This window comes from Ipomoea nil, unplaced genomic scaffold (genome assembly GCF_001879475.1).
Source record: "Ipomoea nil cultivar Tokyo-kokei standard unplaced genomic scaffold, Asagao_1.1 scaffold2921, whole genome shotgun sequence".
In the NCBI taxonomy this organism is placed as follows: Eukaryota; Viridiplantae; Streptophyta; class Magnoliopsida; order Solanales; family Convolvulaceae; genus Ipomoea; species Ipomoea nil.
This window is the reverse complement of record NW_017619349.1, coordinates 1,186,960-1,259,048: the sequence shown is the minus strand read 5'-3', so window position 1 is coordinate 1,259,048 and position 72,089 is coordinate 1,186,960. Positions and strand designations below refer to the sequence as shown.

Genomic DNA, 72,089 nt, shown 5'->3' with positions numbered 1-72,089 from the left:
TTTATTTATTTTATAATTATTAGATATTTGTTTCCAATTATGATTCCAATTCCAATGTTTGAACTAAACGTGTGACTTTTTGGCACACATCACAAGGAACAGAAATTTTATTCCGTTGGGAGAAGAAATTTAATTCCGTGGAAAGACTGATACAAATAATATAATAATTCAATTTTGAATGTTGAAATGGAGAAAGAAATAGAAAATCAATGTATACAGTCAAGAAATGGATGAACATTCTATTCAAAGTCCTCTTTCAAGTTTCACCAATCTTTAAGTCACAATAATTATGTACGCAGACTTTGGATAATTAGGCACATACTAGGATAAGTTTTTCACACTTTTGGTCATATGAGTATTGAGATATTAACAATGTTGATTTACAATTTTTAAAATTTGATTAATTAGTCCACAAGAATCAATATTTTAGCACAAATAGTCCTTTTGATGAAATCGTCAACATCAACTTCTCACCGGAATAATTATTTTCCCTTTACAGCAGGGATATAATGGCATTTTTCTTTATAGTAGGGGTATAATGGAAAAAATTGCAATTGAAAAAATCACAAGTTTACTTCATGACAAATCTTCAGTCTATTGTATATGTCCACTTCATATAAATTCAAAAGACTTGTAGTTCTATTATCAAGAATTTTTTTTTTTTTTTAGTGATTAATGACGTTATTTTTAATGTCATTTAAATATACTATTATTTTTCACCCGTGTATTGCACGGAATGAATTTGTTATAATATTTTAAGAATATTTAGATCGATATTATTGCCAGCAAAGGGAGCCAACAAGAATAGTACTTGCGAGAGCTTCGGACGCAGATACTCCATCTAAATAAGCAGCGCCACAATCTGCTTCCGAAGTTCCCAAACTAAGGAAAAACTAAGGAAAAATTAAGGAAAAATTGCATTTTTGGTCCTTGAGTTATACCCAAGTTCCGACTCAGTCCCTGAGTTATGACCGTATCCATTTTTAGGCATTTTAGCCCCTCAGTTATGAACGAAATATTTTAAATTAAAAAATATTTTAAATTCGAGGGTTAAAGTAGAAAATTCACATTTTATTCTCCTTCTTATATCAAAACCATATTCACAACATTATTTTTCACTTCTTAGCCTCTTATTTCAAGATTATTCAATTCTAAAAGCATTTCAATAACTTTAGTATGACTTGTTATGAACCTGACCCTCGTATAACAAACTTAAGACTTAGCACAAACAAAGAAACACTTGATCATTGTCTTCAGACGTGTAGAACACACTATCCTATCAATTTTCAATTTTCTTTACTAAGAAACAAAGGTAATCAAACCAGAACTTTTGAGATAAATAATGATGTCAAATTTCTCAGGTTGCGTTTATGATAAATTCATCAACGGAATAACTTGAGATTTTTAGTATGTAAAAGTTTTTCATATGCAGTAGTTTAGTCAATAATCGTTTTTAGAAGTTACAAAAGTTTTAAGAATTTTCAGAACTGAGTCTTAGATTCCTCAGTCATTACTCTGGTTTTTAAGAAGATAGAAGATGTAGGATTGAGTTCAAATGAGGACAACAATATATAGAGGACTGTGAGGACAAATAATGGGCACACAACAAATTAATACCAGACACACAACTTAATACATAATGGCACACAAGAATAAATGTAAACATCAGGTTTCGAACCCGGGCTCTATAAATTAACGAATCTAGTACGCGACATACAAACTGTGGCACACGACTACATTCGGTCATGCACACGACATACCGGCTAATGGCACACACTACATTTGTCCTCACAGTCCTCTATAATATACTTTTTCTCATTTGAATACACACACACACACACACACACACACAGATATATATATATATATATATATATATATATATATATATATATATATATATATATATATATATATATATATATATATATATATATATATTGTCAAGATATACTATTCTTGAATAAACTACTGCAGAGCTTATGAAAAAATTTACGTACTAAAAATCTCAAGTTACTCCCTTGGTGATTTTTCATAAAAATAACCTGAGAAATTTGATATCTTCTTGTATTTCAAAAGTTATGGTTTGATTACCATTATGTTTAGTAGGGGAAATTATAAACTTTTAAGATGGTGTGTTTTACATGCTTGAAAACAATGATCAAGTGTTCTCTTGTTTGTACTGAGTCACAAGTTACTTATACGAGACTCATGTTACTAACAAGTCATACGAAAATTATTGATGAATTGCTTTTGGAATTAAAGAACCTTGAAATAGAATGCTAGGAAGTTGAAAATAATGTTGCAAAAGTGGTTTCAATATAAGAAAGTGAATAAAATGTGAATTTTCTACTTTACCCTTAAGATTTTAAATATTTTTTTAATTTTTCCATCAGTTTTAACGGTTAGGGACCAAATGCACCACTTAGCTCATAACTGAGGGACTAAAAATGAATACGGTCATAACTCAAGGACTGAGTCGTCACTACCATAATAACTCAGGGACCAAACTCGCCATTTTCCTAAAAATTAATCAAGCTTAATTTCAAACAAAATTTTGTATGAAAATTAACTAATATCTAATGAATTAGGAAAAGAATTTCGTTGAAACTTTTCATTTTTCCTTTAAGTACATATTGACTTCAGTTTGGCATCTCGGTGTGGCATCAAATGATGCACTAAGTTTGTTATTTCAGGTGCTCCCTTTCCCTCTGATCCAAAAATACATATTCACTTTAATTTGTGGTAGCAATTCATTAGATATTCATATTATTATATATTGATTAATATATTACAAAATTTTATATGAAAAATTCAACACAATTTTAATATATTTGTAAATTTGCATATAAAATTTTAGTCAATATACACTATTAATTTTGTAATACAAATGAGACTCTAATATATTACTTACCGTTCACTGATTTATACTAATATAATTATTAACTAATTGGTAAAAAAAATTAATAAAGCTTAATTGGTAACAAAATTTTATATGCAAATTAACTAATATCTAATGAATTGGAAAAAGAATTCCGTTGGCATTTTCCATTTTCTCTTTTTAAGTACATATTAATATATTACAAAATTTTATAGGAAAAATTCCAACTCAATTCTAATATATTAGTTAATTTTCATATAAAATTTTAGTCAATATATACTATTAATTTTGTAATACAAATGGGATTCTAATATATTATTTACCTTTCATAAAACTTGTTGTAATAGTCATTTGCGTTACAAATTCATTAGATATTAGTTAATTTTTGCTCAAATTATCTCATTTTTTCATCATAAATAATTAATCTATAATTGTAATAATAAAATTGCCGATTAAATTTTTAGTTAAATATTAATATATTCATTTCCTTTTTCCTTCAAAATTCATATTGATTTTCATTCATTTTTCTTTTTCCATGTGGAATATTCATTTTCATTTATAATTTTTAAGTCAATTATTTAAATTATATTCAAAGTAATGTAAAATCATGTATCTTAAGATTTAAACAAAGCACAGAAATTTAAAATTTAAAATATAAGATAAAACCTAAACATTGAAATGAACAGAGACAAACTCCGGTTAAATATCAACCATGAATCATTGAAAAAATCTTTAATCCCCAAAGACATAAATGTATAGAATTTCAACAAGAAAATATTTTATTAATTAATTCAATCTAGCTTTTCAACCTTCACAGCTCTTAGCAGATCCATCAACCTTTGCATCACATTGCTGGTTAGGCTCCAAATTTCTAATAGGATTTTCAAGTACATATCCATCCAGAAAGTCATGAAAGGTAGGAAATTATAATAACTAAATAAAGTTACACAGAGGAAAATAATGTAAGTGACAAATAAGTAACCCCTCCAAACAAATCATTATTTTCTTTATCATAAATATGTGTAGGGAAAACTACATCATTGAATTATCTCACAATTGTATTAGAATACAATCCTAATACAACTGCAACATATACATGTGAGTAGTTGTTTTGTATCTATACAAATTAGTAACCACCAAAAAAAATTTAATCTTGTAAACTCGCCCTTCTTTAAATTTCTTCATCCACTTTTAAACATAAATTTTAGGAATATGTGCAGGAAAAAAAGTTCCGTGAAATTGAAGTGTAAAAAAAAATATAATAAAAAACCATATGCATAAACAAAACCTTTTGAATTAAAAAATATTCAGACGATAGTACAAATAGAATACCTCTTCATCATGGAATGCCCACTCTATAGACTTGATTGTTTCAGCACATCTTCTCTTTGTAATAAATTAAGGAATCCATCTTTATGCAAATAAATTGGAAAAGGAATCTTTGAAAATTACTATTACGTAAAATCAGTATTCTGCGTGTAGAATTCGAATTATTATTATTGGTGTAAAATCGGTATTTGAATTATTATTATTATTATTATTGGTGTAAATAATAATTAATAAATTATTATATTTTCTTATAAAATTATGCAAAATTTTCTCATTTATTACGCAGAATTTGTTTCCATTATTCTCACAATTATAATAGTTTAATTATTCGCAAAATTTGGTAACCATTTTTCCATTTTTAAGTACATATTGACTTTAATTTGTGATAACAATTCATTAGATATTAGTTAATTTCCATATAAAATTTTGTTACCAATTAAGCTTTATTAATTTTTTTACCAATTAACTAATATTCATATTAGTTTGGGGGGAAAAGTTGAAGAAGGTGATTTTACTTTTATTAATAGTATAGAAGTATAGATTTATTGACAGGGGAGTGAAGGAGTAAAAATGGTATGCCACAATAATGTTAAAACCAACGGGAATATTTTGAAAAAAAAAAAAAAAAAAAGAGTTAGTTCCATTTTTTGTCCTAGATTTATATATGACAATCCACTTTAATTCTTTTTTTTTTTATTAGAATATCTACTTTTGATCCTAGTATTATTGTAGCATGACTATTTTTTGTCTTTTCTCGACAAAATTGTATAAATATCTTTAAATACAAGGGCATTTCGGTCTTCAGTTATGATTTTTTTTTTCAAAAAAATAAATAAACATAAAAAATATAGCAGTTCAATCTACTTTGTATAAATAATATTGAAATGCCTTTGTATTTAATGACATTTCAACGATTTTGTTGAATGACGACTAAAAACATGCCACAATAATACTAGGACTAAATGAAGATGTTCTAGTAAAAATGACTAAAAGTGAACTGTCACCTATAACTATAGGACTAAAAATGGAATTAACTCAAAAATAAAGGACTAAAAGTAAAATGACACATATAAAAAAGGACTTAACACTCAGAATTGAATAGACAAAAAAAAAAAAACAAACAAACAAAAAAAAAAACAAACAAAAACAAAAACAAAAACAAAAAAAAAAAAAAAAAAAAAAAAAACAGAAAAACAAAAAAACCAAAACAAAAAAATGGAATTAAATCTTTTTTAAAATATAATTCAAGTGTTGAATAGACAAAATACCTAATTTCAAATTTTATAGTATATTCGTCATAAAACCACATGAGAAAACGTGTGGAGATAGAATTTATACTTTAATTAGAAATAGATTTGACTTCCAATTCAAAGTTGCCTTCAGTTCCACATGTCATGAAGTTACAATTTTGGATATGTAAGCATATATTAAGATAAAGAAATACTGTCACTAGAGCTTACAAAGTTTTCCAATTTTGAATTTGTGAAAGTTGACTTTTGCAAAATTGAATTGATTTATATTAAATGTAATTGTTTTACTTTAACTAGTATTTTTACTCGTGCGTCGCACAGAATGAATTTGTTATAATATATTAAAAATATTTGGATCGATATATAATTATATAAATTATAATAACGAATATTATACAGTGCAATCGATGAAATGAGTTGGATCGATTATGTTCTCTGATGTTACCCTTTGTTGAATTCGAACAAATAATTGTCCAATTATCCGTGCGATGGGCAATGATAAAATTTTTTATTATATACTTAGATAATAAAATTAAAGATGAATTATAAATATTCTAATATTTGAAAGTGTACGTTTATTTGATTATAAGATTAGTGTCGAAGAATCACTCAATTAATTAAATAATATATGACTCATTTGTTTGCTGTTATCTTAAAAAAAAAATAGATGTAATATGATTTATGTAATTATATTAATATTGAAATAACTATAGAAAAAAAAAAGAGAAATGAATTAATTATAATTATTATAAAAAATAAATCTAACGATCCATATTTAAATTAATTACAATACTAAATATTAGGCAATTATGATTAGTCAACTATACTAATATTTGTGCAATTATACTTTTATATCTTAAGTATATTCTTTTTCATCACCATATCACATTTACTTTTTCCTCCTCTTTCAAATCTAAATGAATTAATTGTAATTATTAAAAAAAACCCCATATTTAATTGCAATTATTAGCTTGATTAACATAATAATTATTAGGTCAAACACAACTTTTATACAATTGCTGGTTTGCCTGAGAGGTTAAGGGGGAAGACTTAAGATCTTCTGCACAGAAGTGTGCATGGGTTCGAACCCCATAGCCATTTTAAAGTTTTATATGAGTTAATTTTGTCCCTAATTATATGTACCTAGTTAGACAAATTTTTAAATGTTTAATAATTTTCTAATATGAATTTTGGTAATGAGTATAATCACTATAGAAATCAATAAGAGCAATGCTACAAAGCCCCCTCATGTATTTCTCATACAAATTTTTTCCCCTGAGATGTCATCATGTGATTGGTAATTAAATTTATTTATTAGTTAGTGGTGGACTGGTGGGTTATCAAACTCATTCACACCCAATAAATGAAAGTCACATTATGAGGAAAAGTTTGGAGGTAAAAATCAGGAGGGAAAATGAGCATTTTCCATTTTAAAATAAATTTTTGTAATGAGTAACCACTATATAAAATAATTATAGTACTAAAATTAATTCATAAAGAAACATACATATTTTCGTAGTGTACAAAATACTATAAATATATATATCCTTAGCATAAACAATGTCGTGAAGTATAGAATTTAACAAACACAACAAGAGGTTAAAGGGGAAGACTTGAGATCACATGCACACAGTGTGCATGGGTTTGAACCCCATAGCTAACTAGCAGATTCGCAACAATATTCCTACTTCATTATGCAATGCTAGATTAGATTATGCTAATAATAGTTTCATTTCAAAATATTAAATTTTAGTATTCAGCTTTTCATCTATGTTTGCCAAACATAGTCTAAGAGTATGAATTCAGATAGATTTTTAAAATAAAATTTTGGTAATGAGTAACCACTATAGAAATTAATGTGTATAATTATAGTTGCAATATATGCATGCATAAATCGACACACACACACACACAACACACATATATCCTTTTGGAATATATTTATATTATATTATGTTCAATATGTCCTTTAATTTTATGTGTGTGACCTGATTACTTTTTGATATGACACAAACAACATGTATATATAGTCTGATCTCTTTATTAAGAATATGACTCTGATTAATGATGTATTTTGTTTTAACTAAAATTATAAGATGGTGTTGTATTACACATTTATAATCGATATTATATTATGCTTAGCATTCATAAGTAATTTCTTAGCAATACAGTGAGGTCTACTCAAACAGAACATTATTATGTGCACTTTTTCTTTTTTACTTTAGAGCAATCACAATGGTGGTCTTTGTTGAGTTTTTATTGGAGTTTTGGCAATGTGGCGAAGAGATAAAATATGAGAGAAAATATAAAAGGTGCTCCTGCAAATGAAGATTTTTGGAAGGCTCAGCCAAAAAGAAAAAGAAAAAATATATATAAGAGTTTTACCCTTTAAAAATAAGAGAAAATTGTATTTTTCGTCACTAAGTTAAACTATACGATAATTGTAGAATTCCTCCCTAAGAGTAGGTCATACTTACTTTTTGTATTTAAGTTATCATTAACGTTGCATTTTTCGTCCATTTACTAACAAAACATTAGGGACGAAATTTACAATTTTAGTATAACTCAAGCACGAAAAGTGAGCACGGAAAATTAATAGAAGGACGAAAAGTTTAACGTGAATGATAACTTATGGACAAATTCTACAATTACCATATAATTTATGGAGAAAAAAAATACAATTATCCTTAAAAATAAACTTGCTCCGTATCATTTTTATTCAAATCTCGACATTTGTTACAATTTCTTTGTCAGATTTTTATTATAAAAAATAGTACATCTACTACATGTACTCTATATTTCTACTTCTTCACTTTTACTCTTTGATGATTAGTTATTTTCATCATATAGATCCCAATAAAAATATTAATATCAAAATTTTGTAAAAGTGATTACAAATTGAGAGAAATTTGAAAGTAGGAGTAATATTTTTATTTTATAAAAAATAACAACAATAAATAAATATGGATGGCAATCATGGCATTGAAAAGCATTAAAAAATGTTAGGTGTGGTAGATAGGCCTAGGGGGATGTACTACTGAGTAGATTCTGAATGGGAGGGGGAACATGTCATATCGGTTATCAACTCCAAAGGTGTCAAAAATGTACTCGACATATAATCACTTCAATCTTATCTTGTTATCACTTCAAGTTATCTATCCTATTTCTGTTTAATCCACAGCATCTCCAACCCATTTAACACTAAAACACCAAAAATCTCCACCAAATGTCACATCACAGGAAATATTCTCTACACCAAATTTTATTCATCTCCAACCCATTACACCAAAACACCAAATTTTTACATCAAATGTTATTCTACACTAAAATAATATGATTTCTCTAATTTTAAAATTTTATTAATTCGAATTTAATTAGTTTAATATAAAATATAATTTGTGATGTAAAAATAAATAAATTTAGTAACATTACTTTTATGTTGTTGTTATTTTTGATTTATTTTAATTTTTAATTAATCTATATTCAATATTAATCTTATTTTAATCGTCTTGAGAAGATATTTCAAATGATATAATTTATTTATAATAATATAATATTTATGTTTAAGTATTTAACAAAATATATAAATACATAAAAACAATAAAGGATGCAAAAGGAATTAACAAATAAAAACAGGGGCAAAACAGGAATTAAATTTTTATCTACAGAAATGCCGTGGATGAACAGTACTGCGCCAAATATGGCGCATCACTGTTCATCAACGCCAAAATATTTGGCGTTATGCTGCGGGTTGGAGTTCTAAAAAATGAAGGGATGGTGCAATGGCGTTGGATATTTGGCGGAATGGTGTGCCATTGGAGATGCTCTTAACGAGACTAAAATTATTTTTATTTTTTTTTTTAATATTAAGATTATTATTTGTGTATAAATTTATATATTTAAATTCTTAGAATCTAAATTAAAGTACTATTAAATACCAAAAAAATAAATTTAAAATTAATTTTCAAACAATAAAAAATAAGCGAGGAAGAAAGAGTTGAATTGATCAATAAATAATAAACATAATAGATAAAATAAGAAAGATAGAGTATCAAACTTCCTCCACATGTTTTATTTTATAGGTACCAAATTAAAGAAGATTAATTCAAATTGTTTATGATTTAATTTATTACTCATCTTTTTCCAAAATATTCTATGTATGTCATTCAACTAATGAAATTTGGTTGAAATTATTTATAATATTAAATTCATTATTAGTATATAAAATTTAGAATAGAAATTACATTAAAATGACTATCAAACACAAAAATAAATAAAATTTAAATTATTAAAAATACTAAAAATAAATAAGCATGGAATATATAATGATTTATTTGACCAAATAATAAATAAAACAAATAAAACGGAAAAAGTGAGTATTAATAATCATTATAAGAAAACATTGAAATACTTATGATTTTCATTAATTTTTTGTATTTTTTCTTCTGTAAGTTTTTTTTTAGTGAATACAAATTATATATTTAAATATTTTATTAAAAATTCAGTATAAATATTCATGTAGAACATTTATATTCAATTGAATACAAATAATTCCTTTCAAAAAAAAAAAAAAAAGGAACACAAATAATAATATTGCTTTTTAAAATTATCACTTTTCATTACTTATTGCATAAAAGAAAAAAAAAAAAATAGATGATGAGTGAACCCCGCAACCATTATTCGAGACTATGCACGGAATAAACTCTATATTGAGAAGGTAAACCAACTTAGGTTATCCACACTTAGCTGAAAAGGAAGTCAATATGTCGTCACTGTACTCCTTTTCCTTTTAGAAATCTAATTCAGAACATTGTGGTTACCAAGCTAATAGTCTAACTAATGTGATTAAGGTTCCCTCATAAAATTTTTATTTTGATTTTTTTTTTGAATGATGTGACATATATATTATGAATTTTTTATTTATACCTACCCTTGAATTGACTAATTCTATTACTAATAAATCATATAAAGAAATTTCAAACAAAATTGTAATAATATTTTGTTTATATAGCATTATTTATTAAAATAATATTAAATTGTGCTAAAACTCTTTTGTGACTTTTTTAAAATGCTTTTGAATGATGGTAAAATCTCCTATGAGACTATTTGATCTCCAATCCTGAGACAAATCAAAAAAATTTCAAATATTATAATTTTTTATCATAAATATATTACAATTTGCTTCATAAGTAACCTTCAACCTTAGTTTTACATTTTGATTTAAAAATATTACATTTTCATCAAAAGTATCACATTTTTTTTCAATAATATTACATTTTCCATCCTAACTCCTAAGTAACAATCAGTCACTTATCACTAAGGGGGTGTTTGGTTGGATGAAAAACATTTTCCATGGAAAATGTTTTCCTAAAAGTGAAGGAAAATGATGTTTTATGTTGTTTGGTTGGATGGAAAACATTTTCCATTGGAAAAAGTTTTCCTTGAGTATAAGGAAAACAAATTCCTAGCTTTTGTTAGGTATTTTGTTTTCCATGGAAAAGGTTTTCCATGGAAAACTAATATGCCAATTTTACCCTCACCATTCTTTATTAATTACTCTTATTATTATTATATTATTATTGTTGTGTAGGGTTATATTTGTCATTATACACATTATTCCTTACCATTCCAAACTCAACCAAACAATGGAATTCATATTCCCAGTAATTTCTTTTCCACCAACCAAACAATGGAATCTATTTTCTTGGAATTTATTTTCCATGGAATTTCAATTCCATTTCCCTTCAAATATTTTCCAGCGAACCAAACGAGCCCTAAATAGTATTGCACTTTTTTTTCATAAAGTCATAAGTAACTATTCAAACCCTTAAATTATGTTTTGATTTAAAAGTATTACATCGAACTTAAAAAATATGCAATTGGACCCCTGAACAACACAAGATGATGCAATTGAATCTAAAATGACCTGTTTTTCTTGTTAATTTGCTGACATGGAGATTATAACATTAAAATAATAAATTTTTATTTTATTAAATAATTTTAAATAACAAAAAAAAAGAAAAAAAAACGGCTCCGTCTCCATGCTGCCGTCTTCGGTAGCCTGGAGACGAAGACTGGGTCTTTGTCCATGCCAGAGACGAAGAGACGTCTTCGTCTCCATTCTGCGGGAGAGTCTTCGTCTCCGGTAGCCAGAGATGAAGACATTTTTTTTAAAAAAAAATTGTTATTTAAAATTATTTAATAAAATAAAAATTTATTATTTTAATATTATAACATCCACGTCAGCAAATTAACAAGTAAAACAGGTCACTTTGAATTCAATTGCATCATTTTATGTTGTTCAGGAATTCAATTGCATTTTTTTTAGTTCAGTGGCCTAATTACATTGTTGTGTGTAGTTCGATTACCTATTTGACCCTTATTCCAATTTCTTATATTTACTTTAAATTATATCTAGTGCAATTAATATTAATGGTATTGATTGAGTTGTTATATGATGGACTAAGGTCCACATAACGCTGTATAGACCATAATTCAATACAATACTCTTTTTTTTTTACTGTTACCGTGCACTAATAGCGTATTATATTACAAATATGTATATTGTCAAATGAAACTGTAGTAGAATTAAAATGATACTTTAGTTTTACTATAATGAAACTAGTGTGTATAAAAAATAAAACTAAAAAGCATATCTCATGTAATAATGTATATTGTCAAATAAACTTTGAGTGTAATTAAAATGATACTTTAACATTACTGTAATGAAAGTAGTGTATGTGAAAAATAAAATTAATTATAAAGCATAGCACATACAATAATATATATTATCAAATGAATTTGAAGTGTAATTACAATGATACATGAAACTAGTTAGTGTATGTATGAAAAATTAAAATAAAAAACAGAGCTCATACAAAAATGTATATTGTCAAATGAACATGAAGTGTAAATAAAATGATATAATTCAATGTTACTATGATGAAACAAGTGTGTGAAAAAAAATAAAACTAAAAAAATAGAGTTCATACAATAACATATTTTGTCAACTGAAACTGCAGTGTAATTAAAATAATATGGCATCGTTTTATTTCATAGTTCAGACTGATACATGAATAATGGTTCATAATACACAATAAAATTTGTCGTATTGATTAGAGTTCTACTACATATACTTCCTAATGTGACGGACACTGATAAACTACTTTTTTCATGTGGGTCCCAATACAAATGCCTACATCAAAATTTTGCATGTGAGAGTAAAATTTAGAGTAGAAAATAAGAATACATATACTATTTTTCTTTTTTTTAAAAAAAAACCTTAAAATTTTTCAAAAATTATTATTCAATCATAACGTAAGAAGAAGAATTAGAAAATACAAATCTCTTCTTTTAAAAATAAAAATCTAAAGCTATAAAAAGTAGACAAGAAGTACTATGAAAGCAGGGATAAGTTTGGCATATTGTGGCAGGGCTTCAGCCATTCCTTTTATGGCCTACTTTTCTTTAATCAATCTCTACGCTTTGTCTCTTCCCTAGACGAATCTTCCTTTTTTTTTTTTTTTTTTCCTTTTCTTTGTTTTTTTTTCTTTTTATTTAATTATTGATTCACATCATTCTAGGTCCATCTGATAATCAAATTTGACCTACTCAAATAATGGTACTGTTAATCCATCCTCACCGTTCATCAAAATCTTGAATCTATATCTGCCGTTCATTTCCTGCACGTACCCCTGAAAGATGCGACTGGAATAAAGGCTCGTAGCCGTTCGTGTCTGCTCCATTGGAATTCGTGAAATTAATTTAAAAAAAAATAAAAAAATTCGTGAAATTAATTTTTAAAAAAGAAAAAAAAAACTCTCTGCTCTGAAAAGAGTTACGGAGTATTTATTTTTTGCTCAATACAAAATTGTTAAAATAAATTATAATACCACTTTTGGCAGTGGGGTTTTTTTTTTAATATATATATATATATATATATATATATATATATATATATATATATATATATATATATATATATATCAAATTGACTATTTATTCACTTTTATTTTGTTGACTTTTAAAATGAACTAAATTAAATATAAAATATACAAAAATGTTATCAGATAGTTATTATATTTGTCCTAGAACATTCTGATCAATTGAAATTTTTTTGAAGGTTTTTGTCAAGACATCTAAGAGATAGAAGGAGAGGGAAAAAAGAGGAAAAGAATTATCAAGAAAATAATAATTATTTACATGCCCGGACAGATGCGTGTCTGCTAGAGCAGAAAGAGTTAATATTACCTCCACTAAAGCTCAAATTCATAACTTTTCATTTAGAAGAATCACTTCATGTCACTTGACCACATGGTCATTATTCAACTCATCATAAGAGTTGCTCTTAGACACATCCTAAAGCAAAGTAATGAATTTGTATATGAAAAGTAAAGAGAATGTAAAGAATAGTGCATGATATGATATGAAAACGAGACATCTAGTAACTAATATCCTCTTGGTCCCCAAGTTTCTCTTTTAATTGATATGTGAATTATATAATTATGATGCTCACAATAATATGTAATTGCATGCTCTCGAAAAGAAGTGTTCTCTTTTAGATTTTTTGACTAAATTTGGTTTATTTGTAAAAGTTGAAGAATAAAAGTAGATATGTAACCAAGCACAAAAAAGTGGAGGTATGGATGAGCATTACATTTGATGCATTTTTAACGTTAAGAGTATATTTATTTTCTTTCAATAATAAATACTAATATTGCATAAGATAATAGTTAAATTATAATAACTTATCGAAACAATGTAATAGGGCCAGTAGCATTCAAAAAAAAATAATAACTTATCGAAGATGTGGCTAGATAACCTTAATTATATACAAAAGTAATATTGGATAGCTTGAAAGAATAATTTTCACATGACATGACACTTTCTAATGAGATAAATTGTCAATGATGATAAGGTACACTACAAAAAAAAAAACACGTTTAACGTCAATTATTTGCCAACTCTACTAAAATAATACAAGATCTACCTTGGTGATCTATAAGTAAGATAATATTTACCACTGCACAATAAATGTTTGGTTCTACTATCTGACAAATGATCTTCCGGTTAAGACTTATTTTTCAAAATAATGATCTTCTAGAATAGTAGTCTCTAATAATGTGTAATCTCTTTCGTTTTATGATCTGCTGAAATTAACTAGGAATGATTATTCTAGTTTATTTCAAGAATTATATGGAGTAATATTTAACCCCAAATATTAAACCATGAATTTAATTCATTGTTTTTGTACCCTCCGGTGTCATTTCATATTAATTTGTAGTTACGCATTTGAATTTAAAAACTCAAATTCAACACCATTATCTCTCAAAAAACTCAAATATTTGAGTACTTTAAATCTCATGTTCGCAGAACAAAATAGTTGAGAATATTTGAGTGCTAAAATATGTTATAGTAATTCATTGTATTATGTAAAATTGATTTTTAACGCTCCTAACACACTCGGGATGGAGCAGATCAACTTTAAAAAAATTATGAGTGTGACACGCCTTGATTAATTCCATTCATAGAACCTTTATGGGAATTTTAAATTTAGAATTTGTGAAAAATTCCCAGAGAGAGAGAGAGCCCGCGCAACATTTGAGAAAAGAATTGGAGAAATATCTTCTAATTAAGTAAAGTTATCAGAAGACATTATTTTTTCAGAATGAGTATTTTTTTTGAATCAGAATATATATTTTCTTATAATTTCATTTTGTTTAAATAGTTAAACGCTAAAGAGAAATTTAGAAAGTAATTTTCAAAAATCATCTCTTGAATTTTCAAACTATTCTTACACACACACTCACAAAACAAAAAACAAAAACAAAAAAAAAAAAAATCAAATCATTTTTTTGAAAAAAAAAAAAAATTTGTTTATAAGGGTGGAGCAAGTGGCCAAATGTCAGTAACTCTGCAACATAGAGCTCGAACCATCTGATTTTGTCAGTATCATTTGTCGTCTCTTATTTTTAAATTTAAACATAATATTAACACTAACAGAAATTAAAATATTACGGGGTACTATTTTTTAAATGCTTTAAAATTTTCAAAGAATACTATATCTAGGGAAATAAATTATAAAACCTGGTGTGTTAACTAACTTTAAAATAAGAATGAACTAAATATGTTTTTTTACACGTTAAAAACACCAAATAAATTAAGGAACACAAATATAACAGAAAACATTATTATGTTTCTAGATTTTGCTCGATCTAGCTGTATTTCAACCCAATAGTTGTTTAACGCTTTTCACTGGATAATTAAAGATAGTCCGGTCTTACTCACTAATTTAAGTTATTTAACTTAGCTAGATTCGTCAAAATAATTAACACATTATATTCATTAACTTTTATTTATCAATGTGTGAGAAATGCCATAAGAGCAAGGCTATCTGTTGGGTTTTTGGCTGCCAAGAAGGAGGGGGGATAGGGAAGAAAAACGAAAAAGAAAAAGAAAAGAGTGGCACATGCTTGATAGTTCGTCTTTGTTTTTTTTTTTTTGACACAGTTGTCATAAAATATATCATTTTAACACTAATACAAAAACCTTCTCTCTTCTCTTTCCTTTCTCGTTCATCTAGAAAAAAACTACGTAAACTCACCAAATTTTCTTGTTGGAGATGCTCTAAGCTCATTCTTCGACAATCAACGGCCTACAATCTAACAAAAGAGACAATGGAACTAGATTGCATGGAAACATAAAATGAGAAAATGGAAAACATATGATACTAAACATGTAGGAAAAGTATAAATATAAAAATATATATATTTAGTTATACATATTTCTTCTTAAAGATGCATAAGTACGTAGTAATCGCTAGTTTCTTTTTGAGAAAAAAGTATTGATTTTTTAAAAATTATAGAAATAGCTTTCAAACATTTTATAAAGTCATCAAACACTTGTAGTTGGAAATGTTTGATTAAACGTTGACCCAATTTACGTGCAAATTATATTTTAGAAAAATTATATCAAGTCTGCGCGGATTTAGTTCAATGATTCAGTAGACAATATTTGAGAGAAAAAATCAATGTACAAATCTCGACAGTCGCAATGTGAAAATTATGCCCAAAATTGACCGAAGAAGAAAAAATTATATCATGAGTGATTTCCCGCCAAAAAAAAAAAAAAAACACTTTCTTAGAAATACTAACTACCATTATTGAATTATTATTTATTGCTTCCAAGTACGCAGTATTATAGTCCTTTGCAACAATGCAGATGCCGTGCTGACTCCGCTACTTGTATAGTATAGGTACACTTAATAACTTTTGATAGTTTCAAAGCTGTACGTTTTTGTTGCATAGGTTCGAATTTCCGGTGTTACATCCTACTTTTTTCCTTCTAAGGAAATAATATATATATATATATATATATATATATATATATATATATATATATATATATAATTAAGTTTCAGTGCAGGTAAATGCTTCTTGTGTGGTTGTGCGAGTAATTAATGTGCGTGAATTTTTTATTTAATGTGCGTGAGGTTTGTGCTTAATGTGCATAAGTTTTGTATTTAAGGTGTGTGAGTCTTGTGCCTAAGGTGCGTGAGTTGTGTGCTTAATGTGCGTGAATGTGTACTTAACGTGAGTTGTTGCTGAAACTTTAAAGTGCATGAGTTTTGTGCTTAATGTGCGTGAGTTTTGTGTTTAAGGTGCGTGAGTCTAGTGCTTAAGATGCCTGAGTGTTTACTTAATGTGAGTTGTTGTTCAAACTTAAAAGTGCGTGTGTTTTTGTGTTTAAAGTGCGTGAGTTTTGTGCTTAAGGTGCGGGAGGGTTGTGCTTAAGATGCGTGAGTTTTGTGCTTAAGGTGCGTGAGTTTGTGTTCTGAATGTATTTTGTTTGTGTATTTATCTTGCGTCTATTGTGTACTTAAAGTGCGCCAGTGTAATGCTTAATGTGAGTCCACTCGCACAACCGCACGGGAAGCATTCCTGTGCGGTTGAATGCTTCCCGTGCGGTTGTGCGGTTATTAATGTGCGTGAGTGTTGTGTCTAATGTGCCTGAGATTTGTACTTAATGTGCGTGAATGTGTAAAATGCAGCAGAAAATATGGTTATCAGCTTCTTCCCCATCCCCAGCACTGCTTCCCAAAGTGAATAGTGTGTTGCTCTGCTTTACTAATGTTTACAATGAAATAAAAGCTTCCCAAAGTGAATACACAAATTCTATCCTTATCAATGGTCTATGCAGACCGATCTTGGTGCGAGAATCTGGAACTTCTGTTGTTTGCTTCAATTCCATCATGTCAGATGTGTTTATTTATTTATTTATTTATTAATTTATTCTGCTATGGTGAAGGTGAGTATGGAGGACATAGAAAAACTAGTGGAAAGAAACAGAGAATTTTGATCTACTGGTGATTGATCTGCAAGAGGTTCCTCGGATTAATGTTTCCAGATTGTTGAAAATTCTCTTATTACTCACGCACATTAAGCACAAATCTCACGCATATTAAGCACAATACTCTGGCACATTAAGTACAAAACTCACACATATTAACATGACGCACATTAAGTACAAATCTCAAGCATATTGAGCATAACACTCACGCACATTAAGTATAAACCTCACGCACATTAATCCACCGCACAACAGCACGAGAAGCAACAAATGCACCTGATCCTTTCCCCTATATATATATATATATATATATATATATATATATATATATATATATATATATATATATGATCAAATAAAAAAACTTCTACAGGTAAAAAAATGACCACAATTACCAACCGTAGATGCATTCCAAAATCAACAGCCAAGATTCAATATTAATTAAAAAAATGCGTGAGTAGCATATTTGTAATTTTGAGTAAGTAGGCCAGATTGTCTTTTGTATTCGAGTGCACATTTTTCTTCTTCGTGTGCACATTTTTCCTTCTTCAAGTGCATATTTCTCTTCTTCGAGTGCATTTGTTTTGTTTCAGTACTTAGTTTCTCCTTTGAGTGCACATCTTTGTACCTTTGAGTACAAACATTTGGCTTTCTAGTGCACGTTTTGTAGCCTTCAGGTGCATGTTTTTCTTTCTAAGAGTGCACAATTAATTTTCTTCTGATTTTACCTTTTAGTATCTTTTTTTTTTTCCCATTGCCTTCTAGTGATCCTCCCTATACTTTCAAGTGCTTAATTTCATGCATACAAGTGCATATGTGTCGTACTATTGTGTTAAAAAAAATAAAATAGTACTTAGCATTTCATTGAATCATTTTTTTCCTTCTAGTGCATGTTTTTAGCCTTCAAGTGCACTTTTTTTTTTTTAATTTTATTTTTATCTCCCTTGCTTTCTAGTGATCCTCTTTATCCTTTCAAGTGCTCAATTTAATGCCTACAAGTGTATGTGTGTCTTACTATTGTAAAATTTTTTTTAAAAAAAATACTTAGCATTCAAGTGATGAACTATTTTTTTTTTCCTTCAGTGCAGATTTCAAGCCTTCAAGTGCACATTTTTATGCCAAGTGCATGTTTCTTTGCGTTCAAGTGCACAATTATGAGTAGTATTTGTTATATCTTGTGCATTCTTTTCAATAACATATAACTAAATTTCTAATAAAATTTGTGAGATTTACAAACGATTTGTATCGGTAACTGATTTAATAACACTTAAGTTGAATAACCTCCCTTTTTGGTACCATAAATTACATCAATTGCACATCTATTTGCCTTCGAGTGCAAATATTTTGTAGTACACATTTTTATATCTTCAAGTGCATAGTTTTTGAGCTTTCAAATGCAAATTTCGTATACAATTGATTTTGAGTCATTAATCATAGTGCAAATCTTATCTCACCGTATTTTCGCATCGAAAGTGTTGTGCGCGCCTGATCCTATATATATATATATATATATATATATATATATATATATATATATATATATATATATATCTTGGGTGTTGCAATGTTTATAACAAAAATCGTTTAAGGTTAGCAATTTAACAACGTTGCATTTTGGTGAAAAAATTATATTTCCCCAAAATATCCTTCAAATTAAAAAAAAATAATAATAACAAATTTTACTGCATTTAAGGAGGAGTCTTATTTCAAAAAAAAAAAAAAAAAGAGGAGCCTCAGGCTCCATTAATAGAGGAGCACATGCTCCTCATGCTTTGTCCATCCAATGTGGGAATTGGATGAGTAAGGAGATAGTGGAGCTCCTTATAGGGAGTCTCAAGGCTCTACTTCACTTTTTCTATGATGTGAGAAAAGTGGGATGACAAATTAAGGGGAGCCTTTCCCTTTATTTTTTTTTAAAAAATTGTTTTAATAATAATAATAATAATAATAATAATAATAATAATAATAATTATTATTATTATTATTATTATTATTATTATTATTATTATAATAATAATAATAATAATAAGGTCATTTTAAATGTTCATTGTCAACACTAAACATTTAATTTTAGCAAACTTTTTTTTTTTTACAAATCGTTGATAGAATCCATTCATTAAAATCGCTAATATAGTCCACTATTCGCTAAATGCTAACACAATCTGCTAACTACCGATTGTCAAACAAGGCTTATCAAAGTTTGAAATTTTAGTTCAATTTTAACTATTTTATTAAAGTTGGTCCAAACAATAAATTCAATTTGAACTAGCATTTGTTAGCATAATTTATTTAAGAGTTTATAGTTCATTTTAAATTACAAAAAAAAAAAATTATAAACTCTATATTTGAAAGAATGATAATTTAAAATAAGCACTTAGCTTATTTTGAAATCTTTTCGCAAATAACATTTCAAAAATTAATCTGGTCAGCACTTTGTCCCTTAATTGGATCGGTTCAGTGCGAATAGAGATTAATCTAAGTATGGTACATACTTAAATGTGCTTCCTACAATTAAAGCCTGTTCAAGTACTCAAGACACCTCATGACCAAAAAAAATAAACTCATAAGTATCCTAATTATTGTTGTTTTTTAAATGACACCATCTACCCTCCCAACTAAAACTTATCATTCTCAATGCCTATTCCTTCCCCCCATCCCCCACCTTCCACCTTTTATCATTCTCCCTCCAACAATATGAACTATTATATTTATAGAATAAATTGTTTAATTTACATCATCCTTTACATATTTTTAATCTTTCATTTCTTTTCGGTTTCAACAAGTTTAATTGGTTTAGGACTTTACTAAAAATTGGTTAAAAAATATGGTTACTAAAAATCAGAGGTTACCTAAAGATTTAAACCAATTAAACTGGTTGAAACCAAAAAAATAACAAAAGAAAAATATGAAGAGACAAAAATGCCCCTACTAAAATAGAAAAAATCATGAGAATGACTAAAAGTGTCCAAAAAATAATAGTCTGGGATGTAAAATGACAAAAACGATACTCTGAGATTAAATTTAAAATTGCCACTAAAGACAAAGGACCTCCGGTGGAATTAACTCTAAAGAAAATAAGACAATAGGGGTACGGTCAGTTTTAATAGCTAACAAAGAAAATTTCAGTTTTTGCCCCAATCTTCATTGTCATCTTTGGACCACTATGCTATAAAAACATGCCCTATTTGTATGTTCATCACCCTCTGAATTTTGTCTTGCCAATATAAGAGACTAGAAAGATATTCTTTAGAGAGTTAAGACAAACTAGGTTAGAATTTTATTGAAACATATATATATATATATATATATATATATATATATATATATATATATATATATATATATATATAGCTATGTTTTTAGACTAATTTTAAATCCCTAGAACCTCTGTCAAAAAGCGCTGGAGAAGATAAATTATGAGTTGCCCAATCAGTCTTCAATTTCAACCATCTATGTTTCAATTGAATTTTAGCTATTGATGATTCTGCCTAGAAATTCTCAAAGCTCAACTCTCTTCTTCGAACCTGGCCGTTTGGTTGGTTCACTGTAATTAAGTTGTAGTTAAATTGAAATTCAATTGAGGCATCAATTACGTTGTTTGGTTGGAAGCAATTGCAATTCCCTCCATTGGTTGAATTGCAATTCAGGGGTATATCCACATGAATTGCAATTCGTTGCTTTTAGGAAAGGGAGAAAGAGATGAAATGACAAATATGCCCTTAGTTGTTATTATTATTATTATTATTATTATTATTATTATTATTATTATACAAAGATATTTTAGTCTTTATACCACTTATTTCCTTCTCATTCTCAATAGTTATTTTTTTTCCTACCAAACAACGTAATTTGAATTCATACTTTATATCAACCTTATTTTCTTCTTACTGAATTACAATTTTTTTCCCCTCTAATTCCTTTCTTCTAACAAAGCGTACGTAAAAGAAAAGGCGAAGAAAATTAATTCAATATGTGAACATTCATTTTCTTCCTCATCTATTATTGAGCTTTTCAGATTTGTCACATGAAAATAAATTTATGATCTCTTCTCGCTTTGAGTTCACAACCTTTGAATCAATTAAAATAAATATGATGAATTATTTGCTTGTTCAATTCACACTCGAACACCAACTTGTATTTGATAAAAATGTTTCTTATAAAAAATGGAAAATAATTTCATTTTGAAAGTGCATTTGTTAATATGTTAAGATTGCAACCGATCCAAATAAACTTTTACAGATGTTGAGTTCACGGTTAATTGAGTATCAAAGGAAGTCTGTACGGGCTTAACTCACTGGTTCAATAGACAGTTGACGGTAAATATGTTATTGGAGTATATTTGTATATATGTGAATTGAGACAAGTTGTATTGCTAAGAGTAAGTTCTGATCGAGTACAAGAATCAAGAGTGTCCTCACATTTTTCAATGGGCTTAAATTTTATACTCTACAATGTAACAGAAAACAATAATGGGCACTAACGACCTTCTAATAAGTGCAACCGCCCCCTTCTATAAGTGTAGGCCGGCTCCTTAGTAATTGTTGTGTGCTCTGCTCTTTGATGGGGAGGTATTGAATTCTAAGAACCATTCCACTTCTTTCTACTTCACTCTTGACCGTTACTAACTAACCTTGTTGATTGCTTTGACTACTGTGGTCAATCCAAATGTGCTTCGGGTCGAAACTAGTACTTTGTCCAATTATCCTGTCAACAATATTTGTGAAAAGAGACTAAGGTTTGAACCTTGGCAGCAGCAGTGTGGGGATTATACCTAAAGTTGACAGATCTCTTGTGTGCACTAGCATTTTACCATGTCTGTTGATTGTTATTGAGTCACCGCGATTTACATCATCTCAAATGCTCTGTCAAGCCGGGGTGTGCAGTGGGGGCCCTTGTGGGGGGGGGGGGTGGGGGGAATCAATTTACTAAGTTTAGTATTAGTGTAAACTTGCATTGAAAAGTTAACAAAAATGACTTTTGCTTATATAAGAAATTAGGGGTATTAGTATAACTACTCAACCACTTGTCAATTAAATATTCCAACATACAATATATAATTCTACAATTTGCAAGTTTTCCTTGTAAATTTTTCCAAGGAGCGAACCCAACTTTTTCTATTTTTATATTGGTAAAAAAATGAAGACAACAGCTAGCTAATCTTGGAATATGCATGCCAACTTGTGAACCCAATAGCTTACAAAGTAAATAACGTTTGTATATGTAAAGTTATATATTGTGTTCTTTAAGTTTTATTTTTTTTACTCTCTTAGTCTCTTATATATCTCCCGTAAAAGATATGATATATAACAGTTACAAAAAGGTCAATTGTGTAAGATAGAACATGATTATTGTACACGTAAAAAAACATATACGTAAAGTGTATATTTACAAATACTGTCTTCTTTTTTGGGTGTACACAGAATTTTCACCGTCGGACACATTGACTGATCTTCTCATTGAATTGTAAGCACCTACTCTTTTTGGGTGGGATAACTGGCCAAATACTTTGTCTTTAAATATGCATAATTTTTAGTGTTTTTTTTTTTTTTTTTACTAAAGTCTTCGTTAAAGAACAAATTTTCAAAATGTAAAAATATTAATGCTTCAATTTTTTTTCTTTTGTGAAACATAAATTTTGGGTAGAAAAAATTCATACGCCCCATTTTTTTCACTAATGACCCGTTTGATTCACAGAATCAATTTGGAGAGGGAATAGGAAGGCTATTCCATAAGGAATGGAATAGGTAGGTAAGGAATATAATAGAAATTGTATTCTGTTGTTTGGTTCGCTCAAGGAATAGACATTGGGAACTGTATTCCAATGTTTGGTTGGTTAAGGAATAAGAATAGAATATATGTTTAAAAGACATAAATGCCCTTGTACAAAAAATAACAATATTATTATTATTATTATTATTATTATTATTATTATTATTAGGCATCAATAATATTCAGAAAAGCAATGATATGTAAATTATGAAACAAAATAGTCATGTAAATAACAAAATTTTTTAAATAACATTTAACAATATTCAAAAGAAGCATAACATATGTTATTTTAAACAAAATACTCAACAATCCAATGAAAGTTAAAATGTTCATAAAATATAACTATGAAGAAGAATGATTAATTGATAGCAAGAAATCTTCTGATCCACGGTAGTCTTCGATCAGGATCAAGACTGAGAAAAAAAGCTACTTTATTAGGATGATCAGTGAGCTTAAACGAAACAAGGTCCATTTCATCATTTGCCAAACCATCAACCTCTTTTAATGCACGTTCAAGCTTCTGAAACATATCCATATCACGATCATATTGAAGACCATCGGATAAATTCTTACCAACCTCTGACATTGTATTGCTTATTAGCTTCGCAGTATTAAGCATATTCTCAGCACATATCTCAATAGCTTCATCATGACTTCTCTTTCTCTTACTTGAATTACTTCTTTTTCTACCATCATTTTGTGGCTCAGGTTGTGTACTCGTTAAATCAATATCATCCAAACCAACAAATGCACTATCTTCCGTGCCATCTCTTATATCATTCTGTTCTTCAGCTTGTATTTCTTCAACTACATCATTTGCTGTCTGTGCATCTTTTCCAGTTGCACAATCTTTAGAATATATTGCATATAACTCATTATAAAACCTAAAGCTTCTTGTTCTAAAAGGTGCAGCTTCTTTGTGACTCTATAATAAACATAAAGAAATTAGTTGTATGTATACATTAATAAAAATAAATGAAAGTACAAAAAAAGGTAAATACTTACAATTAAGTATGATTCCCAAATTGCATCTTCAGCATACACCATGTGCTTTTGGTCATTCCAACCGAACCCACTAGTGTTCTTACCTAGCACCATATCATGAATAATGCCTCATTCTTTTTTCAAAGTTTTAATTCTACTCTCAATATGTGGCTTAGTTTTTATGGTACAATTTGATATTTTGTCCAAAATCATTCTTTCAAGTTCTAATAAATAACCTGTCTTAAATCCTGTATCGGAATTATAGATGGGGGAGAGAACGCAGAGAACGATAAAGGTTAAAATTGAAAAAAAAAAACTTTCTATTCCTGAGGGCTCAGGAATAAGTTAATGCCGGGGGGATGGGGGGAGGGGGTCCTGGTAATAGCTATTACCTTATTTGAGGTAATAGGCTATTACTAGAAAATTAGGAATACTAAGCCTGGTAATAGACATGGTTACCAAACAAAGGAATATACCTGTTATTGGGAATGCTATGTCATTCCCAGCCTATTCCGTGAACCAAACGGGCCGTAATAAGACTATGAGGGACTCTCCTGCCAGTTTCCCGAATTCTTATATGCAAGAGGGGTGTGACATATTTGATAAAAATAAAATATTTTTAAATGAAAATATAATATTACGGGTTAAAAATTTACTTAGAGAAAAAAATGTAATATTTATATATGAGAGAATAATATAATATTTATAAAAATTTGACTCATTTCACAAATAAGAATTACCGACGATCTCATAAGAGATTTTGTCTGAATTGTACATATGATTTCTTTTTCTTTTTTTATTTTTTTCCTATTTTGTCTGAAATTGTACATATGATTTCTTTTTCTTTTTTATTTTTTTCCTAATAAGTTTCTTGTGGGGCCAGGGGGGACCATTGAATGGAAAAAGAAAAAAATGGTGTCCTTTGATGTGAATATCTATAAAATTTAATTAATTAATTAAAATTGTTTTAGGTTTTCAATAAATAAAAAAATTAAAATTAAAATTGTTTTAGAAATCCCCTCGAGTTGTCTCTGCTTTCACCATCTTGACCGGATCTCCGCTTCTATATATACCCTTCTTTCCCCTTCTCTGTCTCCTCATCCCACCTCCTTTCTCTCTCTAGCTTTATCTCTCTCTCGCTTTATCTCTCTCTCTCTCTCTCTCTATAGACACACAAATATATAGTTGTTATATACGGCTCCTTTCTCTCTCTAAAAATGGCTGAGAAGCGGCAAAGAGAGGAAAGCCGAGAAGAAACGGAAGGAGAAATGTCGAAGCGCTGCAAGCCGTACGATCACATCCTCTCCATTCTGGAAGATGAAGAAGAAGAGGAGCCAAACACGGCCCAACAAGTCGAAGCCGAGTTGGGGATTTTCACAACTCTTCAACAGGAGATCTCTTCTTCTTCTTCTTCTTCGTCGGAATTTTCGTCGGAATTTGGGGCGGTGCTCGGAGACCCGGCCGGCGAAGTGGAGGCCGACCGGCGAGTTACCGGGGCGCCGGTGAGCCCGGATCCTAGCTCCGCGGAAGATGACGACAGAATCGACGTCATCAGGCACCTTCTGGAAGCGTCTGACGACGAGCTCGGGATCCCGAATCTCGGGACGGACGGCGGCGATAACGCGGACGAGAATGGGACGGACGGCCAGGATTTTCCGTTCTCTTTGTGTGATGATGGGTTGTGGGAGTTTGAAGATCAATCTGCTAACTACTATTCATTGCTGCAGTCTGAGCTTTTCATGTAGTTTTAGCTTGTTAGGTTAACTTTAGGGTTAGGGGTGGAAGTAGAAACTTTGAAAAGATTTGGGGTGTAAAATAGGAGAAGAAGAAAGATTGAGGCGGTACAAAGGAAAATTGGAAGAGGTTTTTTGTGTTTTTTCTAATTTGGTCCCTCATCTTTTCTATATGTTTGAAAGGCCTCCTGTAGTGTTGCCTTGTGGGGTTTTAAGCTACTCTGAACTAGAAAATGATATGAGCTACCATGTTAATTTTTTTTTTTTTTTTTTTTTAAATCTACTGTGTCAATTTTTATTTATTTTTATTAAAAGCGCAAATTTCTTAAAAGTTTAGGATAGTTTATTAACTGAAAAATAGAAAACAGAAAATGTCTACTAGCATATATATATATTTTCATTTTGAAAACATGAAATAATTTTACAGTTTTTAGAAAATTAGAAAACTATTAATAACTGTTTTCTAAATAGAAAATATTATCGTGAGTTAATTCTACTTTTGATCCTAGATTTATAGGTGACAGTCATTTGTAGTCTTCTTTTTTTTTTTTTTTTTTATCAAAACATTTATTTTTAATTCTAGTATTATTGTGACATAACTAATTTTGTTCCTTTATTAAAAAATTGTTGAAATTTTATTAAATATAAGGATATTTTGTTCTTCAATTATGATTTTTTAAAAAATAAATATAAAAATATAACAGATCAATGCACTTTGTATTAAAAAGATCAAAATGCCCTTCAATTTTAATGATTTTGTTGATAGAGGACCAAAATTGATCATGTCACAATAATACTAGAACCAAAAGTGGATGTGTTGATAAAAATGACTAAAAGTGAAGTGCCACCTATAAATGTCCGACTAAAAATGAAATTAACTATATTACCATCTATTATCTATTTGACTATGTCACAATAATTACATTTCATCATTATCTACTCACATGTTTATTTATTACTATAATTACATTTATTAGCATCCTCTTTTACTTATCATCATCTTTTATCTTTTTTTACTTATATTACTTATTTAAACATAATTTATGTATTTATGTTTAAAGTTATACATTATTCACATTATCAAAATTAAAAAAGTAACTTTATACCAAGTTTTATTATACCAAGTTTTATATTTTGATGGGAAAAGGTACAAATAGACCATTGAACTATTTGGAGAATAGTAATTAAGTCACTAAACTTAAATAAGCTCCAAAATCATTAACGAACTCAACAAAAAAGAAAAATTGATATTTTTAACAGGTTAACAATTGATTTGACTACCAAGTGGCTTGTGGTCTACTGGTATCAGATTGCTCTCCTATGTGGGAGGTCTAGGTTACGAGCCTCAGTGTAGACATTGATTGTATGAGTATCCCCTTATCCTTTGTAATAAAATAAAATAAAAAATTTTAACAGGTTAACAATTGATTTGACTACCAAGTGGCTTGTGGTCTACTGATATCGGATTGCTTTCCTATGTGGGAGGTCTAGGTTACGAGCCTCTGTAGACATTGATTGTATGAGTATCCCCTTATCCTTTGTAATAAAATAAAAAAACAATTGATTTGACTAATTGAAATGCCATATATTTAATTTATTTTATATTTTATTATCCTACTGGAACTACAACCAAGCATTTGACCCTTTAAAGTCACTATTTAAAGTCAAAATTTCCTCACTATTTTCTTCTTTGCTTCTTCCTTCATTCGAACGTCTTTAATGGCATCTTCTTCTCAAAGTTTTTCACCATCTTCCTTTAATCCAATGGTCGTACAATTTTAAATTATGAGCCATTCGTGTATTTCTGTTGTGGTCTAAAAGCTCCTCTATGTGTTTCACGATAGAGCGGGCGAAAGTTTTTTGAGTGTGAAAAAATCATGGTATGTATACAGTGCAAAACATTAATGATTTGGAAGAAAATATAGTATTGATTAGTTTGATTGGAGTATTGAATGTTTTAATTTTGTTTGAAGGATGGGTTAGGGTGTGGATTTTTTGTTTGAAAGGAAGGCAAGGTGGAGTCGAATTTGGCATTAGAGGTAAAGAAATTGTTGTTTGAAGTGTGAGAGGAAGCATGAAGCACCCGATTGCTTGTTGAGAATGTGAAAGAGATGTTAGAGACGAAAGTTGTGAAGAAGAATAGTTTTGAAAAAATGTTGAAGATTTTTGTAATCGTAATTATTGTGGAAATTTTGACAATAATAATATGATGTAGATTATGGTAAGATGTATTATGTACTATGCTCATTTTGTCTAATTTTGTACTATGGTAAAGATCAAAATGAGTGGTAGGCAAAGTGGATGATTAATCTAATATTTAATTTTGGGGGGGGGGGGGGGGGGGGAGAATTAATCCAATATTTAATATATTTCATATGGATGAATCTATTATGAATTGACTTTTGTTGGAATAGATGATTATTATGGATGATTATAGTGGCTTATTATATCAAATTGTGGCTGGTTATACTAGATCGTAATTTTTTATTAATGGATGGTTATAGTGACTGGTTATCACCTTCAACGAAATCACACTTTGGTCTAGTGTGTCTTTCTTGTCTACAAATTGAATATCTCATTATTCGACCCTTCATACTTAGTTGAGTTTTCCTCATAGCAGTTGATGGACCTTTATTTTCCTCACGATTTCTTTTCTTCTTTAGCCTACCCGTCATTTTTTTGGGACTGGAGCCAAAATTTCCTCATAATTTATTTTAGGCCAATGATAACTAGCTGCGCTCTCCAGAACAGATAGTTCGTGGCTGACAACTTAATAGACACATAGTGATGTGCTTGCTGCAACATGGTGGACGTCCGGCGATCAGCAGGTGCGACAACTTGAGTTGATCGATTGGAAGAATCGATCGGGGAGGCGTTTGCGCCGACTGGGAGGGTAAAATCATTTTGATTGGCCATAGGACCGAAGTTAGGCGGATACCAAATGATGAAATGATACTTCAGGAAAAAGGTTTTTACTGAGAAGATTATACAAGCTTATATAGTAAGGTTCAGCACCACAATAGGTGGAGCAGGAAAGTCTACGCTAAGGACTCTAACAATATGCTAAAGACTCTAACAATATGCTAAAGACTCTAACAGTATACTAATAAAGTCATACACCATAACTGCTCCAATAAGGCCAGAATAGTTCTACATTCATAGGTAGAAAAGCGTGTGCATAAGTCCTTTGAAATGCTTCCTTCGAGTAGCATGGATCTAGATAATCCTCTATGTTCCTACCCTTGTTAAGATGGCACATATAGCAATGAGGACAAGGTATACCTGTCAAATCTCATGATCTACACCAACTAAGCCTTACTCCAGACCCATATTGAAGACGCGAGTTGACTTCGACGGTTTTAGCCAAGTGAATTCTAGACTATTACAAAGTTTAAATTGAAAAAAAAAAAAAAAAAAAAAAAAAAAACCCTATAGTAGATAACTAAATTAGATAATATATCTATAGTCGAAAATTAATTTGGGTAAAATAGTATTGAAAAAATCCTGCCTAGGCGCTAGCCGGGCCGCCTAGTGTATCACCATAATCAGTGGTCTAGGCGGTTGGCCGACTAGGTCGCGTAAGCGCAGCCTAGGCGCTGACCGTCTAAGCCTCTTAGACCCCAATTAAGCTTCCTAGGCACCGACTAGATCACTTAGTCGACAGATTAATTATTGTTCCCTTTTTTAAATGGGTTATTTAACTCAAAATGACATCATTTTGAGCAAAATAATCCTAATTTGTTCAAACTTCAAATGTTTTTAGATAATATTTAATATTATTAAATAGTTTATAATCATTGACTAAATTGGGTATATATTAATGAGGTGAAATTACCCAGCTATGTTAAGATGACTCAATTGGTTATTTACTCTTGAACACACAAAAGAAAAATGGGAGTAAAATTGAGGCTTGATTTCATGAAAATGGAGCTTAAGGGTGTGTTTGGAAACCCGGAAAATGACTTCTGGAAGTCATTTTCCGGGGTTTTGGTGTTTGGTTACATTGGAAAATGACTGGTCAAAGGAAAATGGGGTGGAAGTCAATGGAAAAGGAAGGCAATTTTATGGAAAATGACTTCCCCTTTTTTTTGGGGGAAGTCATTTTCCAACTTTTACACCAACATCATCAACACCATACCACCACCACCACCACTACCAACATACCACCGTCGCCGCCATCTCCACCATACCACCGCCACCACCACCATACCACCGCCACCACCACCACACCACCGCCGCCACCGCCACCACCACCACTATACCACCGCAACCACCACCACCACTACCACCACCATACCACCGCAACCACCGTCGCCGCCACCACTACCACCATACCACCGCCGCCGCCACCACCACCATACCACCGTCGCCGCCACCACCACCACCACCACACCATCGTCATACTACCACCACCATCACACCACCACCAATTATTATTATTATTATTATTATTATTATTATTATTATTATTATATAACGAATAACACCACTACCACTACACCACCACCACCACCACCATAATATTTTTGATATATTATTAGTTTTTTTTTTTTTTGTTGAAAAACTTAGCTATTTTTTATTATATTTAAAATTAATATTATATTATTATACATGTTGTAATATTCTAAATAAAATAATTAAAATGTTTAATTATACAATTCTACTCATTTTCCAGAAAATGAACCAAACACACAAAAACAGTTTTCTAGAATGCAACCAAACACCGGAAAGGAAAATGTTTTCCGGAAAATGACTCATTTTCCAAAAAACATTTTTCAGAAGTCATTTTCCTGGTTTCCAAACGGACCCTAAATTAGGTCTTGCATAACTCCCAAAGTCCCAGACAGGCAGACATACAAACTAAAACTACAGCATCAGTATGTTCATTGCACATCAAGGACATGCTTCTGGAGAAAGTATTATAAAGAAGGCGTGCATGTTTCATCTTCCTAATTGTAGCAAGCAGCAGCAAAGCTAATAAAACCTATGAACATTACAATATATATGTGGGCACAAGATAAGAATCATAAGATTGCTAATTGCTATGAACCAACCGTCAAATATTTCAGCATGCAGTGCCTCTTGTCGGTCTACAGGTAAACAATAATGGCGCCGTAATAGCGGGGGTAAGGTAAGGAAAGTGGCCGCCAGAGAGGAAGCCAAACCGGCCAGATGATATCAGGCATCAATTTAACCAGCTTAGTTGACGTGAGTGCCCGTTCACTCTCATCCCTTGAGAGAGGTTGGGAGTTCGAACCCCTTCTCGTATGGAAAAACCAATCTGATCAGCACTTTGCCCCTTAATTGGGCTGACCCGCTCAGAATGGAGATTAGTCTGTGTATGGTACGGGCTTAAAGGTGTCTCCTACAATTAGGGCCTGCTCAGGACACCTCATGGCCTGACCAAACAAAAACAAAAACAAATTATCAGGCATCAATGAATCGAATGTCAAAAGTATTGGGATGAATCTGCCACACATTTAAAGCTGCATATTCCTCCAGGCATTCATCACTCACACTAATGAGTTAACTGCAACAACATTTATTAGAGTTTTATTGGGGAGTTTTTGTGATTTGTTAGATGAAAGAGGGACTGGTGTGGTAGAAGAGAGTGACAAACCAAGTTTGTCTACAAAAACTTAACTAACCTTTCCAGAAATCCAGTTGAGTGCCTGCGTATAGCTAACATCCATCCTGTTAATCCTAGCAGCTTCGTCACGCAAGATTGAATATATGTCAGATATCGCGTCCAACCCAGATCTTTGACGATCATCTGAATACAATGAAAACTTCTGACATTTGCATTACGCGAAGTGCCTCATCTACATCACTTTGAGCAACAGTCTCTGAGAACCTGAGTCTAGCGAGTCCCTGTAGAATGAGAATGAGGAGAAGACATGCCATGAGAATACTAATTGTGCACTCAAAATTGGTGTTCTTCGTAAGTCATATCTTCCCCTAAAATTGTCCAAATTGCAAGCTATAACAAGTGTATATATGAGTATGGTTTAGCTTCTTTTCTGAAGCAAGTTGGCTTTTTTTTTTTTTTTTGTTTTTTTTCTTATACACATGTATCCAATGCTAAAAACTAGGAGAAACCATCAATGAGCTTCGAAGTACAGAGTTTAAAGAGTATGAATGTGCTTAAGAAGCTGACCTTTTGCAACCCCTGGGTCACCCATCAAGCATATATGTATATCTCCTCTAATCTGCATTTATAGAAAAGTCATAATCCATAGACCAAGGGCAAAACATCAAAGGAAACTAGATATCCGAAGTTCATTCGTATATAGAAGTTAATTGTAAAAAACGCATAGGAAGAGAGAAATTCTAATTCTTATAAGCTGCAGGCTTTATTCATAAAATTTAAGCATTCCCTTTAAGAATAGGTGGGTTGAAAGTTCTGCCTAAGCAATTACCTTAGCCTAAGAATAGGTGCACATCCCCTATCCTAGCCCCCCCCCCCCCCCCCCCCAAAAAAAAAACAAAACAAAACAAAAGGTATTAGTACACTGTTTTTCTCTTTTAGTCTTAAGAAATGAGGCTTGCCTCATTGCATGTCTTTAGGAATGGTCAAGATAGGTGTTCCTTTTTTAATTAAAATAACTAAGACTAACAACAAACAATAGTATAATGTACCTCTATAATGTAGCAGGCCAAAATAAAGCAACTTTCTGAACAAGGTAAGATTGTAGCATCAATTCTGTTTCAGATCTTCTATCAAGAAGTTCCTGAATCTGACAGCAGATGATGCAGAAAATACCAAAACCAGCAAACAAAAATTTGCCCCAATCTTGAGCTACCAGGTTCAGGTTTAGTACTCCAATCATAGCCCCAAGTGGTAACATTTTCTCCATCCACCTTACCAATAATCCCGACAAGAGCAAAACCCATCTTTGAAATGGTGAAAACGAGTGGCATCCCTAACAATAATTTCTCTGCCAACAAGCTTGGAGATGTATTTAATTGCAGAGTGACAATCATTACAAACTCTAAGGTTTTTCATGATCCTTAAAGTAGTATTATCTGGGGTATTTAGTAGCCCGAATGCAATAGCAAGCTTTTCACTATGATGCCGAAGGAGCTGGTCTTTCAACTCGTGATCAAGATCGTGCAGCACTGATTCAGTGTCTGGAACAAAACCCAGTTTCTTAATCTCTTTCCATATTTTTTCCATTGTCTGAAATATAGCATCCCTTTGGGGATGAAGCACATCTTCAACCCCAAACACGTGAACTTCATTCTTTATCTGAATCCAGCTAAATCCTTGTTCTTTCTTAACTTGCCTATCCTTCATTGATTTTCTAATTTTAGCAGCTTCTTCCCACTTATGGCAAGCCGCGTAGGCATTAGCAAGTCCTGAGTAGGCCCCGCTATTTTCAGGATCAATTGAAAGCAATCTCTCGGCTGCAAGTTTTGCCAGTTTAACATTCTTGTGAACTTTACAGGAAGCTAACAATGAACCCCAAGCTATTGCATCTGGTTCAATTGGCATCTTCTCTATAAAATCTTGTGCTTCTTGCAGCAGTCCAGCACGTCCAAAGAGGTCAATCATGCAGGAATAGTGGCTTGAGGTGGGTTCAATACCATGCACATCTTTCATCATCCTGAAATATAGGCGACCTTGTGCTACCAAGCCAACATGTATACAAGCAGAGAGAACACCTACATAAGTGATATGATCAGGTCTTATACCCATTGCCAACATATTCTCAAATAACTGTATGGATTCCTCTCCAAATCCATGTTGAGCTAAGGCTAGGATCATTGAAGTCCAAGATACAGTTTCTCTTTTCCAGTGTATCAAATTAAATACTCTCTGTGCACAACTTATGTTTCCAGACTTTGCATACATGGTAATCAAGGCATTACTTACAGAAACTGATGATGCTTCTCCTGATTTTAAAGCTGCAGCATGGATTTGTTTGCCATGATTCAAAGATGCTAAGCTCGAGCAAACACTCAGCATAGCTGCTAGAGTATAGTTATTCGGTTCTGGCCCAATTTCAGACATTAACCTGAAGAGATCCATTGCATCATTGTTTAAGCCATTCTGCATGTAGCCGACAATCATAGCCGTCCATGCAACCACATCCCGGTCCTTTAGTGAATCAAAAATCTTCCTTGCTGGATCTATATCACCAAGTTTGATGTAGCCATCCAGTAGGGAGGTAAAAGCAATCACATTTAAATTGGATATTCGACTATGCTCCACAATCCTTCGGGCAATTTCTACTGCACCACATCGTGAGTACATGGATATCAAAGCATTCCCAACTGCCCCAGAAGAGTCAAACTCAGTTCTAAGAATATGAGAATGGATTTGTTTCCCTACATTTAGCTCTTCAAGATTAGAACAAGCTGATAGTACACTTGCTAAAGTATAATGGTCAGGCTTCAGCAAGGATTCCCTAAGCATTCTATAAAACATATTTAAAGCTTCAACATCAAATCCATGCTGGTTATAACCTGCAATCATTGAATTCCAGGAAACAATATCTTTGTCATTCATTTGCTCAAACTGTGCCAATGCAAGATCAACTCGAGCAGTTTGCATATGCAATGAAATCATTGCATTCCTACTAGAAATGTTCTTTATTGCTATCCTATCAAAAACAATTTCAGCTGTACTAACATCACCTGATTTGGCATACATATTCAACAATGAATTGTCTACAGAGACATACTTACTCAACCCAAATTTCACAACATAAGAATGAACCTTCCTGCCTATGTCCAATGATCTAATTGCAGCACAAGAAGCAAGAATGCTTGTAACTGTATACTGGGTAGGCAACACATTGCATCCAACCATCTCAAGAAAAGTCCTAATTGCAACTTTAAACTGACCAATTAAGTTATACCCGACAATCATAGTGGTCCACGTGATATCATCAGGACAAGGCATCTCATTAAAAATGAGACGTGCTTCATGGATCATACCCCTTTTTGCATACGCAGATAGCAATGTGTTCCAAGACGATGCATCCCTTGTAGGCATTTCATCAAACAGACTTTGTGCATCAGAAATAAACTCAATTTTTCCATATGCATTGATGAGATTATTCACAAGGAACGGACCTAAGTGGAGCCCAGACTTGATTATCCGGGCATGAATCGATCTTATGGCAACTGGGTCTTTGAGTTTCAAGCTTGTCTGGAGGAGTGAGGCATAAAAATCAGACAGCGAGGTCATAGGATGTGAGTTTTGGTGTGTCATAATAGGAGTTGACAAAATTAACAAATTATATTGGTAGAAAGAGAAACTGGTTTCCTTAAGTCTTCATTAGCTAACTTGAAAGTGCGTGTAGTTACTGAAGATCTGGGCGAGTAAAGATTTCTGAAAGTGCATGTAGTTACTCGTTCAATTCTCAAAAGTTGTGACGCCATGTACAAATATTGCATCTTGCCTTCAACCAATAAATCATATGGATTATGAAATACTTAATTTACAGACGATATACACAGAATACACTTATCATAATTTGTGGAATTAGGGCTAGAGAATAAGGTTGAAGATTGGTTCTAACCTGAGCATTTGCAAGTTGTTGCAGTTGTCGGTCGCTGGAAACGGATGGACGGCCGTGGAGCAACGGGCTGAGATGAAGAGAGAATGTGGAACTGCTGGTTGTAGGTGCGTAGAATCGACCAACGACTGAAGCGCAGAAGAGCCCCTGGAAGTGAAAGTTGAAGATGATTGAAAATGGAACTCAATATATACTTATGTATTAATAATAAATTAAAGAGTTAATTTTATTTTTTGTCATAAATTTATACGTGACAATCTATTTTTAATTTTTTTTATTAAAACATCTATATTTCCAATTGTATTATTGTGGCATGATCAGTTGTTGTCCTGTCGACAAAATAATTTTAATTCATTTTCACGATTGTTCTGTAAGGATGTTATACTCAAACACTTATCATCTTTGTTAAATCTAGCATTTAGCTTCCATGGATAATTGTCATGTTTGCATTTCACAACCACTCTAACCTCATCACTTTTAACAAATATCAATTCTTTACCATTCGCAAATGCATAATTAAGCACAACTTCCCTCAATTCAACCATAAGTGTTAAACCTTAATCCAAGGCAAAATGTTGGTGTGTTCATGGGCAGCTTCCTTGCCTCTCCCTCATTGTTAGATCCTTTCAATCTTCCTAGTGAGGTTCAAAAAAAAAAAAAAAAAAAAAAAAAAACATGTAATGTAATGAATGACCTACCTACAGTCTATAGACAATAAATAGTAGGCAACACCAAAAAAGAATCATGTCCAACTACAACTTGAAGTAAAACTGTTTGCTCAAACACACATTTTATGGAAACAATTCAAATCATTCACTACAGAGTACATACTATCACAAAAAAAATAAAAATAAGTCCAACATAGAATTAGACATGAATCTCTTTGTAATATCAAAAACCTCCTAGCTCTCAAGCCATGAAACTGCAGATAATATAGGAAATAGGCACTGTTGCATGTAATAAACATAATACGAAGTCTACTTTCATCCCGATAAAAAACTACATAGAACACAGGACAATATTCTTCTACCCTAAGAGATGTGGAAGCTCATTCTTCATCTTCTTCGTCTCCATCTCCACCAGCAGCCTTCTTGGCAGCAGCCTTTTGGTTCTTTCTCTTTACTCTACCAGGGCGCCCACCACCAAATGGACTGGTGAGTGAGAAATCAATGTGTTTCTGGGAGTCGAGCCTGACCATAAAGGAGGGAACATTCACCACCTGTCTTCCAACCCTGAAGTGCAAACCCAAGAATAAATTACACATAATACACATTCCATGGAGGAAAATCATAAAACCAACAAGAATGTTTTTAAAAGAATAAACCTCATGCTAGACTGAACAGTTGTAACCAAAATTACTAAATAGTCTAACAGCAATACCATTACTAAGTGGATGCATTTCATACGGTATAAAACTAAGTTACGGATAAAATAAAAACAAATTTTCCATGGCTCATGGTAATTCCAAGTACATTCAATAATGCACACAACTATAAATCATTACTATAAGACTTGTAATATGTTTTCCTGAACATCGCATAAAAGGTACATGATGTTCTCCCTCTGCTAATGTAAGGTTAAAAAGCATTTTCCAAACCCACAGTTACACAAAAAGCATATTGACAGGTATCACAAGATTGCCAATTGAGACTAACAACAAAAACTTTGATTGTAAACTAAAGAAATTAGTGCTTGAGAGGTAGTGCAAGGGTGCTGAAGCCTAAGCAACTAAACCAATCTCAACACTTAAATTTATTTGGAACATAAGCATGACAAGTTTTCAGCACATGAATTAAAGTCAACTCTAAAACCAGCACATTGATTAAGCACTTAAACCTTGCACAGAACTACAATCAACTAGGTAGTCATTTATACCTGATGTGCCTTTGCCTAATGAGCACTCTTGCATGGTGGATTGACTTTGCCATGCCAGCCTTAAACACCAAAGTCTGCAGACGGCGCTCAAGGAAGTTCTCCACAGTGAGAGCAAGGACATAATCAAGTTTGTTCTGGCTCTCATCCAGCAAGCCGAATCTGTTCATACGCCTCAGGAGTGCATCACCCTCAAAGATCCTGCGTGGGTCCTTCTCATCAAGAGTAAGAAGCATTCTTGCATTATTCCTAATACGACTCAAAGCATATTGAACTCTCCACAGCTCCCTCTTGCATCGAAGCCCATACTCACCCACAAGCTTCAACTCAGCATCCAAACGCTCTTTCTCATATGGACGACGTGGCTTCTTGAATGTCTTTCCATCTACATTCCATTATTCCATAGCATACATATCTCATTAATTAATATCCTCACAAAACCTATTAGTATTTAGAATCTCATATTTTCATGATATGAGGAAGATCATCAGAATAACTGGCAACAAATGGCAGAGATGGTCAGATGCAATAACTAGAGCTTGCATTTGTTATGTCCCTTATAATGGGGACTTAGGGTGATCACAATCAGGCAATAACATGTCCAAATTTACATCACTGACAGTATAACAAAAAAGTTCACTTGCTTCTTGAATCTGCAATTTCAGAGACAACCTACAGTCTACTGTCTACAGCAGATATCTATATATACATTTCTTAATAGCCAATGATTTTTATTCACCAAAAATAGATCCATATACCACTTGAATTAGCATATAATTAGAAAACTAGCAAACAGAAATACATACTTTGCAACCTTATAAACACCAAAAGTCTACAGTGAAATGTAACAAAAGTATAAAACATTGACTAGTAAACACAAACACAAAGAACACTAATACATTATACATCTACTAAGAGTATTCAACAGGATCACGTTTCGACAATAGATTACATTAAAAAACCAAACAAATAGGTAAAACAGATGCATTTCCAGAGAGAGAAATTAGATTAGAGATCGCAGATACTTACAGTTGCGGTAAAATGAAACGTGAACCATGTTGACCGACCGCCGGTCAGAACCTCAGCTCGGCGATCTGCGGTGGAGAAGGGGAGCTGACACGAGGGTTTTGAAGCAAAGAAGTTGAGATTCAATTATATATCACAATTTCCACGCTAAACCCTAACGGGAATTAAGTGGGCTTAAAGCGAAATGCTTTGGGCCAGATGTGGTTAGTCTGTTGTCAAAAAATTTGAGCTTATTGGGCCATTGTAAAGGGGCAAATTATGCTGTGAAACCGTCCACCTTGCAAGGAGGACACGGTTCCAAAACTGTTTATAAATGTGAATATAGAGTTCTAAAATTATAAACATAGAGTTATGAATATAGAGTTCTATAATTATGAACATAGAGTTCTGTAATTGTGAATATAGAGTTCAATAATTGTAAATATGAAGTTCAAAAATTATGAAGACCGAGTTTTATAATTATTAACATAAAGTTCAGTAATTATGAACATAAAGTTCTGTAATTGTGAATATAGAGTTCAATAATTGTGAACTTGAAGTTCAAAAATTATGAACATAGAACATTATAATTATAACATAGAGTTTAGTAATTATGAACATAGAACCGTGTCCACCTTACAAGGTGAACACGGTTCCACGACATAACAATCCCCTCTCTTAGTAATGAATATGCCTTATATAAGCAAGTCTAGGTACGCATGTCGGATCATCGACATGTTTTGCATGCGTAAAACATGAGTTTGACAGTCATAATAATTAAACCAAGTGTCTTAATAAGACTGAAAAGGTGATGGGATGTGATATGACTATTTATTCTAAGTGTCGATTGCCTTAGTGACCTTCCCGATCAAACACGATTAGGAATTGGCTGCAAGACCCTGGTCAAAAAGGACAACTGCATGGTATTTAGTTGGATCGAATATTGTTCTTGGAGTTAGGAATTCAACCTTTTGGGGGGAAGAAAAAATATTTAGGCACAAACCACATTAATTAGTACAAAAATTTAATGAAAACAACATTTCCTCAAGTACTTTACAAATGCCACAGTTTGCCTTTGGAAAGTGTAAGGCAATACCCTACAAATTTAGAAAAAGAAATACTCCGTGATTGAATCAAGCTGCTACACCATGAACTCAAAATGCCCCTTGATGAGTGCAATTTGGGCATTCCCATATCTCATCAACTGAAATTCAAAGCCCTAACTTCTGCAGCAATTCACACTAAGATGACCTAGTTCTGCAATAATCTAACCAAGCTCCTGAAATATATCATCTTTCGGGTGAGCAGAATGCAGGGTGAAGATTCAGATTCAGCTCGTTCTCATTGATTCGAACCCATACCTAGAGTGTAGCTTAGTTCGGAAGAGATTAAAGCTAAAACACTAATACCCGCTTTGGAAGCTAAAATGTCTACATAGTTAAACTAAGTCTAGGACAGTAAAACCTGGGAAGTGGTAAGCATTCTTCTCTATGCGTGACATCTCTCTGTAATCATTGTATTGCTCCACTTATTCTTCAGAATTTCAAGGGCACCATTATATGCCAACTTGGCTAGGGATTCTCTTCGTCTGATTGAGGTCCCGTTGGGCCCGGGCCCGGGCCAGGGATGGAATCAACGAAGAACTCATCTACTACAACAAAGCGAAACAGATATCATGAGACAAGCACAAGTTTTGGTCACTTGATCAATTAAACTACAACTTGAGAGGTCTAATGCTATTTTTGGATGGGTGAGGAAATGGAGGGGATACAAAGTGTTTGTCCCAGGATAAATGCTTATGTGCCTATGTGGTAATGCATAATGAATAGTTAAGTTGTCTTCAAGAAAGTCAACATTATTTTTGGAGAAACAAGTAGCAAAGACTCGGCCAGTAAGAATTCTTAACAAAAATATATACCAAATTGTTTTGTCCATTCATTCAGCTGTTTACTATGAATTTATAGGCAAGAATGGAACATTTCTCACCTAAGTCGTCTTGCTCTGGAGAATCAAGTAGAATATCTGAATCCGAATGGAAAAAGGGTGAACCAGTGTCATTTCCAAGAGCTCCTAGATCTGCAATTAGTATCAGGTAACAATTACCACGAATTAGAATAATAGTGTAAGCAGGATTGTGACCAGACATTCCAAGCCTTTAAAAAGCCATTTATCATGACAGATATGTCCTTGATGAAGGCAAACCATTAATTGTTTTAGGTACAGATAATCAAGTGATTGAATGATCTCTGGCACTGTGAGATGAGAACACAAGCCAACTATTGAATTTCTACTTGACCACATCAAATATAAAGCTTATAGAATAGAATCATTTATAGCGCAGGAACAATTCTGAATATAACAAGGTTAAAAAAACAGTTACAATCGGCATCAACATTTTCTATCACCACCATGGTGATCGATATTACTATAATAGTTGCTGTTGTTGTTACTCTATCAAATTCCATTTACTATTTAAAAAAAAAAAAAAAAAAAAAAAGTGAGAAAGATGTGGCAAATTATTGTGTGGACCATAACAAAAAATACATTTTTAATATACTAAATGTACATTATTTGTGTACTGAATGTACATTATATAATATAATGTACACTCAGTACACAAATAATGTACATCCCCTGAATACAATGTACATTTTTAATATACTACAAGTACATTATTTTTGTACTGAATGTATATTATTTTATAGTATACAAAATATGATCCACACAATAATGATTGGAAAGATGTGCAATTACTGAATTACCAACAAATTGAAGTGCTTAGGTAAGGACCCCATATTTCAAAGTGAAACAAGGCATTGTCATACTATCATATTGTAATAATTAATAAAGCAAGTTCATCACTGTGACACCAAGTCTTGCTTTATAAACAACCATGACAATTGGTGGCCACTTCAAGGATTCACCTAAATTACCTCCCAAGTTTGGTAAATCTGCTGTTAGGTCTGAAAGACTGAAATTCCAAGGAAACTGAGCCAAGGATCTGAGAAAATCTCTAGAATTTCCAGTTCCATTATCAGTAGGGAGCTGTAACCCTACTGAGCTAGCATCAGATGCAAATGCTGTGTCAATGGCAGATGTATCTACTCCCATCCCAGATATCTCTGATGCAGTAAAGGGGAAATGACCACTGGAGGCTGCTTGTGTGGGGCTTACAGGCATATCTGGCATAGATGACATGGCATTACTTGGTGGAGCAGCTGCTGATACATCTGGTGCACTGGTTTCAATCACCATACTACAACAAAGAAAGTATAGAAGAATATCATTTGTCAGAGCTGTAATATATGCAATAGCCACAAAGTCCAAAACAATCTTAAGTATACAAAACTTGGCTAGATTTAGAAATATGTTTAGTTTCAAAAGAAAAGGCAACAACTGTCTTGTTTTTCATGCTCTTTAGATAAGTGGAATGGAGCAACATCCCCTGATTCCAAACTCAATGGGTACTATGTATAATTGAACTGTTAACACAGGATCTCAAGTCCAAGCAGATTGCCATAGCATAATGCACAGAGGGTTAGAAATAATGAAAAATGCAGATGTTCAAGACAAGAACATAGATAGATAGAACGTGTACATCTTGACCATTGCGCGAGTATGTGCAGCAAGACAAACACAACACTATACAAACAGAAGATATGATTATATGACAGATCACAGAAGAGAACATGGCCGAACAACCAATTATGGATGTTTTTATAAGTTTAATGTTGAACTCAGAATCAAAGGCAGCCTGAAGAACAATGGATTCTTACTCATTTCCAGAATTCATCCGCATTGGATTTGGATGGAAGTTGCTTGGTGCAGGCACCCCATTCACCACATGGCAGCTAGATATGCCCATTGAATCCAGGTGAGGTTGACCTGCAGCTGGAACTGGAGGTTGTTGCAGAACAGGATATCCCATGGGTAAATTGTTGACTGCACTGAAGACAAGTGTCACTGAATCACAACAATAACAGAGTAGACAACAATCCATGCTTCACAACTATGTAATTAGTAGTATGTGCTTCGCCTGACAGTAACAATTTTTTGTATGGTGTTATCATTTCCCAAAATACTATACATTCTTGGAAGTGATGAAATAATCCAACAGAAGGCCAAAGGAAAGGAGGAAGTAAAGTTAGTAACTACTGTCAGGTGTCAGCCTGAAGTTGAACTCTCCAATGAAACTGCTATTCTACTCCCAAAGAAGGTCATTTTATCTCCATTCCAGTCCAACAGTTCAGTTCGTATTTTTAAGAAATGAGCTAGAAATGATTGTGCATTTAAATACATCGAATTCTGTTGAATAATAGGAAACCTTAGTCCCATCCCTTGCCGGAGTGGGCTTGGTTTCCTATTCCTAGTAGAAGTGGCTTAGCCCAATGTTTTTATAAATATAGGATCTTTGTATAGTTCAATACACAGAAATACAATATATTATTATTCATACATTTTCTCTATTCTCTCTTTCTTTGGTTTCTCCATATTTTGCTTCTGCCTAACTAGTGGGGGATGGCTATTTGCCACCCACCAGACCTTTAATTCCTCAATTTAAAAAAATTCAATTATCAATAGAACATCCACAAGCACAGCACAACAATACTAAATATTAAACTATCCAGCAGTCTAGCCAAAATACTGCAAGTAATATGAAACACGCTCCTTTTTTGCTAAAAACCAAATAACCAAAAATTGATTTGGGATAGGTATAACTCCACTAGATTTGTCCTTGATATTCAAGTGTACAGTTACACTAATAATTTAGAAGATATTAATGACATAAGTTTACCTGGCATGGTATTAATCCCATTTTGAATTGGAGCTAATGGAACCTTAGGGGGTCCTGGATATTTCATTAGATGATACTGATGCTCAAGCAAGTGATTGAACAATATGATTTGTTTCTTCAGTTTCAATCTTATGTAGTAAGCCCGAAAAAAATCAGCATTTTCTTCTTCCAACTTTTGCCACACTGTACATGGAAGGAAATATATTATAAAAGCTACAATCGAAAGCCTAACATGAAAATTGTCTAATCACCTATAGTTATAAGCAGTAGTAACATGATAACAGTGTGGTAATAACTAATAAGACAGCAAAAATAAAGTATGCAGCCAAGGCATAGTGCACTGACAACCAACCACGAACAACTTCTTTACCTAGCATAATGATACTGACCTAAAGTTGTAAATCCAGGGTCTATCCTTGCACGGTTTAGAAGTGTTTTAACCACTTCATCTCTATTCATATACAACTGCAAACACCTCTCAATCAAGTTTTGAACCTACACCAAGAACAATTGTCATGTAAAGTCATATATAAATGTTTCCGCAAGCTTTGAAGTTGCAAAAAATAATGAAAAAAGAAAGGCTATAGAGAATCCAAAGGAATGGTCTATCTTACGAGCTCAATATCTTCCCGTGAAACTTTCCTGTTTTCATTGCCAGTTGCATAAACTGATCCTGAATCTGCAACAGGATTCTCTGTTGTATTGTTCTGTTGGTCATTTTGGGAGTCATGTGAGACTTGGGTTGAAGGTTGTTTCTCTTGTGTTTTTTGTGTGTCCTGCAAGTTCTTAAAAGTCATTGATAAATAAACACAATGTTTTGAAATGTAAATAGTCAACTTTGGAATCTGAATGTCTCCACATCAATAATTTGAAAGCATATTTTGTATGTGATACCATAAAGCTGAAGAAAAGCACTCAATGAATGGCGTGACAATGTTTGGCATAGAATCAATCAATATGGTTCTTCAACTGATTAGCAGGCAGCAAGCATTAATCTCAAAATCATTTAGCATTAAAATTTTAATAATACTGATAAAAACAAGGCAGGAAAAAGATGTCTACCCAAAAATTGCATTTAGTTTCTGGAAAAAAATTTAATTTTTCTGAAAAAAATGGAAAACACAAACCAAAAAAATCTGCTTCACTATGCACAATATTCAAGGATGTGCAATCAATGCATGTAAAGTAAACTATGTCCTTGTAATTTTAAATTTCATAATATAAGCTTTAAAATGTTGCCACTGATAAACAAGAAATTGAAGGTCAGCAATTTAAAATTTAGGGGCCATTTGGGCATTTGTTTGTTTTTGTTTTTTTGTTTTTTTTTTTTTTTTCTGATTCTGATAGACAATTTGATAATGTCTTTGTTTTAATTTTTTCCATAGCTTTTTAAAACAATAGTTTTTTTTTTTCGTCAAATAATAATAATAACAATAAATAAATGACAGCTGCTTGCCTGCTTTCATGCTGATCATAACCATGCTGAATACTAAAAATAGTAAGGGATTGGGTACATTCTGTAATTTGAGTGTGAACATTGGTCAGCCCTTTTGGATGTTTAAAGGGCAGCTATGGATAGGGAGGGGCCAAGCTACCTTGACCATCTTCTGAAGTTCTAAATAATCTACTGATCAAAGGCTACTTCCTCATTAATTTATCTTGAATTGAGATCTTATGGCATTTTAATTTACAGGAGAAAAGACCAAGTAGCGCCACAAAAAAACATAGCCACCATAATATGAAGCAGGCAAAGCAGCAAGAAGCAAAATTGAACCAATTCCTTCAATTTTGTCAAATTACATAATGTACCCCACCCCTTACTATTTTTAGTATCTAGTATTTTTAAGAATCGGCATGGAAGAATTTTTCTAAATGAATAAGTTCATGTAATGGGGTCAGAGTATAAAACTTATTCTTCTCCTTTCTCTTTTCATCCTTTGCCTGAATTATTTGTTATTTGGTCTTTGTACTCACCATTCTTCCAGTTCCTCAGTTTTGGGTCAAACAAATATGAAATAGATTCTCCCTTGTTTTTCTTTTCTTTTTTTTTCCTTTACCAAAGTGTATTTGTTCTTGTGAAGAATAGAAACATTTCCTAAAGGCCCCTTAACAAAGGACAAAGCAGATAATTACTTGTGGACAAAAAATAGGAGGCAATACGTTTATTTGCTTGTTGGAGGGGAAAACATTAAGCAATAAGCATTAACAAGAAACATAAAAATGCAACTTTTTAGAAGTGTTAAGGTAACAACCTGTGAAGTCTTCATTTAGCCAAGTGAAAACACATTAAATATCTCCATGAATATTCAATAATTCAGAGCAACAAGATAGAAGATGCTTCATTTTAACAGTCCCTGCTTCTAATAAGACTGAAGACATTAAGTAGAAGTACTTCAACCTGAAAAGGGAAAAAAAAAAAAAAAAAAAAAAAAAAAAAAAAAAACAGAAGAAGAAGAAAACAGTCAGATGGCGAGAACACAGCACACAACTGTTTACTTTTACATTTAAATTTTCAGGAACAGAACAAGAGTCTATTTTTGTCTAAGCAAAACATCAAGCAATCTCACTTTAGTTAAACATGCCAAAAAAAATGGTGACATCAACCTGCAGAAGCATATTTACAACTCTTTTATGTAACCTACTTCCCTGTGTCCCATGAGAACGTATGGTCTTCAAAAACCAGATTAACACCTCAAAAGATTAGCAGGTCGTATGCTCAATCAAATTAGTACTTAAACAAACAAACAAACAAACAAACCTTATGTTAAAAGAACTGGATAACAAATATGTGAAGTTGAAAGAGCTACTATCTACAATGATATCCCAGAAAACAGCTGAGACTTTATGGTGGTAAATTTTGCATTTAAAATCCTGTTTACCAAGAATGGATCTCCATCTCATGCTTTTCATATTTATATTTAGAATATTCAAAAAAATTTCCCAGCCATGTGGACGTTGACATTCAGAATCTCTTGAAGCAGCAGTCTAGAAGCACAACATATTGTTTGACATCGTGACATTGCAAGACCATAGGCAGTATTTGAATCATCTAACTCCTAGATGTTGTACTTTGTCAATTTGCAATTGCAATAAGTAGGAAATACATATATGGGGCAGGCATAGAGGCTGGGCCACCTATTAAGTCATGTCACTAGGCATTCAGTTTCAGTTAAGATTTCATTGTATCAAGAACCTCAGAAAAAAATATCTTTCTATGTTAGTCCTTTTTAAAATGAACTTTTACAAACATGTCAAACTTGCTTCATTTTGTTCTTGAAATGTTGTGCTAATACTAAAGCTGTAGGCAGCTAAGTTAGACAAAAGGACTCAAGTGTCATTTTGCATAATAAAATCCTAAATGAAGTTTTAAAATGTCCCTATAGATCTCTGAGTCCCTCACAACATGAACTCATCTATCCATGCTCCTCAGCAAATTAATTAAATGTTAGAAAATGATATGCCCATTGTGGCCATGCTCCTGTTCGTCATAAACACTCCTCTAATGGGTTCTATGTAGAAAAGGGATTTTTTTTCCCCTATGTTAGGAGGGTAGCTATTTGAAGAGGTTCCTTGATGTCTATACATACCTTAGACTTTCTCTTGGATCAGACACAACAAAACAGGCAGCAGAAAAGAACTGTAGCCTTTCTTTTCTTTCTCTTCCATCAGAGCTATTATATGCATTAAGCTTACCAAACAAGAAAAATATTCCGGTCTTTGTTATCAACTTTGGACAATGAATTGATCAAAGAATGGAAAAGAAGCAACTTATAAGGAGGAAACATGTAATTATATCCATGAAAGAAAGATTTATCAGCTTCCACAAACAAATCGAGAATTTTCAGCTTCAGGCACACAATTACTTACAAGTAAGATACTAATGGAACCCTCACACCACTTTTATCAGATGTTAATGTCAACCACGTCAGCCTCACAACACTAATTTGAGACATGCGACAAACTTGCACCTCTTCCTATTCCAAAAGAATTACCCAAAAACGTGAGGAAAATGCTCAAAATTTTCAATTTAAAACAGCTACGAAATTTTTACAAGACAAGAAATGCATTTCCATTGAACATCTCCTCAGCTCGGGATTAGTTGGACACAATAATTACATAGATTATACATTCAGTTCACAGGATACAAGTTAAAAGTGAAATCACCCCAGCAGTAAGCTAAATAACGGAATTTAATCCATGACTGTAATTCTAAGTTCCATCAAACAATAAACACGCACGTAAACCCTAACAACATATCATTAGCAGGCAACTCCAACTTTTTAATTCAGAAGCAAATTCAAAAAATTCATTAAGAATGTCACCCCGAGATGCATACGTGTAGACAAGACCGGTCAAAGAGTGATAAGCTGTGAAGTCGGAAGGACGGAATGGTGGCGGCGAAGAGCTGCCGGCGTTGAGCAAACTCAGAGAGAGAGAGAGAGAGAGAGAGAGATTTTGGTGCTAAGTACTAAGCTGTGTTTAGCGAGAGAGTGAAAGGAGAACAGTGTTAGTAGTAGAATTAAAGGATATTTTTGCGCTATATGGTCGTGTCTTTTCTTCTTTGTTTGTTTGTATTTTTTCTTTTCCCCCATTTTTGAAAAATTAGTCAAATGGTGTTATAAATATAAGTAGAGCAAAAATTAGTCAAATGGTGTTAATTAAAAAAAATTCATTTATATTTCTTAAATTGGTAAAAAAAAGTGTAATAAAACCCTATGGTAACATGTTAAGTAGGTTATTATTTATTTGGCAACTATGTAAATGTTTCGTGCTAATGTAATTTCTAAGTGTAAATTTTAATATGTTTTTTTTTTTTTGCATGTATAAATATAAATTTTATATAAAATCAAATAAAAAAAGTTTTTGAAGACCGTCATGACAAATTACGGACAATTGTCTTTCATAGTGGACAACTGTGACTGTCAAATGACTGCCTATTTATTATCAGACTAAGATCAGACGATCACATTCGCTAATCTTTGGGATGAAAGCTGCCCACCTTTATCAACCTCTAGGACGATGACCACCTTGGGTTCAATACTTTAAATTTGGACCTCAACGTCTATGACTATCATTATGAGAACCATGGTTATCAAGTTTTTGGATAGTCGTGGTTGTCTAACAAGGAAGACAACTTCCCGTGATCTGCCGACGATTGTTTTTCAAAAAAAAAAAAAAGAGTAAAATTTTAAATTTTATATTAATAAATTATATGCAAAATTAACAAGAAATCCACAATAACCAGGGACTTAGGTAAAACGTATAATATACTTTTCAACCCGTTTTGACAGCTTGGGGAATACCCACTTATACAAGCTACTACATCAAATGTCACCATAATCGCCTTCACCAAGACTTGAACCTACCACCTTCCATATAGAAGAGCAACTTGGTACCATTGGACTACAAAGGTCCTTGGTATGGTCAGAAAAGTGATTGAAATAGTTGTTTGTGACCAAAAGTTTTGAATTTCTAATCACTTTTAGATGATCAGAAATCTAAAATTTTTCTGTCCCGTCTCACAAAAATGGGAGGAAAAGCACAATTAATTTAGGTATATACTTTTTTTTTTAACAAAAACATGGTACATATCATACAAAAAGTCATAAAATAAAATTACTCCATAATATAATAATATGTAATTATTAATTATGGAAATGAAATTCGAAAATTGCAAATATATACAACGTACACTTTGAGCAGAAATCATTGCCGAAATATCAAACTCTGAGGTCCACATTAATTAATGTAAAGATTTTTAATTTTCAGCTTTTAATCGTATCATCATCCAAGTCAAATGATTAGGTTCACTGCTTAGTTGGCACAAGGAATTGAGGAAAAGGTGGTTGGATTAGTGAATACTGATCGATGTTGTCTCACTATTTGTTTATTGATTTATTAACGAAATGAAGAAGTATATAAAGAAAAAAAAAAATTACATATAGTGAGATTATATTATTATTACAATATATATGGAGTGTGGCTGAGATGATGCGGGTCTGTCAATTTTAGATGATTAGTATATATGAAAAGTTCTAAAGTATCGATTAGTACTTATGGCTCTTATACCCAGTACCACACACTCCTAAGTGAATGGTGAAAGTTTTGAGTTTGTATAATAGTAACTTGTTAAAAAAATATATGGTGAAGGTGATAAGAATAGAGCTCTCCATGCATGTATTTACTTTCCTTTAAGTTTTAAATCTCTCACAAATGCAACAAGGTATGCATGGATGAGTTTGAATTTGTTTTCTTCTAACGACAAATTCAAAGATACAACTATAACTAACTTGAATGTCAAGGAGAAGAGACACTGACGATATATTCATATTTGCAAGCTAGTTCAAGCATTCAAAAGCTCAATCGCTATTCAATCAAGTTCAAAGAGACAACAAAGCACATCAATATCTACTTAGAATGTTAAGTCTCTTAGTTGGAAATTCAACCTTTGTGTTGAAATTGTCGTATCTCTGCCATGGGTAGATAGAGGAAGAGTAACATGGATGCTTGTGAAAACATATGATTAGTGTTGGATTTGTGAGCAAAGCACTACTTGGTCGTTCAGTGTAATTGTACTAGAGAAGTAGTTATAGTGAATTCCTCTTGGTTGAAATAGGAGAAGAGTGTAGTTATAGTGAATTCCTCTTGGTTGAAATAGGAGAAGAGTAGTAGAAGGAATGCATCATTTTCGAACCACTATAAAATATTTGGCTCATTTACATTTTCGACATTTTATTTTATATCTTATCATCTCTCTTTCACTTGGGTTTTAACAAAACTGTTAATAAGTGTTATAATGTATAGTTTTATATTTCTTTATTTATGTGGTTTAGTTTGTGTTGACCTGAGCTCTCTATTAGTTAGGAGAGTTTCACGTCAACTTAGCTTTTATCTAATTGTATTCGCGTTCAGTTACAACTAATCAAGAATTGAATTCTCATTTGGTATCAGATAGGGTAGATCCTATTTCTCTCTCCACCTCAAACCACCACCGGCCGATCACTATGTCTTCACATTCCTCGGAAAGGACCGTCACTGCCGGTGGCTCTCCGTCGCCGGCGACCGGCGTTTCCCTCGCCGGAGCTCATCATCACGTCTCCATGAAGCTCAACAGCCGGAATTTCCTTCTTTGAAACACATATTTTTCGCTGCATAATCTTTTAGACTTGACTATCAAGTTAAGTGGTCAACATTGCCTTTTTGGTTGTGTTGAAAATTTAACTTAATTAGTTAAGCATAATCTCATATTATTTGCTTACTTTGAAAAAAAGGTTAAAAAGTCTATTTACTTTTCCCCCACCCCCCACGCCCGCACCCTCTAGACTTTTTACCAAGCTTATCCGGGACGGCGGGACCAACACTTTGTTACACATTTCATTCTTATAGGGTGTTATATCTCGGTTGTCACTAAGGCAAAATATGAAAATATGATAATGTAAGTTGCTATCCTCATTTTGCATATAAACATCATTGAAATCATGTTCAATATGGTTATGCTTCTTGCTATGACATTAGTATTTAGAAGGAGAATGTTTAGGAATATGGCATATGCTGATGAAATAACATCTAGATATAATGTTAGATCTTTAAAGTTACATAAAATGGTCTTTGAAAGTGATATGTAGTATGTTGATAATTGTAGAATGGACAGGAGAATTTAAGCTAAATTATGTGATTTGTAGTAAGAATGCAACAATCAATGTCATGGATGATGTTTTATTTTCTTTATATAGTTGCACATAATATAAAGAATATAGCACTTAAATACCAAACAAGCTAGGTATATATGGTGAGATTGTTAGTAGTCAATTTTATGATGTTTTAAACTCTATTTTGAGACCACATAGCATATATACTACTTAGAAAATCAGAACCTACACTCTTTTTAAATAAATTGATAACCAAATCATTTATTAATAAACTTTTATATTGCATTGGGATTTAGTGTTTCTTGGGTGCATTAGATGGAACATTTATAAAAGTCAATGTTGAAACATTTGACAGACCTAGCTACGTATCAAACCAAAAAAAGAAAAAAAAAAGTGAAATTGCAACAAATGCCTTGAGTGCTTGCACATCATACATGCAATTCATCAATGTAAGGTTAGGAATAATCTATTGCAAATAGTAAAATTTTAAGGGATGCTATTAGTAGGAGTAATGGTTTAAAGGTTTGTCAATGTAATTGTTTAATAATGTTTTAAAATAGAAATATTATAGGATTTTAATTAATAAAAAATACCTTAGGAATTAAAAAAAAAAAAATCTTAAATTGGAATATGTATATGAAATTATTATTTGTGGGATGTTGGATATACAATTAGTAATGAATTTTGGCACCATATAGAGGTTAACGATACCACTTCAATGAATGGAGCCAAGGCTATCAACTTGTAACGGTCAAGGAATATTTCAACATGAAACATTCTCAAGCAAGAAATTGCATTAAGAGGTGCCTAGACATATTAAAGGCAGATGAGCTATCTTAAGAAACAAGTCAATTTATCTAGTTAAAATTCAATGTAGAATCATATTTGCTTGTTGCATTTTTCACAATTTCATTAGGTCTGAAATAACAATTCATCCTATAGAGATTGAGGTTGGTCAATGAGTGCAATAATTTCCAACATGATGATGACGACGACGACAACAACTTGATCAGTCATTGTGACACTAATCTTGGTTGGACTAAATGGAGAGACAAACTTGCACATGAGATGTTTACAGGTTGAACAACATTGATCTTCTTCAGTTCTTCTAAAAATATAATTATTTGTAATCATTTCGATTTTAGTTGAAGAAAACCTGAAAAACTACATTGTTGTATTTTTGTTTTTTATATGAACATAATTGATGTATTATTTTTTTATGGTACAAAGTTTTGTTAGTTTGGCATATATATATATATATATATATATATATATATATATATATATATATATATAGAGAGAGAGAGAGAGAGAGACAGAGATGCTCTCAAATGCGAACCAAACTTCCAGGCAAACTTGTGAACTTATGAAGAAATGCACGGTAGGTTCTAAATGAATGCACAATACTACTCTAAGTATGTTCAGAGGACACGTGCGGGTGTGTGTGGTGCATCTGTGTAGTATTTTTTGTGCATTCATGTAGTAGTTTCGGCATATTCATGTAATAGGTGCAGTGCATACGTGTAATAGCTGCAGAGTTGGAGTAGTTATTGTGCATTCATGTAGTACTTACCGTCCATTCATGTAGGCTTGCATTCTCATGTAAACACCCTTAAAATACAAATGTGTGGACAAAATGGGACCATAGGATTAATGAATTTGGGCGGCTGAGATTGATCCAAGATACAAGCTACTACACGAATGCACTCAGACTAGATTGTATGCAATTCGCCCACAATGAATGCACACAAGCTATCTTGTGTACATTCGTGTAATAGCTTGTGTGCATTTATGAATATTCTCATGAGAACAAGTGGATTTACTTGAATATTAGCCTATATATATATAATCTGCAGTGAAGTGAGAATAGTATGGTAGTTGGAGTATACAAATCCTAATCAAGGGGCCTAGGAGATGGACATGAGTGTTTGTAATTAATTTGTGAAGTAAACCCAAATTGTTTATTGTTTTGACATGGAATTGTTTCCTAGACCTGTGACTTCCACAAGAATGGTGCATATATGGTGATGTTTTGTGTTGGGGGCTCACAGTGATTGTGGTCCCACTTGCTAGATCCTGTTGTCCATTGAAAAGATCCTCTGATTGTCATCCCTTCAATCATAATGGCCTCATCTTGCCTACCCCCATTGCCCAAATTAAAAATAATTAGGAATGAGACTATCCCTAATAACATACCTCTATGTCTAAATTAAAATTTTCACCATTTCTTAATTGGTTGGAAATAATCACCAACATATATATTTTCCTTCATTTGTGTTTGACAAATTTTGCAACACAAATCTATCACTTCTTTCAATCACTCTTTAATCATTATATTTAAACATATTATATTATAGCAAGTGTTTCAAAAACTTCATCATAATGAATTTGGTTGGATTTTTTTAAAATTTTGTTTAGAACTTTACTTAAGAATGTAGTAGTTATGATTTGTCTTTAGAGTGCATCTAGTAATAAATAAATTAAATAATATAACATAGGAAAAAGTGTCGAATAAATCCTTGAACTATTCATAATTTCAATTAAACCTTTAAATCATAAAAAATTTCAATTAAATACATGAACTTAGAAAAAAGTGTAATCATCACAATTTGACTTGTTAATATATATATATATATATATATATATATATATATATATATATATATATATATATATAAATTAAAATAATAATATTTATTTATAAAAAAATTAATTTTTTAAAAAAACCATGGCAACCGAGCTGCCAATCGTCCATCACAGCTTAGTGCCATGGACGAAGAAACTTGGCAAGCTTCTCCATCCAATCTTTGGACAGAGAAGCCTACCATGGCAACTAAGCTGTCAAGCACGAAGAAGCTTGACAAAGAAGCCCGAGCTTCTCTATCAAATCAGGGAGAAGCACCGCGCCGAAAAGTTTTTTTTTTAAATAGTTTTTATAAAATATAATTTATTTATTTTTAAATAAGATTCAACGTAAGATGTCATGTAAGTAAAGTTGACAAGTTACATTTTGGTAACCTGTTAAAAAGATTAATTGAACAAATTTAACGAGTTTAAGGGTCTAATTCGATGCAGTTGTGCAGTGGTGCAGTGATGTATATTTACTATGTCAAAATCATTATAAATCAGAAGATCGAGTAAGATCAAAAGTCCACAATGATACATAAGTTCACGTGTTCTTATTTGATCCTAATTATATATATAATTATAAAGAGAGATGCCTTTTTTAGTTTTTTTTTTTTAAAATAAATCATTTTTTCTTTTCCTTTCATTTTCACAACAAAGTACCAACCAGCAATCCACCAACAAATATAGAGACAGAAAAGAAAGGGTAGTTGGTGTGACACTAGTGAGTTTGTTTGTTATATCTCTAATTCCTTCTTTTATTCTTACATCTATATCTTTTAAAGTTGGGTTCAAAATCACTTTCCACAAGAATTATTTAAATAATAATTAAATTACAATTAAAGCAATACATCCACAAAAAAATTCATTTAAAAAGTTAAATAAAAATTATATTATTAGAATTCTCTAATTATTCTAATTTTAATTAGAGTGTGGAGGTTTTTGGAGGGTTTTTTTGTGCTGTGTTGGAGGAGAAAGAGACTAAAGAAATGTATGTATTTGTGTGCACGCATAATAGGGATGGCAATGTGTCCCGTCCTCGACAGGAATCCTCGATCCCCACTCCGATGGAGACAGGAATGGGGAAAATTTTCGGAGAACGGGGACGGAGACAGTGATTTTCCGTCGGGGACCCCATCCCGTCCCCGATTAATTATATATATATATATATATATATATATATATATATATATATATATATATATATATATATATATTGCCTGTATATATAGTACAATACAACAGTGAATATATAAGTGGCAGTATGCACTATTGTATTGTACTATATATACAGGCAATATAAATCTATATTATATATATATATATATATATATATATATATATTTATTTATTTATTTATTTATTTATTTATTTGTAGACTTAGTATTTTAATTTTTGAAACTAAGATTTAGATTTTAAATTTTTTTCTTATTAAAAATTACAATTATTTAGTATTTTGACTAGGAATATTTCGACGGGGATGGGGATGGGGAGTATACTCCCCGCCCCGCCCCGCCCTGTTGCCGTCCCTAACACATAGCGATGATTACAATTCGGTTCGAACCGAATCAGATATGTAGCAACCGATTTGAAATGTGCGTAAATTTCAGTTTCGGTCTCGAAATGTAGTAACTGATTGGTTTCAATTCCGAATTGGAAAAAAAAAAAATTAAAATCTGGACTAAATTAGTGGGAATAGAGAATAAAGGTTTCAAAAAAAAAAAAAAAAAAGAAAAAAAAATCAAATTGACGGTTCAAACCATAACCACCAATTCTAATTTATCATTTCTCAGAACTGTGAACTGCCCATTTAGAACTGAAATCGAACCACGGTCTCATGGATTTAGGTATACTGACAACGCATTTGGTTTACTGGAAAATATTGAAGGGAAATGGAAATGAAATTCCATGGAAAATAAATTCCAGAAAAATGGTTTCATTATTTAGTTGGGTTTGGAATTGTAAAAAATAATGAGTATAGAGACAATTATACACATACACAATAATAACAAAAATAATAATAATGATAATTAAGAAAAGTTAGTGAGGACATAATTGTCCTACTTTTTTCCATGGTAAACAAAATACCGAGGATGTAGAAAATGTTTTCCAATGAAAAATATTTTTCATAAACCAAATAAAGAAAACGTCAATTTTCCTCAAATTCAAGGAAAACATTTTCCAACGAACCAAACATTCTTCCCAAAAGGTTGAATTCCCAATTCCAAGGGCCCTCCAATCTTCAGGCCAACAAAGTATCTGGAAGGATGTAAATCATGGTAACTCAGCTAAACACAGAGACTAACATTTGCTTACTCACAAGGAGCTCCTCACTTTAAGATGTTGTTTCTACACTACCGCTAGTAAGACTCAATCACGGATTATTCTTCCCAAATTTTACTCCTATAACCAATCGAGCTGTTCATGCGGGCTCAAAAAAGCCAAACATTCCCTGAGGGGTTGGAGAAGAAGGAATGGGCATTAGTGCACACGTTTCAAGAGGAGAGTGGTGAATCGTGGCTTTCAGTCTGACCGTTCACGCATGCGGTCAACGGCGTCACGCTCCGTTGCTTTAATTTTCCCCTAAGCTTGTCTTCACTTGGGAGTAACGACGCCAATCCCCCACACCCTTTGCTACTCCTACTCGCATGCATTATTGCTCTACTTTATTTTTTTAATGGTCTCATATGCTAAAGGATAATATTTTATTTATTAGAAGTATTAATTATTTTAATTGATGAATTAAAATTAATGTAGTTACAAAATTTTAAGAGAAAATGGTGTTTGTGGTCTATAAACTATATTTTAATAGTTCATTTCATGACAAATTATTGTGTAGACCATCATCCACATAGCTGTGTGGACCACATCCAAAACACACAAAGGTATTTAGTTTTCACCAAATAACTTAGGTTTTTTCCCACAAGTGACTGCTTGTCCCTCTTTGTATGATGTATCTAGTATGTGTATGTATATGTATAACTACTATTTTATTTGATCATTTATTTCAAAACAATCACTTTAAAGTTGACAAGAGACCTACCAAGAGGATATCCTAGCTTTAGCACATTCAATGAAGCATTTCATGGTGTCACTAATATATCTAACCCACTTAATATATTGTTAAGACACTACAATTGCATAAATCAAGAAACTACCATGGCTTTGCCAGCTAGGGTTACAAGGCGGGGTTTATCCCGTGCATACCCTCAAATAGCGGCTACACGTTTCTCTCATCACCTAAAAATAAAAAGAAAAAAAGAAACTACCATGGTAAAAAGTCAATCCCATATTGAAAAGAAAAGACTTTAATTACCAAGACAGCATTGAAGGCTTGAAGCTAGTCTTCATCTGAACCACAATCATCCTCTGAACTTCCATCTTCATAACATTCATCACTTGTGCCAATTTCTTCTTCATCAGTGTCTCCTTCTCCGATATCCTCTCCTGCATCATCGATCAAATTGTCTAGCTGAGGCAAAATGTCCACTCCTTTACTTCGATAGATTAACCCAGTCCTCATTACATGATGAAACTTATCCCTGTGGCGAGTAAGAGGGTGTGGATTTGCTAGTCTCCCACGACGGTACCCCTCCCTCAATGCCACAGTTGTTGTTTTACACTTCAATGAGAGGTAAAATATCCCAGGATATCTCGTAAATATACGTGTAAATCTATGTGGAAGATTCATTTCTTCCCTGAGGCTCCTTAGATAATTTCTCTTCGTTTTTTTGTATAGTGTCAAGCTCAAAATTTCATGTAGCACACCAACTACCCTCTTTTCCATAAGATCACTATCGGGATCTATTCCCCTCGAATCTTCATAGGGCGAAATATAGGGCAGTTTCTGAAACTCCTCCATCCAGGCCTTTACCTTATTTTGTGCACCATAACCCCTGGGGAAACTCATGGGAAATACCAATGCTGATTTCCCACTTCTAAATTGCCTGTACACAGAAGTATTGCTACTGCCAATATTATTGTCATCAACAGACTCACCCTTCTCGTTCATCTTTTGCAACTCAGAGATGGCAAAATCTTCCCGCCATTTGACAAGTTTTAAACATGGTAAACCATTTGTGCCTCTAACAACCATGAAATCATCTGGGAACTTTTTAATAAAGTTCCTGTCAAAATCATCAGGCAATCCTAAATCCCATTTCAACGAATGCAGAGCTTGCAGAGGTACCTACATTAAATTTTTTAATAAAAAAATTATGAAAAAAAAGGTGCAGAATAAGCACGAGCCGAATGGTACAACAAAATCATACAAGTTGCAAAACATGTAAAGTTCAGATTGCTTGTTAGGAAAGTCTTAAATTTAATAACACTAGAAAATAGCCAAGTATTCTCTCTTGCCCTTCATACCTAAGTCAGATTTGTACCCTCCAAAAGTCCTAGCTTTCAGCTTAAAGCCATTCTTCTGCATCGCAGTGCATATTCTCATCAGCTAAACAGATCTTAAAACAAAATCATACCTAGACTTAACAATGTTTGTCTGTGTTATTGTGGTATTGCCTAAGGAGCCCAACAAGCAAAATAATTTCAAATATGTCAAGCACATTTATATAGATATGCAAAAAGCAAAAAAAAAAAAAAAAAAAAAAAAAAAAATGCAAAATTTCCTTGCAATGATTAAAACAAGTTTGAGAAAGCATTCAAAAGGTACTTTACCATTCTGTTTTTGGTCATCATGAGGACCTTGGATAGCCTTTCCATCAAATCACTCTGATAATCATCAAACACCTTCAGTTCTTGATCATGAAGGACTTTTGCAATGTGGGTAAGCTTAAAACATGGCAAAGATGGATACTTGGGATGTGGGAACTCCTCAAAGAGTGTGGGGAATCGGCGGATGAACCGGAGGGTAGGGACAGTAAGACCAAGGAGTTTTTGGGAGTCAGAAAGGGACTTGGAGGTAAGGTAGCCTGTGGGGGAGCGTATGATAGCATCCTTGAGAAGGCAAGCAGCTTTGAGGTCTGTTTGGACATCAATGATGTGATCTAGGCCTCGGTTTTTCACCCATTTCAAACGGACTTTAACTATGGTTCGGTGGTGTTGTAGAAGGTGAGTGTAGTGCTTAAGTTGATATGTCAGGACAGAGAAGATTTGCTTGGTTCCAAAATTCATGAATTTAATGCTAAATTGAGATGGACTGCGATCTGGGATTGTGCTGTCAGGGAATGGAGGGATATCGGAAGGCAGAGAATGAAGGTGAGGTTGCCGGTACACTAACTTATGGGAGGGGTGATATTATATAGGGCAAACCACGAAGGTGAACCTATTGATATTTGTTAATCTATAGGCCAACTTTATACATAGGGGGGGGGGGGGGGTGGGGGGGGGGGGGGGGGGGGGGGTTGATATTGAACGCCAATCAAAACACTAAATCATCACACCACCATAGAACCCTTCAACCAATATAATTTCAGCGTCAAATGGAGAAGCATACAACTCTACCAAAACTTAAAAATCTTCATCTTCTAATTCACCTGTCAAAATACATGCATACAGAATTTCAAATCACTACTAGAGAAAATTCATGGCAGGCAACTCAAAACATAGCATTCTGGTTCTAAATAACACTTCCAATGCCTTCATTTAATATCAAATATTTATCACAAGGACAAATCTACAATTCTACCAAAACCAGTCAAGTCAATCATAACAGAAATGTATGAATTTGAACATTTGATGATTTCTATGCAAACACAAAAATATGCCAAAGACAATAGTAAACATAATTAGACAAATGAAAATCTCATCTCGTGTAGTTTATTTTATATTTACGCTTCAAAAGGAAATCATATAGGAACTGTTCCCTAATTGTAAACTTGTTTAGATAGATTTCGAACTCAAAATTATGGATTGATGATAATGGGCACATGTGAGAGCACTGATATGAACAGCACCTGAAATCACACACACACACACACACACACACACACACACACACACACACACACACACACACAAAAAAAAAAAAAAAGACTTCCTAATTCATTACCTTCCGGGAACATATCTGTTAAAATCTCAAGTAAGGCCGTAAAACCCTTATCGCTCCACCCATTCACAGCTTTTAAGTTGAATAGTTTTAACACAACTGATAACCGTGTATATTTACTACACCCCGGCCACAAAGGTTTCTCTGCATCACTTGATAAGCTATTCAACTCTTCTGATCGATTAATTAACTCCTCTCCAACATCACGAATCATATCTTCTAATCGATCATCTGTGTCATCATCTTCTAACCCCGCCTCTCACTATCGGTCTATCCCTAATAAACAAAATGGCAAAGTATCAAAGTCACAGAACATTCAAATTACTATGTTCACATATTACTTAGCCAAGATTCCTCTTGAATATGCCTCCAAAGTTTCACTGCCTATTGCCCTATTGAAATAATTAGTTTATTGAAATAAACTGTGTTGTATCTTTGATTCTGTCTTAGTATTACTAACTTACTGTGTTAGTTCATAACTTCATACGAATATGTTTAAGTAATTTAGTTTATTGAATTAAGTACACACTTAGTTTATTTTTTAATCATAGATTGGCAGTATGTGGAAGCATGCTTCTTTTTTTTTTTTCCTAATGAACTATGGCAGATAAGCAGATTGGCAGTAAGCAGTATGGCTATGACTTGTGAATTTTGAAGACCATAAAGTTCATACTGTTTGTTTATTTAGTATGTTTTGTGAAGGAAAAAGATTTATCCAAAACAGAGCTCTATAGCCATAAACAAACCCGCGAAATGTAGAATCAGTTCATCTTCATAAGCACAGCAGAAACAGTAGAAATATAATGGCAGTCTAACACGGAAAACAGAATTGGCACTAAATATTTAGAATTTCAGTAACTCCATCTTAATCTAAAAGGAAGATAAAATCGAGCTCACATGTAAGATGGAAGTGAGAATTCATAATGACCGGAGGAGCAATCAAGTAAAACGCATTCTGGCATACAACACACAAAACTAGGGGAAAAAAAAAAAACTTTACCGTACGTGCTGTGTGACTGCCGCTATCTCTGCTGTCGCTGCCGCGGCGACAAGAGCTGAGCTCCGACGCGGCCGCCGCTGGGCTGAAGGCGAGCAGTTGTGGCCGTTGGGCTGAAGACGGCGACGAGGGAGGCTGGGCTGACAAGGGCTGAAGACGGCGACAAGGAGGCTGTGCGACAAGCGGCGACAAGGGCTGAAGCTGAACGTAATGATGCGGGAATTTCAAAAGCCCTAAATTAAACTATACTAAAAAAAATTAAAATTTTTTTTAAAAAAAAAAAAAAAAAAAAAGTCTATACGGCGGTTATAGTATATAAATTATATATTTAGGGATGTCAATTATACCGACACTTGACGGAGAACCCGATTCTTTGTCCCTACTTGAACAGAAATGACGACAAAAACAGGAGATCAAAGATGAGATGGGGACAATTTTAAATTCTCCGCCGGAGACAGAGCTGAGATTGTATTTTATATATATATATATATATATATATATATATATATACAATTAACAAAATAACCGCCCCTAGCTCAAAAGGCGAGTCTCATGTGTCCTAAACATCTAATGGGCATCATCAAGGCAATTTAAGAAGAAGCTAGAAAGGAAAGGGCGATTAAAGAAATATGTAAAAAAAGAAAAACGGGAAGAAAGGTGGACCGGGAGTGGGGCGAGTTAATGGAACAGGAAGCCTATGGGGCAAGTGGCATGCAACCGAGGTTGTGGATGACTGGACTATGCGGGTTATACGCCAAGTTAGCGGATGAAGGTCATTTGATTAAACTTGATTGATGTGGAAGCAAGGAACAAATACGAGAAGTCTTGGATCAAAAGATGCACAACCAAATGGTCTAGCACACAAATGAAAAGCACTCAACACACAAAACAAGGCTCAAACAGAATACAAAACTAATGGGCTGAACACTACACACATTAATTGGGGAGTTTGAAATTACAATGAAATGAACATTAATTACTATATTAAATTTGGATTGAGGAAATTGAAATTATATTCGTAATATACATTGAAGAAAAATGAAAGTTGTCATGAAGATGGATAATAATTAATTTTATTACGCATATTTTCTCAATTGCGCGTAGATTACAATTTGTTTACCATTTATTGCTGAGTTTATTCCCTATAAAATGGTTGTAGTTATGTAGAGTTTTTCAATTCATTATATTCCAATTGCAAATTAAATTAGCTTGAGAGTGATGGAACAAGGCAACGGAGTTGGTGATTATCACCCGCCACTACCGATGGTTAGGAGGTTGAGAACGATGGAGTACCTTGACTCTCCTCCTCCACCAAGACAATGTCCTCGTTGCCATTCCAACAACACCAAATTTTTTTTATTTTAACAACTACAACATGAATCAACCAAGGTATTACTGTCGGGCATGCAAGCGTCACTGGACTCATGGTGGCATTCAACGTGACATCCTCATTGACGGAAAGTCCCACAAGGGAATGAAATCTATGAACAGGTACGAGAATAAGAGGGTTCAAATTAAACCATGCATCTATCGCACGAGAAGCGCACGGGAAGCACACGATAGAATTTATTGTTGATCTTCAATTTTTCTTTTTTTAAAAAAAAAAACTTAAAATAAACGTTTTACCCCACAATCCACATCCTAGCAACAAAGGCGAGTCTCATGTATCCTAAACACTCAATGGGCATCATCAAGGCAATCTAAGAAGAAGAAAGGAAAGGGAGATTAAAAAAATATGTAAAAAAAAAAAAAGAAAAAGAAAAAGGGATGAAAGGTGGATCGGGAGTGGGGTGAGTTAATGGAGTAGGAAGCCTATGGGGCTAGTGGCATGCAAAAATGAAAGTTGTCATGAAGATGGATAACAGTTAATTTTATTACGCATATTTTTTTAAATTGCGCGTAGATTACAATCTGTTTACCATTTATTGCTGAGTTTATTCCGTATAAAATGGCTGTAGTTATGTAGAGTTTTTCAATTCATTATATTCCAATTGCAAATTAAATTAGCTTGAGAGTGATGGAACAAGGCAACGGAGTTGATGATTATCATCCACCACTACTGCCGGTTAGGAGGTTGAGAACGATGGAGTACCTTGGCTCTCCTCCTCCACCAAGACAATGTCCTCGTTGCCATTCCAACGACACCAAATTTGTTTATTTTAACAACTACAACATGAATCAACCAAGGTATTACTGTCGGACATGCAAGCGCCATTGGACTCATGGTGGCATTCAACGTGACATCCCCATTGACGGAAAGTCCCACAAGGGAATGAAATATATGAACAGGTACGAGAATAAGAGGGTTCAAATTAAACCATGCATCTATCACACGAGAAGCGCACGGGAAGCACACGATAGAATTTATTGTTGATATTCAATTTCCCCTTTTTTTAAAAAAAAAAACTTAAAATAACCGTTTTACCCCACAATCCACATCCTAGCAACAAAGGCGAGTCTCATGTGTCCTAAACACCCAATGGGCATCATCAAGGCAATCTAAGAAGAAGAAAGGAAAGGGAGATTAAAAAAATATGTAAAAAAGAAAAAAGAAAAAGGGAAGAAAGGTGGATCGGGAGTGGGGTGAGTTAATGGAGTAGGAAGTCTATGGGGCTAGTGCCATGCAAAAATGAAAGTTGTCATGAAGATGGATAACAATTAATTTTATTACGCATATTTTCTCAATTGCGCGTAGATTACAATCTGTTTACCATTTATTGCTGAGTTTATTCCGTATAAAATGGCTGTAGTTATGTAGAGTTTTTCAATTCATTATATTCCAATTGCAAATTAAATTAGCTTGAGAGTGATGGAACAAGACAACGGAGTTGGTGATTATCATTCGACACTACCGCCGGTTAGGATGTTGAGAACGATGGAGTACCTTGGCTCTCGTCCTCCACCAAGACAATGTCCTCGTTGCCATTCCAACGACACCAATTAGTTTATTTTAACAACTACAACATGAATCAACCCAAGGTATTACTGTCGGACATGCAAGCGCCACTGGACTCATGGTGGCATTCAACGTGACATCCTCATTGACGGAAAGTCCCACAACGGAATGAAATCTATGAACAGGTACGAGAATAAGAGGGTTCAAATTAAACCATGCATCTATCGCACGAGAAGCACACGATAGAATTTATTATTGATATTTAATTTCCCCTTTTTAAAAAAACTTAAAATAACCGTTTTACCCCACAATCCACATCCAAGCAACATATGCGAGTCTCATGTGTCCTAAACACCCAATGGGCATCATTAAGGCAATCTAAGAAGAAGAAAGGAAAGGGAGATTAAAAAAATATGTTAAAAAAAAAAAAGGAAGAAAAGTGTATAGGGAGTGGGGTGAGTTAATGGAGTAGGAAGCCTATGGGGCTAGTGGCATGCAAAAATGAAAGTTGTCATGAAGATGGATAACAATTAATTTTATTACGCATATTTTCTCAATTGCGCGTAGATTACAATCTGTTTACCATTTTCTGCTGAGTTTATTCCGTATAAAATGGCTGTAGTTATGTAGAGTTTTTCAATTCATTATATTCCAATTGCAAATTAAATTAGCTTGAGAGTGATGGAACAAAGCAACGGAGTTGGTGATTATCATCCGTCACTACCGCCGGTTACGAGGTTGAGAACGATGGAGTACCTTGGCTCTCCTCCTCCACCAAGACAATGTCCTCGTTGTCATTCCAACGACACCAAATTTGTTTATTTTAACAATTATAATATGAATCAACCAAGGTATTACTGTCGGACATGCAAGCGCCACTGGACTCATGGTGGCATTCAACGTGACATCCTCATTGACAGAAAGTCCCACAAGGGAATGAAATCTATGAACAGGTACGAGAATAAAAGGGTTCAAATTAAACCATGCATCTATCGCACGAGAAGCGCACGAGAAACACACGATAGAATTTATTGTTGATATTCAATTTCCCCTTTTTAAAAAACTTAAAATGACCGTTTTACCCCACAATCCACATCCTAGCAACAAAGGCGAGTCTCATGTGTCCTAAACACCCCATGGGCATCATCAAGGCAATCTAAGAAGAAGAAAGGAAAGGGAGATTTAAAAAATATGTAAAAAACAAAAAAAGGGAAGAAAGGTGGATCGGGGTGGGGTGAGTTAATGGAGTAGGAAGCCTATGGGGCTAGTGGCATGCAATTGAGGTTGTGGATGACTGGACTATGCGGGTTAGACGCCAGCTAGCGGATGAAGGTCACTTGATTAAACTTGGTTGATGTGGAAGCAAGGTCCGAATAAGAGAAGTCTTCGACCAAAAGAGGCAAAACCAAATGGTCTAGCACACAAATGAAAAGCACTCAATGCACAAAACAAGGCCAAAATAAAATACAAACCTAATTGGCTGAACACTACACACATTAATGGAGAGTTTGAAATTACAAAAAAAATATAATGAACATTTTTGAAACAAAATATAATGAACATTAATTACTAATTTACTATATTAAATTCGGATTCTAGAAATTGAAATTATATTAGTAATATACATTGAAGAAAATTACCAAGACTATATGGTCTAATGGTACCTAGGTTGGATTTCTATTTGAAAGGTTGCGAGTTTGAGCCTCAATGGAGGTGTTATTAGTTCTTTGTGTTTTAGTAGGTTGAGACTTTGTAATAGAGTCCAAGTTGTTATGAAGATGATAACAATTAATTTTATTATGCATATTTTATCAATTGCGCGTAGATTACAATCTGTTTACTATTTATTGCTGAGTTTATTTCGTATAAAATGGCTCAAGTTATGTAGAGTTTTTTAATTCATTATATTCCAATTGCAAATTAAATTAGCTTGAGAGTGATGGAACAAGACAACGGAGTTGGTGATTATCATCAGCCACTGCCGCCGGTTAGGAGGTTGAGAACAATGGAGTACCATGCCTCTCCTCCTCCACCAAGACAATGTCCTCGTTGCCATTCCAACGACACCAAAATTTGTTATTTTAACAACTACAACATGAATCAACCAAGGTATTGCTGTCGGACATGCAAGCGCCACTGGACTCATGGTGGCATTCAACGTGACATCCCCATTGGGGCGGAAAGTCCCACAAGGGAATGAAATCTACGAACAGTTACGAGAATTAGAGGGTTCAACCATCTCCGCCTCAACTCCAACCATCTTGTCCACGAGCAAATGTGGCTCCACTAGCTTTTGGTACTTTGGTGCTTATAGCTTCCTCCGATGGTGACACCTTATCGCGTTGAAAATGGGTATCTGAATATGGTAAACCCACTGAGAAAGACACTACTCATGTACGGGGTAGCAAATTAAACCAAGCATCTATCGCACGAGAAGCGCACCGAAACTAAGGATAATTGTCGATCTTCAATTCACTCCTGGGTGTCAAGTTTCTTGGCGGCGGCGGAATCAGTAGAACCAAGTTTTGCAGGTTGGCCGCTGCCGCAAACTTACAAATTAAAAAGAATTGATTGTCGATCTTCAATTCCCCTATTTTTTTTTTTAAAAAAAAAAACTTAAAATGACGGTTTTACTCCAAAATTCACAAACCACATATGCTTGTTATCTTTTATCTCCTTCATCTGATCTTAAATTATTGTCCATACACTTCATTATAAATGTATTCTAATTTCTTAAACTAGTAAGTAATTTTATTTTTCATTAATATATTATCTTTAAAGAAAAATAAAAGATAATTTCTAGTCTGAGTATTAGCGGTAATCAACTTCATAATTGTAAGCTTTAATCTATAGTTTTCCGTTATGTAAGTTACTTTCTATTATCTTTATAGTTATGTAGTTTTAAGTCAATTTTAATGTCCGCTTGGGTGCTACCTTAGTAGTCAACAAAGGAATAAATTAAATAGTTTTGATTTAATTAATTGTACCTAAGATTTGCTCAGGGTAAACCGTCTCTTATATAATAGCACACAAATCGCACGAGAAAGTTAAATCACTCTAGAAAGTGATTGTTGTTAAGAATTAAACTCGTGACCTTCTAGTACAAGAATAATGCTCAACACACTTGGTCACCCCTTTTAGTAGTTCACACCGGAGAGGTGGTTCTCAATTGATCATGCCCCTATATGTATATATAACGATATACAAGTACTTTTTTACATGAAAACAAATTAAAGTACATTAATTTTAACATAAAGTGCAAGCACAAAGAATACGAACATACATAATTCGGGGATTAAATTGATTTTATATGTTAGTTGCAGTCCTTGCAGATTATATATTTATCGGTCCAAAATTACTCAAATATCATTAATCATGTGATTTTCAGAATAGAAAAATTATCTTTAATGAGAGTTTTAATGTTAACTCTTAAATGCATGCTTCTGTAATAATTTCTCATGTACCTGTGAATAAATTACAATAGTCAATGTCTCAATAATACACATCATTCAATATAATAGTAAATTAATGCTTTTGTAAATAAACAGATTAAATTATTATAGAGTAGTCAAGTATCTTCTACTTAGATGGCATGTAGTGACCTCTCTTATGTACAGGCAGGACAGAAAAACATAGCAATATTTTCAAATGAAAGTGAAGTGTAGTTAAAATGATACTTACTTCGTGGACCACACGGCTACATGCACTATAGTCCACAGTAAAATTTGCCGGTCAGTACAAGCTGGGCTTTACAAAATTAGGTTAGGGCCTGCTATGAAAATCTACAATCATTATTGTGTGGATCATGGTCCACACAAGTTGTGTGGACCATATTTTGTATACTATAAAATAATGTACTTTTAATACATAAATAATGTACTTTTAGTATATTAAAAATGTACTTTGTATTCAGGAAAAGTATATTATTTAAATACTAAATGTACATTATTTTATATAATGTACATTCAGTACAAAAATAATGTACTTTTAGTACATTAAAAATGTATTTTTTTTATGGTCCATACAGACTATGTGGACCATAGTCCACACACTAATTTGCGGCAAATTATGCCCTGGACCCGTGTCCACAATCCAAAGCGACGTCGTTTTTCAAAAAAAAAAACGCGTCATTTATTAAAAAAAAAAAAAATGGCGCGCGTTTTGCCGTTAACGGAGTTATTATTATTATTATTATTTTTTGGATTATGAATGTACAGTTATGCCGTTATGAATGTACAGTTATGCAATTATGAAATTATGAACACAGAGCTCTAACATTATGAACTTACAATTATGAACATATAGTGATAAAATTATGACCATGGAGCTTTAAAATTGTGAATATAGAGCTTCGAAGATTATGAATGTACAGTTATGGAGTTATGAATGTACAGTTATAGAGTTATGGATCTACAGTTATGGAGTTATGAATCTACAGTTATGAGATTATGAATCTACAGTTATGAAATTATGAATGTACAGTTATTGATCGAATTATGAACAAAGAGCTCTGACATTATGAACATATAGTGATAAAATTATGAACATAGAGCTCTAAAATTGTGAACATAGAGCTTCGAAAATTATGTATGTACAATTATGGAGTTATGAATGTACAGTTATGGAGTTATGAATGTACAGTTATAGAGTTATGAACGTACAGTTATGGAGTTATGAATGTACAGTTATTAACATATACTCCTATAACGAAGCGGTCTGAAATTTAAAATAAAAATAAATAAATAAATAAATAAATAAATAAATAAAAGAGGAGATAACAGTGTCTAACGACACTGTTACCCGTGTCGAGCATGCATGCTGGACACAGGTCCAACGTATAACGATTGCTAATTTGCTGAAAATCTAAGGCATGAGTCTGAACCTAAGCCTGAATGTGGACTTTTTGTTAGACTCAAGTCGCTTACAATTAGCCAGGTTTGGCCTGAAGTTATTTAAAGCATATTTAATATGTAGTCCACTAATTATGTGATTTTTAGAATAGAAAAAATATGTTTAATGAGAGTTTTAATATTAACTCTTAAATGCATGTTTCTGTAATAATTTCTCATGTACCTGTGAATAAATTACCGTAGTCAATGATACACATCATTCAATATACTAGTAAATTAAAGCTTTTGTAAATGAACAGATTAAATTATTACAGAGTACTTAAATATATTTACGGTACTTTCAAAAAAATATATATATTTACGGTAGGCATGTGATTTTTAAAAAAACAAACTTACTTTGATATCAACATATAAATAAATAAACACAGGATTTTTTAAAGAACAAACTTAGTTTGGTGGTCATTTTCCCGCTCAAACTTTGATAGTCTATACGATAATTATTACGGTTAATTGATTACGGTAACACTCCAATGGTTAACCCATTTTAGTCTCCAATCTTTATTTCCAAAATTAAAATTTATTACGGTAAAACTGTAATCTTTATTTCCTAAATTACAAAAATATTATTTTGGAATCCAATATGCTGGTAATCCTCTCCAACATGCCGGCAATCCTATTACGTACGTTACCACTATAATAATAAGCTAACAACCTAACGCCATAATTACTTACCTTAATTATTATTATTATTAAATCCTCTATAATATGCTGGCAATCCTATCAAGTTACTATTATAATAATTATTTTACCACCAAACGCCATAATTACTTACCTTAATAATAATAATAATATAATAATAATAATAATAATAATCTATATATCTATATATCTAAATAAAAACAAAATCCTCCTATTCTATTTTAATGCCCAAACTTTTGTAGTCAACTAATTAAATATTTGTATTAGGCAATAAAAATTAATTAGGAATATTAATATAATGAATTGATTAAGAATATCAATATAATGAATTTATTAAGGCAATACCTTAAATAAATAAATACACTTCCCTTTTGAACAATAGTAAATGTAAATTAAAAATGCAACGAAAATTCAAAATAAAACCGAAATATTTCAATAATAATATTCTACATAATCAATTAAAAATGAAACCAAAAATTGGTTAAAAATATCATTGCATATGATATTCTAATTGACTAATTAACTGAAAATAAAAAAGAATAATTAGCTGAAAATGAATATGACATTACTAATTGACTGAAAATATAAAAGAAAATGAATATTAATAGTTGAATGCAAATAAAACAAAATGATCCATAATTGACTAATATGAAAAAGAAATGGCTAGATCATTGCTTTTTAATTAAAAGTAGACAAAAATAAAATTGGACTTTAATATTTCAATAATAATATTATACATTATAAATAGTAAATGCAATTTTTTTTTTGAAGTAAATGCATATTTTAAACAATAGTAAAGGTAAATTAAAAATGGAACGGAAATATTTTAATAAGAATAAGGAAAATGACACTTTTTCCCCTGTATTATATGTTCATAGCACATTTCCCCCCTGAATGATTCATGTAAGCACATTAGCCCCCTCAATTATTCTAAAAGAGGTGGTTTTCCCCCTTGATATATTAAATTGACATTTCTGCCCTTAGAGTAAACATTTTATTTATTTTCCATCTCCAACAAATTATTGCTTATACGTATGGATGACCACAGTTCAGTTCGAACAGAACCAGATACTATATCAATCGAATTGATGAACCCAATATTTGGATTTCAGTTTATTAAAATTATGAATCAGAAAAACTGGATCCTGGACCGTGAACCGGCAGTTCCAGATCCGATTCACAATTTTGAACCGTCTTTATTTTAAAATATTATTTTTTATTTTAAAATAGTCTAAATCCAACAATAAATGTATTTTATTTTATTTTAATTCAGAGCATGAACTGGTTGTTCCGGTTTGTGATTTTAATAAACTCTAAATATCAGGTTTCAATTCTAAATTGTAATTAGAATATTTCAATTTGGTTGCTATAATGTGTGTTTGATACTTTGATTTGAACCAAATCGTGGTGATAATTTGGAGTAAATATGTCCATTTAACATTTCAGGGGAAAAAATAACCACTTGAATATTTCGGGGGAGGGGGGGGGGGGGGGGGGGTGAAAAATTACTATTTTCCCATAATAATATTATATATCATCAATTAAAAATGGAACCTAAATTAAGTAAAAATATCATTGCATATGATATTCTAATTGACTAAAAAAAAATTGACTGAAAATGAATTTGATATTACCAATTGACTTAAAATGTAAAAGGATGGCTAATGGACTAATATTATAGAGAACGAACACATTTGCCTAATTTATAAAAAAATACTAAACAATAATAAATAAAATCACTAAAGTTACAACAAAACATGCGTATATCAAAACACATAAATGATCCAAATCACATTTTCAATTGCACTATATAATATTTGATGTTCTAATTTAAATATTATATATCTATCCAAATATTCTTAGTATATTATAACAAATTCATTGCACGGGCGAAAATACTACTTCAATACAACAGTGAATTAAAGCTTTTGTAAATAAACATATTAAATTATTACAGAGTACTTAAATATATTTACCTTATAGCTTCATCCCCTTAAAATAAATTTTGTGAAGATAGAATAATATTTCATTATGTTATCAATAATAATAGTCAAAGGTCATGGAAGAAATAAGAGAGGTTGTTATTAGGGATGGAAATAGGTCAGTCCTAGTTGTTATATAGTATATTTTTAATATACTAAATGTACATTAGTTGTGTACTAAATGTACATTATTTGATAGTATATATAAAATAATGTACTTTCAGTATTAAAATAATGTACTTTACGTATATAAATAATATATCGTTAGTATATTAAAAATGTAATTTTTATTTATGATTCACACGATTGTGTGGATCATGTTCCATGCAATAATGATTGAGTAGTGGGAGGTTAGGCTAATAAATATTGTTTTCGGAATGGGTTGAATGTGAATTGGTCGGGGAGGGAGCGCAAATTATGCTGTGCAACCGTGTGCACCATGTATGGTGCACAAGGTTGCAAAAACAATGTCGTTTTGACTAAAAACGCGTGTCCCATTTAAAAAAAAAAAAATTCAGGTTCGATTCCCGGCATTAATATTTTTTTGTGCATAATTGAATTATATATCCACAAATTCATAACTATATATCCACAGTGAATGAATAACATAAAATCCAGAATGAATGAACTAAATATCCAGAATGAATGAACTAAATATCCACAATGAATTAACTAAATATCCACAATGAATTAAATAAATATCCACAATGAATTAACAACATAATGCTGTTGAGGGAAATCGAAACTGATTTTTTTTAAATGGGACGTGCGTTTTTAGTCAAAACGACGTCGTTTGGCAACCGTGTCCACCATGTATGGTGCACACGGTTGCACAGCATAACTATTGGGGAGGGAGAGAGAAAGTATGCAAATTACCGTTTCCCTCTCTTCATT

The 72,089-nt window shown here is 32.4% G+C and overlaps 5 protein-coding genes across 9 annotated transcripts; 1 reads left to right on the top strand and 4 right to left on the bottom strand.

Annotated features, from left to right (window-relative positions):
- The first annotated feature begins 25,661 nt into the window (after positions 1-25,661).
- Positions 25,662-26,565, top strand: LOC109161038. Of its 2 annotated transcripts, none has more exons than XM_019309343.1 (2): positions 25,662-26,030; positions 26,064-26,565. In XM_019309343.1, the coding sequence occupies exons 1-2, from the start codon at positions 25,779-25,781 to the stop codon at positions 26,304-26,306; spliced, it is 495 nt and encodes a 164-aa protein (XP_019164888.1). In that variant the 5' UTR covers positions 25,662-25,778; the 3' UTR covers positions 26,307-26,565. The 2 variants fall into 2 exon arrangements, with proteins under 2 accessions (XP_019164888.1, XP_019164889.1); XM_019309344.1 differs by having other exon boundaries at positions 25,662-26,033; positions 26,067-26,565.
- Positions 26,566-31,494: 4,929 nt separating this feature from the next.
- On the bottom strand, positions 31,495-36,000 carry LOC109161035 (pentatricopeptide repeat-containing protein At2g22070). 2 transcript variants are annotated; one of them, XM_019309336.1, is made up of 5 exons: positions 35,825-36,000; positions 32,934-35,704; positions 32,452-32,503; positions 31,943-32,165; positions 31,495-31,693 (listed from the first exon to the last, which is right to left on the bottom strand). In XM_019309336.1, the coding sequence occupies exon 2, from the start codon at positions 35,512-35,514 to the stop codon at positions 33,157-33,159; it is 2,358 nt and encodes a 785-aa protein (XP_019164881.1). In that variant the 5' UTR covers positions 35,515-35,704; positions 35,825-36,000; the 3' UTR covers positions 31,495-31,693; positions 31,943-32,165; positions 32,452-32,503; positions 32,934-33,156. The 2 variants fall into 2 exon arrangements, with proteins under 2 accessions (XP_019164881.1, XP_019164882.1); XM_019309337.1 differs by lacking the exon at positions 32,452-32,503.
- Positions 36,001-36,580: 580 nt separating this feature from the next.
- Positions 36,581-38,841, bottom strand: LOC109161037 (40S ribosomal protein S9-2-like). The gene is made up of 3 exons (XM_019309342.1): positions 38,723-38,841; positions 37,697-38,078; positions 36,581-37,053 (listed from the first exon to the last, which is right to left on the bottom strand). Exons 1-3 carry the CDS (start codon positions 38,748-38,750, stop codon positions 36,870-36,872), a joined length of 594 nt encoding a protein of 197 aa, XP_019164887.1. The 5' UTR covers positions 38,751-38,841; the 3' UTR covers positions 36,581-36,869.
- An 847-nt stretch (positions 38,842-39,688) lies between these two features.
- Positions 39,689-48,005, bottom strand: LOC109161036. 3 transcript variants are annotated; one of them, XM_019309338.1, is made up of 9 exons: positions 47,830-48,005; positions 45,746-45,891; positions 44,108-44,278; positions 43,883-43,988; positions 43,494-43,676; positions 42,475-42,640; positions 41,632-41,954; positions 40,685-40,774; positions 39,689-40,349 (listed from the first exon to the last, which is right to left on the bottom strand). In XM_019309338.1, the coding sequence occupies exons 2-9, from the start codon at positions 45,758-45,760 to the stop codon at positions 40,270-40,272; spliced, it is 1,134 nt and encodes a 377-aa protein (XP_019164883.1). In that variant the 5' UTR covers positions 45,761-45,891; positions 47,830-48,005; the 3' UTR covers positions 39,689-40,269. The 3 variants fall into 3 exon arrangements, with proteins under 3 accessions (XP_019164883.1, XP_019164885.1, XP_019164886.1); XM_019309340.1 differs by having other exon boundaries at positions 39,689-40,346; XM_019309341.1 differs by having other exon boundaries at positions 44,108-44,269; positions 47,830-48,004.
- An 8,733-nt stretch (positions 48,006-56,738) lies between these two features.
- LOC109160755 (protein ROOT PRIMORDIUM DEFECTIVE 1) lies at positions 56,739-59,094 on the bottom strand. Its single transcript, XM_019308993.1, has 2 exons — positions 58,442-59,094; positions 56,739-57,956 (listed from the first exon to the last, which is right to left on the bottom strand). The coding sequence occupies exons 1-2, from the start codon at positions 58,895-58,897 to the stop codon at positions 57,108-57,110; spliced, it is 1,305 nt and encodes a 434-aa protein (XP_019164538.1). The 5' UTR covers positions 58,898-59,094; the 3' UTR covers positions 56,739-57,107.
- Positions 59,095-72,089: the final 12,995 nt, after the last annotated feature.

Coding starts and splice junctions, on each gene's coding strand:
- LOC109161038 (XM_019309343.1), top strand. CDS start 25,779: ATGGCTGAGAAGCGGCAAAGAGAGGAAAGCCGAGAAGAAACGGAAGGA. Junction 26,031..26,063: donor TCGGAGACCCGGCCGGCGAA/GTGGAGGCCGAC, acceptor ACCGGGGCGCCG/GTGAGCCCGGATCCTAGCTC.
- LOC109161035 (XM_019309336.1), bottom strand. CDS start 35,514: ATGACACACCAAAACTCACATCCTATGACCTCGCTGTCTGATTTTTAT.
- LOC109161037 (XM_019309342.1), bottom strand. CDS start 38,750: ATGGTTCACGTTTCATTTTACCGCAACT. Junction 38,079..38,722: donor CGTTTCATTTTACCGCAACT/GTAAGTATCTGC, acceptor AATGGAATGTAG/ATGGAAAGACATTCAAGAAG. Junction 37,054..37,696: donor ATTAGGCAAAGGCACATCAG/GTATAAATGACT, acceptor TTTGCACTTCAG/GGTTGGAAGACAGGTGGTGA.
- LOC109161036 (XM_019309338.1), bottom strand. Junction 43,989..44,107: donor CACGGGAAGATATTGAGCTC/GTAAGATAGACC, acceptor TTCTTGGTGTAG/GTTCAAAACTTGATTGAGAG. Junction 43,677..43,882: donor CCCTGGATTTACAACTTTAG/GTCAGTATCATT, acceptor TTCCATGTACAG/TGTGGCAAAAGTTGGAAGAA.
- LOC109160755 (XM_019308993.1), bottom strand. CDS start 58,897: ATGAATTTTGGAACCAAGCAAATCTTCTCTGTCCTGACATATCAACTT. Junction 57,957..58,441: donor TGATGACCAAAAACAGAATG/GTAAAGTACCTT, acceptor AATTTAATGTAG/GTACCTCTGCAAGCTCTGCA.